This window comes from Manihot esculenta, chromosome 10 (genome assembly GCF_001659605.2).
Source record: "Manihot esculenta cultivar AM560-2 chromosome 10, M.esculenta_v8, whole genome shotgun sequence".
NCBI classification, from domain to species: Eukaryota; Viridiplantae; Streptophyta; class Magnoliopsida; order Malpighiales; family Euphorbiaceae; genus Manihot; species Manihot esculenta.
Window position 1 is genome coordinate 22,122,679 of NC_035170.2, and position 71,690 is coordinate 22,194,368.

At 39.2% G+C, this 71,690-nt stretch overlaps 2 protein-coding genes and 2 non-coding genes across 7 annotated transcripts; all 4 read right to left on the reverse strand.

Moving 5' to 3' along the window:
- Positions 1–31,056: 31,056 nt before the first annotated feature.
- TRNAM-CAU lies at positions 31,057–31,128 on the reverse strand. Its single transcript has one exon. It is a non-coding gene; the product is annotated as a tRNA-Met (tRNA).
- Positions 31,129–32,492: 1,364 nt separating this feature from the next.
- Positions 32,493–32,564, reverse strand: TRNAM-CAU. The gene has a single exon. It is a non-coding gene; the product is annotated as a tRNA-Met (tRNA).
- Positions 32,565–32,699: 135 nt separating this feature from the next.
- Positions 32,700–36,026, reverse strand: LOC110624528 (serine carboxypeptidase-like 18). Its single transcript, XM_021769724.2, has 14 exons — positions 35,761–36,026; positions 35,518–35,654; positions 35,310–35,386; positions 34,725–34,847; positions 34,475–34,577; positions 34,332–34,369; positions 34,132–34,233; positions 33,932–34,018; positions 33,695–33,847; positions 33,533–33,604; positions 33,324–33,442; positions 33,133–33,246; positions 32,980–33,046; positions 32,700–32,892 (listed from the first exon to the last, which is right to left on the reverse strand). Exons 1-14 carry the CDS (start codon positions 36,009–36,011, stop codon positions 32,809–32,811), a joined length of 1,527 nt encoding a protein of 508 aa, XP_021625416.1. The 5' UTR covers positions 36,012–36,026; the 3' UTR covers positions 32,700–32,808.
- A 1,577-nt stretch (positions 36,027–37,603) lies between these two features.
- On the reverse strand, positions 37,604–41,668 carry LOC110624149 (serine carboxypeptidase-like 17). Of its 4 annotated transcripts, none has more exons than XM_021769267.2 (15): positions 41,595–41,668; positions 41,303–41,520; positions 40,922–41,147; positions 40,694–40,830; positions 39,931–40,007; positions 39,714–39,836; positions 39,536–39,638; positions 39,422–39,459; positions 39,251–39,352; positions 39,057–39,143; positions 38,645–38,935; positions 38,434–38,552; positions 38,037–38,150; positions 37,900–37,954; positions 37,604–37,774 (listed from the first exon to the last, which is right to left on the reverse strand). In XM_021769267.2, exons 3-15 carry the CDS (start codon positions 41,113–41,115, stop codon positions 37,691–37,693), a joined length of 1,524 nt encoding a protein of 507 aa, XP_021624959.1. In that variant the 5' UTR covers positions 41,116–41,147; positions 41,303–41,520; positions 41,595–41,668; the 3' UTR covers positions 37,604–37,690. The 4 variants fall into 4 exon arrangements, with proteins under 4 accessions (XP_021624959.1, XP_021624961.1, XP_021624958.1 ...); XM_021769269.2 differs by having other exon boundaries at positions 38,645–38,716; positions 38,786–38,935; positions 41,303–41,641; XM_021769266.2 differs by having other exon boundaries at positions 41,303–41,648.
- Between the last annotated feature and the right edge of the window lie 30,022 nt (positions 41,669–71,690).

Sequence of the window (71,690 nt, forward strand, 5' to 3'; positions counted from 1 at the left end):
AGGACTCAGGTCGGCTTAAGGCCGCCAGAACCCGTAGCAAGCCTAAACTGAACTCCAAACATCCCATACATGATCCAACAACTGGAAAACTTTTCTTTAAAACTACCAGACTTAACCTTTAAAACACTCTCTGTAGGTCCAATCGTATGAACCAAAATGCTCAGATATACTAATCTGAACTAGCCCTCGGGCTATCTGTAATACACCAGTGACACGCTACCAAGTAACCTCCATGCACTATGCGCTGTGTCATAGAACCCACTCTGTAAGGGTCAGCATATCATAAGTTAACTTGGCTACCATAGAGTCACAGGAATCAAACCTGGTCTTCTCTGATGGCCTACTCTGTGGATCACAGGAATCAAACCTGGTCTTTCCTTTGCCCTGGTCTTGAGTCAAGGGAATTAAACCCTATCTCCTCTCACAGTTATCATTCACTGGATTTTCGAAACACAACATCTGCTAAGCCTGGTTTGACTCATTTCTCATCAAGGAACTGAAAACAGGATACATGCATATACAAGGGATAAAACATACTATAGGCAAAGCACATACTAAACCACAAGCACACTAACTGACTGTCTATTACATTTGTACTACATATCTCTTTAATTTACATCATGTCCATACTAACTATTACACAAGCAATCCTTTAGCATAACTCTGTTGCTTCTGCCCTTCCCAGCTACTCTGAACCTGCAAAACTGGGATTAAGGGAAAGGGATGAGCTTCTAAAGCCCAGTGAGTAGAAACACTGAAAACAGTTCATTCATACGCACTTTATATGAAAATGCATCACAACTCATACATTCCACATCATTGATTGGACATGACCTCAAAACTCCCTCGACGGGCTATTGATGTCGCCTGGGTCCAATCATCTGGAATTAGACATGACCTCAAAACTCCCGCTAAGGGCTATTGATGTCGCCTTGGTCCAATTCCCACTATCACTGAATAAGCAATGCAACAACTTCGTGATTCTAATGCCAATCACCCTATTAAAATCATAGCATTCATGATGCATGAACTATGCTTATACATTCCATTTTCTCAGTATAAAAGATTAAGTTTAGTTCTACTCACCTCTGCTCCTCTAGCAGAAACTGAACTGACTCTGCAACACTTAACACTGGTGACCTCTTCGATCTTTCGGGTCCAATCCTACATAAAAGGACTCGAATGAGGTGTCAAACATAATCTAAACAACTCATAAACAATCCCTTATAATCCCTCTAAAAGCTCTTGGAACAATCACACAAAGCATGCAAAAGAAAGCTGGGCAGAACACCTTCGGCAGCACCTTCGGCGGCCGAATGTCTTCTCTAGAGCCGAAACTCAGGCATGTTCGGCGGCAACCTTCGGCAGCCGAAACCACCTTCACGCAGGGTTCAGCGGCCGAATCCTCTCTTCGGCGGCCGAACCTGAGTTCATCCAGAACTCAGCTTCGTGCACAACCATCTTCTGCCAAGCAACAACTCCTCTCCACATACATAACTCAACTCCTCAACTTGCACATACTTTGGTACATGCACAAAGGGGTCCAAACTACCTATTAACCCTAACAAAACAGCAAGTACAACATATATACATGCTTACACCATTAAACACATCAAAAACTCACTTTAAAATCTAAGCATGCAACTCATGCATAAACTTCCCTATCTTCTTTAAAAGCTGTTAAAAACCATTAAAACAAGTGTAAAGACTTCCCTTACCTCCTGCAACTAGAAGAGGAACAACTTGAACTCAGCAAATCCCCTTCACAAGCTTCACATCACCAAAACCTCTCTTTTCTCTCCAAACCTTTCAAAGCTACTGAAACACGACCAAACTCTCTGCATAAGCTGATAAAAGCGTGCAGATGAGTCATGGGAGACGTGGCATAACCCTCTGTCTGTGATTTGGAAGCAAGAGCTGGCCATTTCACCGACTGAGGAGTGCACAATAGCTGGCTGACCAGCTCAGCTTCGGCTGCCGAATCGCATGCAAAACCATGCAACCTTCGGGGGCCGAACATTGAGCACTTTCGGCGGCCGAACTTACCTTCGGCGGCCGAACCTGGCCTTTGTCCCCAAAGCCTTTTCTCTTTAAAATCAACCCGGTTTGATTCAAAACCTTTTAAACACTTAAAACGTTTTTTAGAAAACCTTCACTCTTACCCTTCTAGACATTCCCGACATCTGAGATTCCACCGGACGGTAGGAATTCCGATGCCTGAATTAGCCGGGTATTACAATCTTCCCCCCTTTAAAAACATTCGTCCTCGAATGATAAAAACAAACAAATAACAGGCAATCTAGATCTGAACCTAGTCCTGAACTCCACAGCTTTCGCTGCGCTACTCTGATCCTTATCTCTCTCTTCCTCTTTATCTCTTCTCAATTGTCCTCTTTTTCATCGTAACTACACTAATCACTTTGAGAAACTCTTTTTCTTTAATTTTTTACCAGATATCAATCTGTACCTAATCTCTGATCATACTGAAACCACAATCAGCTTCTACTGACCGGTCCAATAGATCACCAATCTTTTCTACCAATCTGGTATCAACCTGTACTCCTAGTCCTTGCCCGCCTTTCTTCTTCTTTATTAGACTAGCTTACTTCTACTTCTTAACAGGTAGTACCCAAATCTGAATTCTGATCATACCAATCTGTAAATCCAATCATCTTTGATTAGAACAGCTAGTAGATCAACAATCCTAACTAGGAACACCTGTCCTTAGTAGTGACTTTGTTAACTGCGTACAGTCATAACAAAATCTCAAGAGTCTATCCGTCGTTTCCCATAACCATACTGGAACAATTCAGAGTGAGGTACTAAGTCGGACAAAATCTTTATCTACTAAGCTTCTCTACTGCCTTGACAACTCTTAACTCTTTTTCTCTTTCTATCTCTTTCTCTCTGCAGGTGCTATCCTGTAGGGTAGAAGGAAAGAAATGATTCCGCGTACAGATACCATTCTCATTCCACACTCTGACTCCCTAACAGATAGAAAACCTGACAACTCATCTGGGAAACATCTTACTAGGAACGGATACTGAGGCTGATTCCCTGTCCTGACTGCTATACTTGCTCACAAGAGCTAGAACCCTCTGACAACCTTGCCTGAGTAGCTATGAGCCTGATGGGCTGACATCAAACCTCTGAGCATCTATACGCTGAACTCTGTCCTTTCTAAGGACTACCTCTGATCCATCCTGAACTATGAATTCTCTTACTTTAACTCTGTTGGCACAAGAAGTACCATGAGTAGTTAGCCAATCCGCCCTAGAATGACATCACACAGTCAACTCTAGAACCATAAGGTCAGCTGGATCGCATCTACTCTGAACTGACTGACTGACAGACTGACTCTGCCTCAGATGGATCACACTCAGGTCTACTGACCCAAGAAAACATTCTAAGCTCAGAAATCATCAAACCCTCTCTAGCAATGGCTCACAACAACAAGGAAAGCGAAACACTGGGGTCTAAACAACAGCAGACACATCCAAACGCCTCTAAGTGAACGTATCTAACGTTACCACGTTCGAGGTGTTAGCCTCTTACTGAATCAGGGTGAAGATCCAAGCCAAAGCTAATGGAACTTCCCTCAAGAATCTCTAAAGAAAAGGCTTACCCTTTCCTCTGCCTCAACTACCAACTAATCCCAGACTAATTCTAATCTCTTTCTGAACTTACTCTTTTCCTCTGATACTCTGATCGATCATTTACTCATAGTTTTCTATCTCTTGTTATGTTTTCTGCCTTACTTCCCTTTTCTTTTCCTCTTACTCTAATCTGTTTCACTTATCTCTTTTTCTGAATCTTTATTTATTTACCTTTTACTTTTGTCACAAACTAATATCCTATTATGGTTCACACAACACATATCAGACCACTCAAACATGAGCATACCTGGCACAGAGGTGTCAAATGTGTCAGCCTCTCCTCCTTGCCTATCAGCCTGAACTGTTCTATCTGTATCTGTTCTCTGAGACTGAACCAACTGGGGCGCAAAAGGACACTCACGCATCATATGTCCCTCCTGTCCACACCTATAACATCCTGTCATGCCAACAAGACAAACACCCTTATGCGACCTTCCACACCTCAAACATTTTGCTCTGCCTCTAGCAGAACTTACACCAGCATCACAACCTAGACTCTTATTTTTCTTTGACCGTCTCAAGCCTCTAACCTTTTTCTTCCTAGTTCTCCCCCACATCACTCCTTCATATCCTATCCTAGAGTCCTTGGTTGCATCCTCTAAACCCTCTTCATTCAAATTCACCTGTATACCTATATCCCTTCTTTGCACATCCATTTCTATCTCTCTCCTGTTTCCTAAATCCATGCCTCCTCTATTTTCATCAAAAGATTCTTCAGACGGATCTGAATCCACAGAGTGACTAGCACTACTCATCTTAGCTCTCCTGAAGAACAACACACCAATAAACACACATTAGCACACATAGAGTTCATATGAAAACACATGAACCTACAATAGCTACATGCATACATAACATAACAGTAATGCACATGCCTATATTCATGGCATTTCACACCAGCATGCAAAACAAATCTCAATATCTCAACCTAGTGGACATGATTTTACTTATTGTGCTTGCCTTCCTATGACTTCAAATCAATCTCCTTCCGATGTGGGATTGTTCTAATCCTGAGCAAAGATGCTCAACACACCGTACTTAGGAGACCCTATGCTCTGATACCATCTGTAACAGCCCGGAAACCGGTACCCTCTCTGTAACGGCCCAAACTTCTCGGCGCTAGGACTCAGGTCGGCTTAAGGCCGCCAGAACCCGTAGCAAGCCTAAACTGAACTCCAAACATCCCATACATGATCCAACAACTGGAAAACTTTTCTTTAAAACTACCAGACTTAACCTTTAAAACACTCTCTGTAGGTCCAATCATATGAACCAAAATGCTCAGATATACTAATCTGAACTAGCCCTCGGGCTATCTGTAATACACCAGTGACACGCTACCAAGTAACCTCCATGCACTATGCGCTGTGTCATAGAACCCACTCTGTAAGGGTCAGCATATCATAAGTTAACTTGGCTACCATAGAGTCACAGGAATCAAACCTGGTCTTCTCTGATGGCCTACTCTGTGGATCACAGGAATCAAACCTGGTCTTTCCTTTGCCCTGGTCTTGAGTCAAGGGAATTAAACCCTATCTCCTCTCACAGTTATCATTCACTGGGTTTTCGAAACACAACATCTGCTAAGCCTGGTTTGACTCATTTCTCATCAAGGAACTGAAAACAGGATACATGCATATACAAGGGATAAAACATACTATAGGCAAAGCACATACTAAACCACAAGCACACTAACTGACTGTCTATTACATTTGTACTACATATCTCTTTAATTTACATCATGTCCATACTAACTATTACACAAGCAATCCTTTAGCATAACTCTGTTGCTTCTGCCCTTCCCAGCTACTCTGAACCTGCAAAACTGGGATTAAGGGAAAGGGATGAGCTTCTAAAGCCCAGTGAGTAGAAACACTGAAAACAGTTCATTCATACGCACTTTATATGAAAATGCATCACAACTCATACATTCCACATCATTGATTGGACATGACCTCAAAACTCCCTCGACGGGCTATTGATGTCGCCTGGGTCCAATCATCTGGAATTAGACATGACCTCAAAACTCCCGCTAAGGGCTATTGATGTCGCCTTGGTCCAATTCCCACTATCACTGAATAAGCAATGCAACAACTTCGTGATTCTAATGCCAATCACCCTATTAAAATCATAGCATTCATGATGCATGAACTATGCTTATACATTCCATTTTCTCAGTATAAAAGATTAAGTTTAGTTCTACTCACCTCTGCTCCTCTAGCAGAAACTGAACTGACTCTGCAACACTTAACACTGGTGACCTCTTCGATCTTTCTGGTCCAATCCTACATAAAAGGACTCGAATGAGGTGTCAAACATAATCTAAACAACTCATAAACAATCCCTTATAATCCCTCTAAAAGCTCTTGGAACAATCACACAAAGCATGCAAAAGAAAGCTGGGCAGAACACCTTCGGCAGCACCTTCGGCGGCCGAATGTCTTCTCTAGAGCCGAAACTCAGGCATGTTCGGCGGCAACCTTCGGCAGCCGAAACCACCTTCACGCAGGGTTCGGCGGCCGAATCCTCTCTTCGGCGGCCGAACCTGAGTTCATCCAGAACTCAGCTTCGTGCACAACCATCTTCTGCCAAGCAACAACTCCTCTCCACGTACATAACTCAACTCCTCAACTTGCACATACTTTGGTACATGCACAAAGGGGTCCAAACTACCTATTAACCCCAACAAAACAGCAAGTACAACATATATACATGCTTACACCATTAAACACATCAAAAACTCACTTTAAAATCTAAGCATGCAACTCATGCATAAACTTCCCTATCTTCTTTAAAAGCTGTTAAAAACCATTAAAACAAGTGTAAAGACTTCCCTTACCTCCTGCAACTAGAAGAGGAACAACTTGAACTCAGCAAATCCCCTTCACAAGCTTCACATCACCAAAACCTCTCTTTTCTCTCCAAACCTTTCAAAGCTACTGAAACACGACCAAACTCTCTGCATAAGCTGATAAAAGCGTGCAGATGAGTCATGGGAGACGTGGCATAACCCTCTGTCTGTGATTTGGAAGCAAGAGCTGGCCATTTCACCGACTGAGGAGTGCACAATAGCTGGCTGACCAGCTCAGCTTCGGCTGCCGAATCGCATGCAAAACCATGCAACCTTCGGGGGCCGAACTTGAACTTCGGGGGCCGAACATTGAGCACTTTCGGCGGCCGAACTTACCTTCGGCGGCCGAACCTGGCCTTTGTCCCCAAAGCCTTTTCTCTTTAAAATCAACCCGGTTTGATTCAAAACCTTTTAAACACTTAAAACGTTTTTTAGAAAACCTTCACTCTTACCCTTCTAGACATTCCCGACATCTGAGATTCCACCGGACGGTAGGAATTCCGATGCCTGAATTAGCCGGGTATTACAGAAAGTGTGTGAGTTTCATCTCTGGACGAGACCTTCGGCCGCCGAAGGTGCCGCCGAACATGCATGAGTTTCGTCTCTGGAGAGGGGTTTCGGCCGCCGAACTTGCCGCCGAAAGTGCCCTGTCCAGCTTCTGTAGCATGTTTTATGTGATGGTTTTAGGATTGTTTAGAGGGGTTTTGGGGAGTTTCTGAGAGATATTCTTGAGTGAGTTTGGTCCCTCATTTGAGTCCACCTGTGTAGGTACGGACCAGAGGAATCAGGGAGGTCAGCAGTGAGTCCAGTGTCAGAACCTGCAGAGTCAGTTCAGAGATAACGACAGGTGAGTGCATTAGTGTACACAAAGATGATGCATTGCATTTATCCTTGTACTTGGCACTGCTCCTTGTACATTGTTTCTATGAGACGGCACGGACTTCGTGAGGATTCATTAGCCCTCAGAGGAAAGACCTGGAACAGCCCTACGGGGACCAGGCACAAAGACCTGGAACAGCCCTACGGGGACCAGGCACATGGTACTCCGGTACCCCAGATGAGATAGAGGGAGTTTTGATCCGTCCGGCTGAGGTGATGTGATTATGTGTTGCATTCCATGAGAGCATATTTTAGCACCTGTGATTTTATTACTATTCTACTCACTGGGCTATAGTAGCTCATCCCTCTCCCCTAACTCCAATTGTGCAGGTTCAGAGGTCAGAGAGAACTCAGCAGGGTACAGGCAGAGTACAGAGTGGTGTAATAGCTAGTGTGGACATGTAAATGTATAGAGATAGGGTATATGGACAGTGTATAGACTAGTGCTTGACTTATAAGAGTTGTAATCCCTTTGTGGAGTCACATGATCAGTTTATGTATGTTTCTTTATTGTTGTATGTTTATGAGCAAAACCAGGCTTAACATTATGAGTTTGATCCGCCTAGAGCCATGAGGAGCTCTAGTAGGGATTAGTAGAGAACAGAGAGAGTGCATGCACAGGTTAAGCCTTGGAATGAAGAAAAGTTTTATGTTTTTACAGAAAATGTATGATCATGTATGGGATTTCACAGGTATACAGACAGGATAGCAGGCTTACTACGGGTCCCGGCGACCTTAAGTCGATCTGGATCCTAGTGCCGGTGGCAGTTCGATTTCCGGGCTGTTACAGATTGGTATCAGAGCCCTAGGTTCATATGGTCGGACCTATAGAGAGAGAGTTGGGCTCATAGAGAGGTTTAGCAGGTCAAGCATCATAGGCAAACATGTCCACGAGGATAGGATGTTATGCTGATGTGCAATGCCATGAGTTATGCATGTGCATGTTTTTTATGTGTTGCTGATGTGTTATGTGATTTGTTGTTTTCCAAAGAGTGAAGATGCGAGGAACTCGTCGATCCGCGAGATTGACTGGAGTCCCACCTGTAAGTGAGGGTACAGCTGCTCGTCCACCTGCCTTGCCAAGGGCAAGATCTCACAGGTCAAGCAGGGAAGGAACGTCACGAGACCCTAGAAGGTCTTCTGACGAGAGCAGGAGAGGAGTAAGCAGAGGGGGAAGGTCAGTAGAAGAAAGAGGTGTGATGGAAGAGGATCAGAGTAGAGATGTAAGCATGGGTGTAGGAAGGTCAGAAGAAGGTATGGGGGAGTCCCAGGGAGGCATGCAGGCCTCGGGGTTTAGCTATCCACCCTTTCCTCAGGGCCCAGAGTATCCGATGGGAGGCACGTCGGATTACTCCAGCTTTGCCCCATATCCACCCTACATGCCATATATGCCCTATCCTTCCTTTTATCCACCATATCACATGTATCCACCCCCACCTGTTCATCCAAGTCCAGTACAGCCTGTAGTGAGGGAACCAGTGCCTCCACCACCACCTCCTGAACCAGTAGCCCCTGTTGTGGAAGCACAGCAACCCAGTTCTGCAGGGGGAAGTAAGGTGAAGATGACCGAGTACTTAAAGTTGGATGCTCCTAAATTCAATACAGGAGATGATCCCTTTGAGTATCTCAGTGCAGTTAGAATGATAACAAGTGAGTTGGGAGCAGATGACGGTAGAGCCATTGAGATGGCAGGGTTCACGTTAAAGTGTAAGAAAGCTAGAGAATGGTTCAAGAACTATGTGGACCCGAGACTTGAGAGTATGACATGGGAAGAGTTCGCCAACGAATTTGCTGGATGGGCTTTTCCTGACAGTTCCAGGGAACTAAAGGTTGTGGGGTTTGAGCAGTTGCGACAGACGGAGGAGATGAGCGTTGATGAATATACAGATAAGTTCCTGGAATTGTTGCCATATGTCGGTCAGGCATATGATACAGATCAGAAGAAGGCAAAGAGATATGCCACAAGGCTTCATCCCAGGTATTTCTCTTTGATTCTTCATGCGGAGTGTAATACCCGGCTAGACTCCGGTATCGAAATTCCTACCGTCCGGTGGAATCTCGGATGTCGGAAACCTCTAGAAGGGTAAAACCATGTTTTATGAAATGTTTTTAATGTATTTTATGTTTTTAAGCAAAAAGGAAATTGAGTTTTGAATGAAATAGACCAAGGAGACTTTGCCAGGTTCGGCCGCCGAAAGTTAAGTTCGGCCGCCGAACATGGTGGGGTTTTGGGAGCGCTTTAGGCCTCCGAAAGCCTTGTTTGAAAGACTCAAGGTTCGGCCGCCGAACCTCATGTTCGGCCGCCGAACATGCATGAGATGTGGGGGCACGTTAGGCCGCCGAAAGGTGACAGAACCAGCCCTATAAAGGACCCCGTGACCGAAACAGGCGAGGTTTTCTCTCCCATTTCGGCCGACGGTAAGCTTTAGCCCTCCTATGGTCATTTTAGGTGTTTTCCCTCAAATCCTTTAGATCTTAACAAGTTACATCTTGTTTTTTTTGAAGAGTTTTAAAGTTTAAGCAAGTTTTGGAGCTTTGAGGTTCAAGAACTCGAATCTCCCCATCTTCGAGCTAGGATCGTTTCTCTCTCGATCTTCAAGAGGTAAGAGCCGATCCCTAGTTCTATATGTGTTTTAAGTAAGTTTTATGCAAGTTTTTGGGGTAGAAATGCATGAGTAGGCTTGATGGGTTTTTATGAAAAATCCATGGTTTTAATGTGTGTTTATGTGCAATGTGGCTTGCTTGTGTGTTGTAGTTGGGGTTTAAGCTTGTTGGAGGCCCCTAGGAGCTTGCATGCTTGTGTATGAGTGTTGTAGAAGAGTTTTATGCATGACTAGGAAGTTTGGGGAACTTGGAGGCAAGAGGAGCCAAGTTTCTGCCCTTGGCAGAAACCAGGTTCGGCAGCCGAAGGGAGTTTCGGCCGCCGAACATGGCTTGAGAGGCAGCTTTAGGCTGCCGAAGCTTGCCCCCGAAAGTTGGAGTTTCGGCTCTGTCCGAGACTTTCGGCCGCCGAAGGTGCCGCCGAACATGCATGAGTTTCGTCTCTGTCTGGGAGTTTCGGCCACCGAAGGTGCCGCCGAACCTGCCTGACTTTCGGCTCTGGAGGGACTTCCGGCCGCCGAAGGTGCCGCCGAAAGTGCCCTTCCCAGCCTTTTCTTGCATGTTTTCTAGGATTGTTTTGAGGTGTTTCTAGGAGGTTTTTGGGGGTATGTTTAGAGTTATGTTCTTGTTGTTTGGTGCCTCATTTGAGTCCACCTGTGTAGGTTCGGACCCGAGGACCCGAGACCCCCGGTTGTGAGATAGTCTTTCAGAGTCCGTCGTTAAAGCTTCGGTCACCAGGTGAGTGGGATTATTCCCTAAGTTTTTAAGTAATGAATAAATGAACAAATGAATGAATCTGATAGCATACTCATGCATCATTAATGCCATGCGATGTTTCAGGATGTTTGCATTAGAAATTCACGAATATGTTGCATTGCATAATTTGATGTTGATGTGGATGGTTGTTGGATGATCCATAGTCCTCTGATGTTATGTTATGATGATATGTTATGGACGACCAGCGAGGCCCATTCTACGCCCCTGGTACTATGTAAGAGAAAGTCCAGTGAGGCCCATTCTACGCCCCTGGCACTTTGGAATATTATGTTATGTTATGTAAGAGAAAGTCCAGTGAGACCCATTCTACGCCCCTGGAATTTGGAGATGTTGAGGACTAATGGTGACAATACCATCCTTTATGTGATTAAATGTGATGTGTTGCATTTCATGAAAGCATGTAAAGTAAAGTTATGTTATTTAATGTTAGTAATAAAATGAATAATAATATACCTAAAAAGTGTGGAATTAAAGCAAATGTTAATAATAAAATGGTGAATAAAATACCTAAAAATGGAGGAATTAATATCATGTTTTTACTTTTGCTCACTGGGCTTTTTAGCTCACCCCTCTCCCCTAACCCCAGTCTTGCAGGTACAGAGTAGATAGAGAAGTCAGCAAGAGTAAGAGAAGTCTCTGTAATAGCATAGAAGTGGACATGGATTAGTTGTAATGTAAAAGTATGTTATGAATGTAATGTAAGTTTTATAGTGTGCTTGACTAGAGTCTGTTGTAATCCCTTGAATACATGAGATAAATGTTTTATGATGTTTATGTAACCCAAGCCTGCTATATGTTAAGTACCCCATTGGAGTATTTGTTGAGGGCCCCAATGAGGGGTTTATGTTATGTTTATGCATGCACAGGCTAGGCTGGGTAAAGAAATGTTTGAATGAAAGAAAAGTTTTAATTTTTATGTATGTTTTGGTTCATGTATGGGATTGAACAGGTTCACAAGATGTATGTTTGGCTTGCTACGGGTTCTGGCGGCCTTAAGCCGACCTGAATCCTAGCGCCGGTAGCGGACCGGTTTCCGGGTCGTTACACGGAGAAGGAAAGTTTCCACTCTATTGTGGATGCTGCTAGAAAGATGGAGGCCAGTGCCATAAGTCAAGGTGTAGTCAAGGCACAGTCTTCTGGTGTTAAACCCGGTTCCTCCTCACAGAGTACAGCAAGTGCAAGTAAGAAGAGATGGGAGAAATTCAGAGGAAAGAGAGGCAAGTTCTGGAACAGGCTTAAGTCGGGTCTGGGCATGAGTAGTGGCTCCAGTTCTGGCGCAGATTTTCCAGTGTGCAAGAGGTGTGGCAAACAGCATAGAGGAGCTTGTCAGTTGGGATCCACCGCCTGCTATAGATGTGGGCAGGAGGGACATTATGTACGAGAATGTCCTCAGGCGACTTTAGTTGCACCATCCCAGCAGATGAGTACGGGCAGTGTAGTACAGCCAGTAGCTTCAGCCATACCACCAAGCAGTGGCAGAGGAAGAGGAAGAGGGGCAGCCTCTTCATCAGGGATGGGTTCCCGAGGTGCAGGTCCGTCAGCCCCAGCACGGATTTTCACCCTGACTCAGCAGGAGGCAGACACGTCGAACACGGTGGTGTCAGGTAATCTCATCATTGGGTGGTCAGAGGTGTATGCTTTAATGGACGCCGGTGCTTCTCACTCTTTCATTTCTTCTAGAGCTGCAAAGAGGTTGGGTCTGATGGTGTCTGAGTTAGAGTGTCCTCTATGGGTCAATGGACCCAAATGTGATCCATCTTTGGCAGAGTCAGTCTGTCAGTTCAGTCCAGTGTGCATAGAGGGTAGATACCTTCCAGCTGACCTGGTGGTTCTAGAGTTGACAGATTTTGATGTCATTCTAGGGATGGACTGGTTATCTACGTATGATGCTACCCTGAACTGTAGAGACAAGGTAGTCAGTGTCAGAGACCAGGATGGGTCAGAGTGTGTCTTCAGAGGAGACAGGAGAGGGACACCTAGGGGTTTGATATCAGCCCTCCAGGCTCGTAGGATGTTAAGGAAGGGGTGTCAGGGGTTCCTAGCTTATGTGAAAGAGCTAGACAGTCAGGTTAGGGAACCATCCTCAGTACCAGTTGTTAGAGACTTCCCAGATTTGTTTCCTGAAGAGCTTCCAGGATTGCCACCGGATAGGGAAATAGAGTTCGAGATTGAGTTGATGCCCAATGCCAGACCGATCTCTATTCCTCCCTACAGGATGGCACCAGCAGAGTTGCGAGAGTTGAAAGGGCAGTTACAGGATTTGGTAGCTAAGGGTTTCATCCGCCCGAGTACCTCACCCTGGGGTGCTCCAGTATTATTTGTCAGAAAGAAGGATGGACCTCTTAGACTTTGTGTCGACTACAGACAGTTGAACAAAGTCACTATAAAAAACAAGTATCCTTTACCCAGGATTGATGATCTATTCGACCAGCTGGCAGGAGCAGGTTGTTTTTCTAAAATAGATCTGAGATCCGGATACCATCAGTTGAAGATCAGGGAAGAAGATGTATCCAAGACTGCTTTCAGAACCAGATATGGGCATTATGAGTTCCTTGTGATGCCGTTCGGGTTGACTAACGCCCCTGCAGCATTCATGGATCTCATGAACAGGGTTTTCAGGGAGTACTTGGATCATTTTGTGATCGTCTTTATTGATGATATCTTGGTGTACTCCAGGAATGCAGAGGACCATGCCCAGCATCTGCGGATAGTGCTGCAAACCTTGAGAGAGCATGGCTTGTATGCCAAGTTCTCCAAGTGCGAGTTCTGGCTAAGGAGCATTTCCTTTTTGGGACATGTTGTATCAGAGGAAGGTATAGCAGTAGATCCCAAAAAGGTAGAGGCAGTAGCCAACTGGCCTACACCCACTACAGTGACAGAGATCAAGAGTTTTCTGGGTTTGGCAGGCTACTATCGGAGGTTTGTTCAGGACTTCTCGAAGATAGCTGCTCCTATGACCAGACTGACCAGAAAGAATCAGAAGTTTGTGTGGTCAGAGGAATGTGAGGAGAGTTTTGCAGAGTTGAAGAGACGGTTAACTTCAGCACCGGTGTTAGCTCTGCCGATCAGTGATGAAGAGTTCACAGTGTTCTGTGATGCATCCCGAGTGGGATTAGGTTGTGTGTTGATGCAAAATGACCGAGTGATAGCTTATGCTTCTAGACAGTTGAAGAAGCACGAGCTGAATTACCCGACACACGATCTTGAGATGGCAGCTGTTATCTTTGCACTTAAGATGTGGAGGCATTACCTCTATGGGGTAAAATGTGAGATCTATACGGATCATAAGAGCCTGCAGCACATCTTAAGTCAGAGAGAGTTAAACTTGAGGCAGAGACGGTGGGTAGAATTGCTCAGTGATTACGATTGTAAGATCCAGTATCATCTGGGCAAGGCTAATGTTGTAGCTGATGCCTTTAGCCGAAAATCACTTGGCAGTTTATCCCACATTGCAGTAGAGAGAAGACCGGTGGTGAAGGATTTCTACAAGCTCGTGGAAGAAGGGTTACAGTTGCAGTTATCTGGTACAGGTGCTTTGCACGCACAGATAAGAGTGACACCAGTGTTTCTAGAGCAAGTGGCTCTGAAACAGCACGAAGACCCCGCGTTAGTGAAGATTGCCAGGACTGTTCAGTCTGGCCACAGTGCAGAGTTCAGATTTGACGGTGAGGGGATTCTTCGGCACGGTAAGAGGTTATGTGTACCAGATGATAGCAGTTTGAAGGCAGACATTATGAGGGAAGCTCATAATGTGCGGTATAGCATTCACCCGGGAGCCACCAAGATGTATCAAGATCTGAGAAGGGTGTATTGGTGGCCAGCAATGAAGAGAGAAGTGGCACAGTTCGTGTCAACCTGCGAGACATGTCAAAGGGTGAAGCTAGAGCACCAGAAGCCGGCTGGAATGCTTAACCCACTGCCGATTCCAGAATGGAAATGGGAGAACCTAGCTATGGATTTTGTAGTGGGGTTACCGGCGACGTCTAACAGACTAGACTCCATATGGGTGATTGTGGATAGACTCACTAAATCTGCTCACTTCATTCCAGTCAGGAGTAACTACTCTGTGGACAAGTTGGCGCAGGAGTATGTAGACGAGATAGTAAGGTTGCATGGAGTTCCAGTGTCGCTAGTATCAGATCGAGGACCTCAGTTCCCCTCCAGGTTTTGGCGGAGTCTGCAAAATGAAATGGGCACAAGGTTGGATTTCAGCACTGTTTTCCATCCACAGACAGACGGTCAGTCAGAGAGAACCATCCAGACCATTGAAGATATGCTGAGAATGTGTGTGTTAGACTTTGGCGGTTCTTGGAGGCAGCATCTACCGCTGGTGGAGTTTGCCTACAACAACAGTCATCATGCTAGCATAGGGATGGCCCCTTATGAAGCTTTGTATGGGAGGAAGTGCCGAACACCTGTTTGCTGGGAAGAGGTAGGAGAGAAAACTCTTGCAGGGCCAGAGTTAGTTGAGATAACCAGCAAGTTAGTGCCTATCATCAAAGAGAGGATCAGAACAGCTGTAAGCAGACAGAAAAGCTATGCAGACATCCGTAGGAAGCAGATAGAGTTCCAGGAGGGGGATATGGTATTGCTTAAGGTGTCTCCGATGAAGGGAGTGGTTCGGTTTGGAAAGAAGAGTAAACTGGCCCCACGGTACATTGGTCCCTTTGAGATCTTGCAGAAGATCGGGCCTGTGTCGTATAAGCTAGATTTACCGGCTTCTATGGAACGAATTCACCCGGTTTTCCATGTTTCTATGTTGCAGAAGTTTGTGTCAGATCCAGAGAAGGTTCTTAGTGAACCTGAGGTGGAAATCTTAAGTGATCTCACCTATGTAGAGCAGCCCGTACGGATCCTTGACACCCAGATCAGAAAGCTGAGAAACAAGGAGATACCAATGGTGAAAGTTCTGTGGAACCACCACAACCTAGAAGAGTGCACTTGGGAGACTCGGGAGTCCATGCTCCAGCAATACCCATATCTGTTTTAAGGTTAGTTTGTCCCCTTTTCTATGTGTTTATGTTGTATTAGGGACATTCGGGGACGAATGTTCTTAAAGGAGGGAGAATGTAATACCCGGCTCGAGTCCGGCATCGGAATTCCTGTAGTCCGGTGGAATCTCGGGTGTCGGAACCCTCGAGAAGGGTAATACATATGTTTTCCAAGGTAGTTTCACTTGTTTTCATGTTTTGACGTGTTAAAAGCATTGAGTTTTGAAAGAAAAGCAACAAGGGAGAAATGCAAAGGTTCGGCCGCCGAAGGTCACTTTCGGCCGCCGAACATTGCATGGTTGCGGCTTCACGTTCGGCTGCCGAAGGTGGTCTGGCCAGCCACCTATAAAAGGGCCAAGGGTCGGTGGAAGGAGGTTATTTCTCCTCCACTTGCAGCCAGAGGTAGGTTTCAGCCTCTCCCACGTTGACTTTCATGTTTTCCATGATTTTCATCAAATCTTGCAAGAGTTTTAAGAGTTTTGGTGACTTATGAAGGTTTTGAGCAAAAGAACCAAGTTTTGAAGCTTGGAGCTTTGGAAGAGCTTTTCTTCATATCTCCACGTTAGGATCCTTCATCCTCAAGTGGTGTAAGAGGTAAGTGAAGATCCTGAGCTTCTTTGATGATTTTGAAAGGTTTTATGAAGTTTGTATGGGTAGTATGTAGGTTTAGGTTTAGGTGAGGGTTTTGGTGATTTGTGGTGTTCAAACATGTTTAAGTGTTATGTGCTATGTTTGTTTGGGATTTTAGGGTAGTTTAGACCCCTTTGTGCATATATATGTGTATATGCTAGTTGGGAGTAGTTGATATGTTGTAGGTTTTTGAGCAAAGTTTGCATGAAACAGAGCAGGGTTCTGCCCTTCGGGCAAAACCAGGTTCGGCCGCCGAAGGAAGGTTCGGCCGCCGAACCCCTTGTGGAGGCAGTTTCGGCTGCCAAAGGTTGCCCCCGAAAGCTAGGCTTTCGGTTTAGACAGAGACTTTCGGCCGCCGAAAGAGGGAGTTCGGCCGCCGAAAGTGTGTGAGTTTCGTCTCTGGACGAGACCTTCGGCCGCCGAAGGTGCCGCCGAACATGCATGAGTTTCGTCTCTGGAGAGGGGTTTCGGCCGCCGAACTTGCCGCCGAAAGTGCCCTGTCCAGCTTCTGTAGCATGTTTTATGTGATGGTTTTAGGATTGTTTAGAGGGGTTTTGGGGAGTTTCTGAGAGATATTCTTGAGTGAGTTTGGTCCCTCATTTGAGTCCACCTGTGTAGGTACGGACCAGAGGAATCAGGGAGGTCAGCAGTGAGTCCAGTGTCAGAACCTGCAGAGTCAGTTCAGAGATAACGAAAGGTGAGTGGAATTTAACTGAATGTTTTAATATGCGAACTGAATATTTTATCATGCTTCATGCATCATGAATATGCTATAGGGTGAGTGCATTAGTGTACACAAAGATGATGCATTGCATTTATCCTTGTACTTGGCACTGCTCCTTGTACATTGTTTCTATGAGACGGCACGGACTTCGTGAGGATTCATTAGCCCTCAGAGGAAAGACCTGGAACAGCCCTACGGGGACCAGGCACAAAGACCTGGAACAGCCCTACGGGGACCAGGCACATGGTACTCCGGTACCCCAGATGAGATAGAGGGAGTTTTGATCCGTCCGGCCGAGGTGATGTGATTATGTGTTGCATTCCATGAGAGCATATTTTAGCACCTGTGATTTTATTACTATTCTACTCACTGGGCTATAGTAGCTCATCCCTCTCCCCTAACTCCAGTTGTGCAGGTTCAGAGGTCAGAGAGAACTCAGCAGGGTACAGGCAGAGTACAGAGTGGTGTAATAGCTAGTGTGGACATGTAAATGTATAGAGATAGGGTATATGGACAGTGTATAGAATAGTGCTTGACTTATAAGAGTTGTAATCCCTTTGTGGAGTCACATGATCAGTTTATGTATGTTTCTTTATTGTTGTATGTTTATGAGCAAAACCAGGCTTAACATTATGAGTTTGATCCGCCTAGAGCCATGAGGAGCTCTAGTAGGGATTAGTAGAGAACAGAGAGAGTGCATGCACAGGTTAAGCCTTGGAATGAAGAAAAGTTTTATGTTTTTACAGAAAATGTATGATCATGTATGGGATTTCACAGGTATACAGACAGGATAGCAGGCTTACTACGGGTCCCGGCGACCTTAAGTCGATCTGGATCCTAGTGCCGGTGGCAGTTCGGTTTCCGGGCTGTTACAGTGATGTTCGGCCGCCGAAAGTGCCTGACTTTCGTCTCTGGAGAGAGGGTTCGGCCGCCGAAGGTGCCCCCGAACCTGCATGACTTTCGTCTCTGGAAGGGACCTTCGGCCGCCGAAAGTGCCCTGTCCAGCCCTTTCATGATTGTTTCCATGCATGTTTCTATGATGTTTTAAGGGGTTTTTGGGGAGTTGTTTATGAATTGTTTAGAGTATGTTTGGCACCTCACTGGAGTCCACCTGTGTAGGATCGGAACCGAGGATCCGAGGTGTTTAGCAGTGTTAGCCGTTTCAGAGTCGGCCCAGAGCTAGTCAAAGGTGAGTGGAACTGAACCTTATGTTTTAAAATAAATCAAATGTTAAGCATGTTCATGCATCATGATTACCATGTTATATAATAGGTTGTTTGCATTAGAATTCACGAATATGATGCATTGCATAATACGATGAAAGTGATGTGGATGAATCTTGAATGATCCTCTAGCCCTCAGTACGATATGATATAATATGATATGACATGGTATGATATGAGATAGAAAGACCAGGTCGCCCCTGGCACTATGTTATGTAAGCGAACACTAGGCGAGGCCTAATCGCCCCTGGTGTAGTTGGACATGTTATGACATGAGTTATGTAAGCGAATACTAGGTGTGGCCTCATCGCCCCTGGTATAGTTGGACATATTACGGTATGTAGAGGGCTATGGGTGACAAATTCATCCTTGATGTGATATGTTTGTGTTGTGATGCACTCCATGATAGCATACTTTAAAATGAACTATTTTTCTTGTATGTTTTCCGCTCACTGGGCTTTATAGCTCACCCCTCTCCCCTAACCCCAGGTTTGCAGGGTCAGAGGTAGTTCAGGAAGTCAGCAGGGTATGGCTTTGGTTATGATATGTAATAGAATAGTAGTGGACATGATGTAATGTAAAGTTATGTAAAGATGTAAAAGAATTATTATGATTTTATGTAATATATTCAGAGTTATAGTATTGTGCTTGGCCCGAGTTGGATAATCCCTTTGTACATGAGTTTTATTTTTATGTTGATGTATGTGTTGGACCGAGTTTGACATAGAGTATGCTGACCCTAGGGGTTCTATGAGTTCAGTCATAGTGCATATACAGGTCAAGCTGGTTAAAGGTAAAGTTTTAAATGTTTTATGGAAATGTTTATTCATGTTTGGGGATTATACCGACTGTACAGGATGTATAGTAGGCTTGCTACGGGTCCCGGCGGCCTTATGCCGATCTGGATCCTAGCGCCGGTAGCGGTCCGATTTCCGGGCTGTTACAGATTGTTTCTAGTGAGAGAAATACAAGGTTTGATCATCTTTCTACTGTGATTAAATGCAAGAAGCAGCAAATTCTCAAGCTGAGAAATGGGAACAATGTGTGGATTGAAGATTGTAGTCAACTTAAAGAGCTTGCTAGTGGTTACTATCAGAAGCTGTATTCGAAAGATTTGGCGGTTGACTGCAGCCATTTTGTTAGACCTGATGGGCCTGCTCTTTCTTCTTCTCAACGGTTGCTTCTGGATCGTCCTTTTTCTCATGATGAAGTATATGATGTTTTACGCCTTATGTCTCCTTACAAGGCTCCAAGACCCGATGGTCTACAAGCAATTTTCTTTCAGAAATCTTGGCCTGCAGTAGGTTCACAAATTTCTGCGTTTATTATTGAGGTCTTGGGTGGGAGGGAGATTCCAGAGAAAGTTAATGAAACGGTGCTGAATCTTATTCCTAAAATTGCTTGTCCAAAATTTATTTCTCAGTTCAGACCAATTAACTTAATGAAAAGGTTTTACCTTATTAAGTAAGTAAAATCACAGGCCTGGCCCTACTGGTCATTATTGATTTTTCCACCTTTTAAAAATTATATTCAGTTATTTTTTAAAATAATTTATAATAGAGTTCCTAAAATTTTATAAAATTTATAACTTAATTTTACTTTAATGAGAAACGATTTAATTCCTAAAACTTATTTCGTTAATAATATAATTCTTCTTGTTAAAATTTATTGATACATTATAATAATTTAATTTTTTTAATTTTATTTTTATTAATAATTTAGTTCTCTTATTTTTAATATTTATAAAAATTTAATCTCTTAATTTTTATAATCTCTTTTAATTTATTATCGACTAATAACTATTTTATTAGCAAAATAAAAAATAATAATAATTAAATTATTTCTTATTAATGAAACAGTAAATAAATTGGTTTTGTTAAATCTTAAAAATTATCCTATAAATTACTTTTTTAAAGTAAGAAATATTGAAATAAAATATAAAAAAAAATTATCGGTCCAAAAAATACACAATTTTATAATTTTTTATATTTATAGGTAAAACTTTTAATTTTAAATTCAAAATACATAATTTTTTAATTTTAAATTATAGTTAAATAATGATTAATTTTAAAGTAAGGAATATTGAAATAAAATTCAAAACTTTTATTTTTTAAATTATAGTTAAATAATTTATAACTTTTTAATTTAAATTAATTTTTAAAATTACAATAATTTAATAAAATGATTATTTTATTATAAAAATTTAGATTAAATTATAGAAATTAAATTCTGAACTTTATTAAATTTCAAAATTTTTTATTAAAAAATTTAACAGAAATTTTAATTACATCATATTATATTACGGAATATCCTTACTTACCTTGACAGTTGTATAGGTTAAACTGTAAGCATTCGGTAGTTACATATCTGCAATTAATTTGAAATGGTCAGGAAAATCAATGTTGGCGAAAAAATATTTAGAAATCATAATCAAAATTGGATTATTAGAAAACCAAACCCTGCAACTTCACCATTGACGAACCATGGTCCCCGCTCATTGGGCTGTGCAATCGGTCGGTTCGATTCCGAATCGAACCGAACTGAAAAAACTGAAAACTGAAGTGTTAAAATTTTAAAAATCGAAAAAATCGATTATGAATATATAACCGAATTGAATCGAATCGATAAAAATTGGTTCGGTTCGATTTAGTTCAGTTCAAATCGAAATCTGCAATTTTTTAAAAAAATTTCTATTTCTAATTTCAACAAATAATTCAATACATATTTCACATGAATTTATCAATAAATAAATCCAATTCTTCAACAAGATTCAAAATCAATAAATAAACCCAATTCTTCAACAAGATTCAAAATCTATAGACAATTGATTTTATACAACAAACAAAACTTAACCAGAGAAAAGCTCCACAATAAATGTTATACAATGCAAGAACCCAAAAAGCAGATTCATTGTTTAGCAATAAAACAAAAATCATACCTCAATAAAATAAAAATCATACCTCAATAAAAGAGGACAGACAGTCGACGATCGGCGACGACACTCAGCAAATCAATAGGGAGGGAGGAAAAGAGATCGATGGGGAGTGAGCGGTTCGTGACTTTATTCAGCAGATCGACGGGCAGCGACACTCAGCAAATCAATAGGGTGGGAGGGAAAGAGATCGATGGGGAGCGAGCGGTTCGTGACTTCGTTCAGCAGATCGAAGGGCGGCGACACTCAGCAAATAATAGGGAGGGAGGGAAAGAGATCGATAGGGAGCGAGCGGTTCGTGACCTCGTTCAGCAGATCGACGGGAAGAGGTTGACGGTCGACGGGAAAGAGAGCGAGATTAATGGGAATGAGATTCGATGATTCATTATTAGGGATTTTAATTTAGACTGAGTGAATAGGGTTTCGGGCTGGGGAAAATCAGGAATGGGGAGGAGAACGGGGAGGAGAATGCCTGAGGTCGAAAGGGATGGAGAGCTTGGGGTGCTGGGTTAAGTAAGAGAGGGGGAGGGCTTGAGCTTGGGCTTGGATTGGACCTAGCCACTAAATCGGTTATTTCGGTTTGATCGGTTATTTAACATGTTTGAACTGAACCGAACCGAAAATCAAATAATTTTAAATATATTAATCGAACCAAATCGATCATTCCGACTAACCGAACTGATAAATCGAAATCAATCGGTTCAGTTTGATTTTTCAGTTTAGATCGAGAAATGCTCTCCCCTAGCCGCTCATCCTCTGCAGTCAAATTTAGAAATTTCATCCGTGGTCGCCGCTCATCCTTAACATTATTAGAAAACTATGGTATAAGCATGTCAACGTCATCTCTGCATATATAATACATTTTTTTAATAATAAAAGTAAAAATATAATTAATACTGAAATTACTATTATTCCATAACTATCCAATAACAGATTTTATTGGGTGAAATTCTTATTTGAAGATAAACAAAAAGTTTTACTTAAATAAACAAATATCCAATAAAATATAATACAGTTAAATAATAAATATATTTAATTATTTCTAGAGCAGAATAACAAAGACTAATAAATATAGTTATTTCATTTTATAATTTTTATTTATTTTATTTTTTATATATTAAAAAAATAATTTTTTAATTAAATTTTCAATTATATTTATTTTAAAAATATTAAATTTTATTAAGTATTTGAATACACATTTGAAAAAAATAATAAATTAATGAAATTTATTTTAAAAATAAAATAATATTAAATAAAATAATAATAATAATTTATATATATTCTCTCCTATCATATTTTATTTTTTATATATATATTAAAAATATAATTTTTTATTAAATATTAAAAATATTTTAAAAATATTAAAGGTATAAAATATACTTGAAATTTGGAGAGTTAATAGTGCGAATTTATTTACTTTTAAATAATTAACTAGTTGTAAATTTAATATATTAAAATATTTTAAATTTTAAATGTTCTAAATATTACTCGATTTAATATTAAATTTTATTTTTTTCATAAATTTACATCAAATTTTTTATAAAAATTAAAAATTTTCATTTTTTAGACGATTTTATTTTTTTAATAATTTTAATTATAATAAAAAAATTAACTAAAATAATTTAGTTATAATATAATTGTAATATTTTTAAATACAAATCTATAATTATAATTAAATTAAAAATCCTAATAAAATTATATCTATTAAGAAATTGAAAATAAAAATAATAAAAATTTTATCGATTAATCTAATAAAATTTAAATTTAAATAAAAAATTTACTTAATCAAATATAATTTAAATACTAAAAAGATATTCTTAATTAATTTGAAATTAAATAGAATACTAATATAATCAAATTAAAAATTTTTAAATAATAAAAATATGATATTTTTCGAATATTAATAGAGTATTTCGAAAAATTTCATTATTTTCTCATTCTTTTACTTTTATATATAATATAAATTTAATTTAAATAAAAATTATATCTACATTTTAATTATTCAGTTAAAAAGTTAAAATTATTTTTAGATTATATAAAATTAAAAATATAAAATTTATTTTTCAATTTAAATTTACGAGCCTTACTAGTCTGCCATATTTTCCACATGTTTTAATTTCAATAGAACGGCAGAAATACTCTTCTTGTTTGGAATGGTAGGCATGTTAATGCTTTCACGAGGTTACCCACTTAAAAGTTCAACTGACATTATATACAATCAGCCATATTCGTTATAAATAAAAAATCGATAGAATTAAATTAAATTAAAATTTTTATTTAATTTTATTTTTAAAATTTTAAATTATTTTAATTTAATTTAATTTTAATTAAAAATTTTATAAAATAAAATTGAATTAATCTGAATAATAATATTTTATATGTGATAATATAAAAATATTAAACTATAACTAAAATTAAAATATTTTAATTAAATTTTAAAATATTAAAATATGAATTAGAAATTTATTTTTTATAATAAATAAAATCACTGCTACAATAAATTATTGTTAAAGTGTTGTATGGATAGTAATAATAATTCTACACATGCAAATTTGGTGCTCAATCAATAGAAAGCAACAATCCTTTCAATTGAAAAAAAATTATAAGATAATCCATGTGATTTAATAAAACTAATTACCTCTTCCCTTTATTTTCAAAAACATGATAATTAAAATTGTTTTTTCAAACCGTTAACAATTTAATTTAATTCCATGAATTAATTAGTTATGATTTTATTATTACAAGAGATTAAATAGTTGTAATTTTAAAAATTGCAAAAACAAATTAGTTAGAGACGAATGAATTAAATAATTAATAATTTAAAAAATATAAACTACCAAATGTACTTTTAAAAAAAAAGACAGAAAAATAATTAATTTTATTAAATTAGAGAACTAAATATGAATTTTAACTTAGAAAATCTTTAGCATTGTCTTATCCAAAAGCATCAATTCTTAATGAGGATAATATGGTAAGAAAAGGATAGCTGGTTGTCACGTACCCGCATTTTGACACTCATTTAAAATCGTATAACACTTAACACCGTCAAATCAAATCAACTTTAAACATCACCCGATATCTTTTTTTGTAGACAGGGATGGTTTACCTGAAATGAAAATACAATTCAATTATTCAAAAGCATCAATTCTGAACGAGGATAATGTGGCAAGAACAGTATTGCTAGTGGGCCTCACTCTTCACCTCAAATTCGCAACTATTTTGTCAATTCAATAAACTGTACCAACATTTATACAAATCAAAATAATTAAATTAAATTAAATTAAATTTAAAAAATCAGCTTAGTTTCATATTTTTTTCATTCAATTTAATTTTAATTTAAAAATATTTAATTATTTTAATTTAATTTAATTCTAATTAAAAAAATTAATTAAATTAAACTAAATCAATCCATTAATAATAATGTTATTTTAATAATATATAAAGATTATATTTTAATTAAAATTACAATATTTTAATTAAATTTTAGAATAATAAAATTACGTAAAAATTATAAAAATTTAACTGATCAAATCAAATTAAATTAATTGAATTAATTCAAATCAATTTCTCGTATAATTCAATTTAATTTGATTTATAAATATTTAAATTTTAATTGTTAATTATTCAATTTAATTTAATTTTTGAATCCAACATATCCAATACTGGCCTGTAATGCATCAAGAGATGTGGCAGCTGCCGTTCAAACCCACTTGACCTACTACTCTACCTAAGCCAAGTCGGTCCATCTCTTGTCTGCATCCACTTCCACCATTTGTGAGTTTGTTGAGGTTAATGTAAATTGACTGTTGAAATTACCAACATATATATATTAATATTTTAAAATCTAAAAAATAAAATTTACAATAATTATCTAAACTTGTTCAAAGACTATGGTATTTCTCTCCTTTTATTTTTTTATTCCTTTCCTTCTTTCTGCCAGTGACGTCTATCGATCTTTCTATTATAGTGCTACATGCATCTGTCACGCAGGTCTGCACGTATAAAATTATCAAACACTCTCTCCACGCTAAACGGTCATTTAATTCTCCCGACGCGCATTGTGCGAAAGAGAGAGAAAAAAAACTTTTGAATTCTTATTTCAGAAATAAAATGACGTTACAGAGAGATCCAGAAGCATCCTGCTTCCTTATGTACTCAGACAACTACACATGCACATATCGTGCCAATTACAGCCCTATTACAATGGAAGGAGAAATAAAAGAAACGACACAGTTTCAAACATATGCATATACATTTAATTTAAAACGATGCAGTTTCAACACCCCCTCCTCAAGTTGAAGCTGGTAGAGGCAGTAAATTCAACTTGCCAGTAAGATTGTCATGGCGAGATGCAGGCAGTGCTTTTGTAAAGATGTCTGCCAATTGTTCTTGAGTGGGGAGATGACTAGGAAGAATGAAGCCTTGTTGGAGTTGGTCCCGGACGATATGACAATCTATTTCAATATGCTTCGTGCGCTCATGAAATACTGGATTAGCAGCAATGTGCATTGCTGCCTTACTGTCACAATGCAGTGGAATGGGCAGCTGGATGTCAACCTGCAAGTCCTGCAAAACATAACTAATCCAAAGCAACTCACAGACAGTGTTAGCCATTGCACGATATTCAGCCTCAGCTGAAGACTTAGAAACAGTGGTTTGTTTCTTAGTCTTCCAAGATATGAGGCAAGGACCCAAGTATATGCAATATCCGGATAGAGACTTCCTTGAGTAAGTACAGGCAGCCCAATCAGAGTCACAATAGGCATTCAAGCATAAATCATTGCTCACAGGGTAATGAAGCCCTTGATAAAGGGTGCTTTTGAGATAACGAAGCACATGTAAAGCAGCCTCCCAATGAGGCTTTCGTGGCATGCTCATAAATTGACTTAAGTGCTGCACAGCATAGCATATATCAGGCCTTGTGAGATTAATATAAAGAAGCCTCCCAAGGAGCCTTCGGTACATGTCAGGCTCATCAAGAGTTTCTCCTGAATCAGGAGTTAAATGTAATCCTTGAGGTAGAGGACAGGATACTGGTTTACAATAAAACATCCCAGCATCCTTTAACACATCTGAAATGTATTTAGTTTGGCTGAGAATAGTTGCTTGAGAGGATCTAGCAATCTCCAGCCCCAAAAAGTATTTCATAGGTCCCAAGTCTTTGATAGTGAACTTTGAGTCTAATGCAAGCTTGCACTTGTTTATAGCATCAATAGAGTTTCCAGTTAAAATGACATCATCAACATATACAAGGAGAATCAGAGTCAAACTGCCAGTGTGTTGTGTAAAGAGGCAGTGGTCATGGGAAGATTGAACAAAGCCTAAATTTTTTAGAAAATTAGTAAATTCAATGTTCCATTGTCTGGAGGCTTGTTTAAGCCCATATAAAGACCTTTTAAGCAAGCAAACTTCCCCTGGTTTGGCTTTGTGATAGCCCTGAGGTGGTGTCATGTACACCTCTTCATTTAGATACCCATGAAGGAATGCATTATTAATGTCCAACTGAAAAATTGGCCACTGTCTAGAGGTGGCCATAACGATGAGAATTCTCACAGTTGTAAGCTTTGCTACAGGTGAAAACCTGTCTTTATAGTCCAGCCCTTCTATTTGATTGTAGCCTTTGGCTACCAATCGGGCTTTATACCTTTCTACATCACCATTGGGCTTAAATTTAACTTTGTAAACCCATTTGCATCCTATTGCCTTCTTATTCTTAGGCAAAGTGGTGAGTATCCAGGTATTATTGGTTTCCAAGGCCTGAAGCTCTTGCTTCATGGCCTCAACCCAATGAGCATCTCTGGATGCTTGAGAATATGTGCAAGGTTCATAAACCTTATTGACATTACAAATATAAGACTTATGTGATGGATGAAAGGACATAGAAGATGTGTACAAAGAATTTACATAGTCCTGCATCCAACCAGGAGTCTGTCTATGTCTTTGAGTCCTTCTAACAGAGGGACTTTTCTGAGGCTCATCATTGATATGACCAGATTTATAAGGAATGGGATTTGGAGACTCACATTCAACCACAGGTATAGGAACCACAGAATCCTCTATTTCACTTGACCCTTGGAAGGGAAAGATATTTTCATGGAAAACAACATCCCTACTGATAAAAAAGGCATTATCAGCAATGTTATAAAGCTTATATGCCTTATGAGTGTTGGCATATCCCATCATTATGGCTTTAATGGCTCTCTCTTGAAATTTATCTTTATGTGTACCCACAGTAGTTGCATAGCACAAGCATCCAAATTTTCTCAAGTGAGAATAGTTAGGTAAGGTGCCATACAGTCTTTCATAAGGGGTAGTCCACTTAAAACCCTCCATAGGCATTCTATTAATTAAGTAGGTGGCAGTTAAGATGCACTCTGCCCAGAATTGGGTAGGGACTTGGGATTGCATTTTCAAGGCTCTAGCAGTGTCAAGTATATGTCTGTGTTTCCGTTCCACCACTCCATTCTGCTGGGGAGTGTATGGACATGATTTCTGGTGTATAATCCCCTTACTAGCAAGAAGAGAGTTATAAGCATGGCTTAAAAATTCCCTTCCATTATCAGTTCTAATGGTCTTAATGGTAGTGTTGAATTGATTTTCTACCATATGAATAAAGTGTTTAATAAGACCAAAAGTTTGGCCTTTTAAGTGCATCATGAAGGTCCATACGGCCCTACTGTAGTCATCAACAATGGTGAGGAAAAATCTAGCTCCAGTGATGGAACTTGTCCTATAAGGTCCCCATATGTCGATATGGATCAATTCAAAAGGCCTTGAAGCTACAGTATGACTTCTAGGAAAGGGTAATCTAGCTTGCTTAGCAAGAGGACAGATGGGGCAGCAAGTCACAGCATTATCAGTAATGTTTATGCCCTTGATATGTTTGAGTTTGTTAACAGATGCATGCCCTAGTCTATCATGCATGTCATTCATGCTCACAGTATAATTGTGTATCCTTGCACATTGCACAAAGTTTCTTTTATTCAAATCAGATATAGGAACCATGGCATTTACAATGTTGTGAAGATTAGCATCTAAGTTCATGATCTGAATTAGGCAATGTCTAATCTCAGTTTGACAGAAACTCATCTTATTCAGTCTGAATAGATCCCTTTGTTTCTTTCCTATGGCCACCACCTTCTTATTCAGAGGGTCCTGTATAATACAGTAATGATGGCATATCACAATACAATATCCATGACTATTCATCAATTGACTAATGGATACCAGATTGTATTGAAAATGAGGAATATATAGAACATCATTCAGAAGTAATTTTCCAAAGAGGTTTAGCCTTCCAGATTGGGTAACCTGTGTTGTGTTTCCATCTGGAAAGCAAACAGATATGTGCTTGTGTAGTGTTTGTAAAGTGATAAACAAACTGCTGTTTGAGCACATGTGATTAGTGGCTCCAGTGTCTAGGATCCAGCTATCATCAGTGTCCAATTGTGCATAACAAGTTTTATGGAGTTTAGAATTACCTGCAAAGTCCATGAAGTGTGACTCAGGTTCAAGGCATGTTCCAGGGGCTAGGCTCCCTTTCCCTTTGACAAGTTGAGAAACTTCTTGCTTTAGGGAGGTCAACATGGATGTCAGTTCATTTATTTTACTGGATGTATCAGTATAGTCAAGAGGGTTGTCCTCTTCAGGCCTATTTTGTTCTACAGCTGCCATAATTCTGGTGTTTCCATATCCCTTTACACCTTGTGTCCCAATTTTGTTCTTTGACTTGAACCAATCGGGGTATCCAATCAGTCTAAAACACCCCTCCCTAGTGTGTCCATTCATATTACAGAAGGTACAATGTCCCTTCTTGTTGTCAGGCTTTCTAGGTCTGGCCTGACTTTGAGTGTAGGTTTTGTTTAGTAACACAAGGGATTCAGAGTTGTCACTCATGGCTCCCAAAATCTCCCTCTGAGACTCAAATTTCACCACCATTGAGTATGCCTTATTCACTGTTGGCAAGGGATCCATTCCCAATACTTGGTCCCTTACAGACCCAAAAGACTCGTTCAGTCCCATCAGAAACTGCATGAGTCTGTTTCTGTTGGTTATATCTGCTATAGCCCTAGAGGCTCCACATGTACAGGTAGGGAGGGTCTCCATACATCCTAACTCATCCCAAAGTCTCTTTAGCTTAGTAAAGTAGACAGCAACAGGAGCATTCTCTTGAGACATAAGAGAAATTTTTCTGTGCAATTCATATATCATAGGGCCATTGCATTCTCCAAACCTTTCACATATTTCTAACCAGAGATCTCTGGCTGAAGCAGTGTATATAAAACCATCCACCAGTTCCTTGGAGATGGAGTTAAGGATCCAGGATGTGACCATGAAGTCACATCTCTTCCACTGTTCGTAACCCTCAGATTCTTTACTAGGTGCCGAAATTGTTCCTTCGACAAACCCTAGTTTCATCTTGGCACCCAGGGCGATTTTAATCGCTCTGGTCCATGATCTGAAGTTTGATCCTATAAGAGGGGCTGAGACAAGACTCATACCTGGATGATCAGAAGTTTGGAGACTCAAAGGATCTCCCATTCCTTGGGTCACGCCTTGTGGTCTTTCCGGTGCACCCGTTGCCTTCTGTTCCTTGCTACTGTTCCCTCGCTCCGTCGCCATCAGATCTCTCAGCAAGCCTCTAGATCTCACTCATACAATGATTGACGCGCCGTCGTGAGCCGAAACTAGGCTCTGATACCATGTGCGAAAGAGAGAGAAAAAAAACTTTTGAATTCTTATTTCAGAAATAAAATGACGTTACAGAGAGATCCAGAAGCATCCTGCTTCCTTATGTACTCAGACAACTACACATGCACATCTCGTGCCAATTACAGCCCTATTACAATGGAAGGAGAAATAAAAGAAACGACACAGTTTCAAACATATGCATATACATTTAATTTAAAACGATGCAGTTTCAACACGCATGCAGGCAGAAATGCAAAGTGACTGGATCTGCTGTCTTTTATTATGTCACGTCACCAGACTGAACTTTTTTCTACTGAACTGGGCTTGTGAGTAACCCGACTTGCTCTGTGAGTCTGAGTCAAGGCTGTAGGTGTTGAACCGATCTGCCGAGGTGGCTTTATGAATTTTGAGTCAATACTGCCTTTTTGAACCCGACCTCATCTTAGAATGGTGAGACGCAGCGTCCATATATATATATAAAAGGATAGTATTTAGAAAGACTGAAAAATAATAGCAATATGATAAGCAAAATAACATTAAATAATTGTTTAATTTCCTCTTTTTTATTTTTGCAATTAAGAATAATTTTAATAACTAGAAAATTATTTGTTGATAAATTATATTAATTTGTCGCATTATTATGGATATAAATATTATATTATAAGACATGTGAGAATATTTCATAAAGTCGGATATATTAGAACCATCACATTATTGTATTGAAAGAGAATTTGACATTATTGATTTTAGTATTTGAAATAATTTTATTATTATAATTATTATTATTTACTAAAACAATGATAAATTTTTAGCATATTAGGCTAAAAATCTAAGATCTAGGAAGGAAAAGAAATAAACCCTAATCCATAAGATTATAATAAAGAAAAGTTTTATCTAAATTTTTAATTAAGATATAATATGTATATTTTTATCTTAAATTTACAATGAAACAATTTAAAAAAATTTCCTATTAATAAAATATTGTAATAAAATGTCGGAATTAATGATAATTTCACAATAAAAGCAAAGACGCAGGAGCTGAGATGTACAAGTTCTATAAAAATCAATATGAAAAAAAAAAAATAAAAAATCACACTTACATATCAAAGCCTGGTTTCGATCCAGGGACCTGTGGGTTATGGGCCCACCACGCTTCCGCTGCGCCACTTTGATTAATTATTAATTTTTAGTCAAAGAAACAAATAGAATTGTAAAAATCGTGGAGGAAGGCCAACAGGTTAAAAGCCGGGTAAAATCTGAAGGTCCTCTGAAGGCCAACAGGTTGATTCAGAGATGATTTAATACAGACGAATTTAAAATGAAGCTAATGGTGATTGGTTAAATTTGTGAATGAGACAAACATCAGCTTCTGCTATCTCATCTATATTTACTAACTACATATCAATATCAATATGAAGCCTGCATTGTTTGATTTTTTGTTAGGATTTAACATTTGATTTTGGTTTTTGAATATATTTTAAATTTATTCAGTTTTATAAATTTGATTTGATACGAAGATGATGTTATTGGAATGGTTGATTTGTGTTTGGATTTAAGTTTTAAATTTAAAAAAATAAAAAAATTTTTAAAATTTTTGTAAATGGAATTTTATTATATAGGTTCTGTTGTAGTGAGTGAGATATTAAATTTTTATCGTGATTAATCTTTGTAATAATATTTTATAAAAGAATTGGACATATATAAATATTTGTATTACTAATATTTGGATTGGAGAGTGTAAATTTTTTTTTCTCCTTATTTATTTCTTAAAAAACAAATCGAAGGAGTTTGATGACCTGAGATCCAGAAAAATAGGGTTTTTACAATGGGTTTTGTAAAACTTAGAAAAAGCTTAAACCTAGAAGAGAGCATTTCTCATTTTATAGGTTTCCTTTTGTCCGCCAGTGACGTGCCGATAGAACGAATATCAGTAGACCACCTGTTCCTGCCACGCTGATACGGACGTACGAAGGAATCAAATCTCTGCCCCATGCATAACGGCCTCTGATCCTCTCCAGGCTAGGGTAGGCAGGTCTACAAGATGGGTGGACGGATCCTCTTTCGAGTTCTGGGCTGGGCCGGAGAGTGAGGATAGAGCAGGGCCTAAATGGAATCGGCCTAAGGAGTAGAGGTGGCGTGGCCGGCCTGATGAGGGGAGCCGGATGAACCTGGTCATGAGACTTAGTGGACTGGACCCAATTGGCGTGAATGGCTTGAGAATCTCTGAGCAGTGGGCTATTTTCATGAGCCTAGTCCTAGACGGGATGAGGTGAACTCAGGGGTCATCAGAATTGATTATTAACGATTTAATTATATAAAAATATTTTAATATATTTTTTAAAATCAAAAAATCAACTTATTAATACTAATAAAATTTTAGGATTAAATAATATATTTTTTTTTAAATTTCAAAATCCTGTGAAAAATGTTAAAAGTCATATACCAGTCTCTGATTGTTATAATAATTTCATCTCAGATTATATTGATTAGTCTTAAAATAGAAAACATTTGGATGAAAAAAAATGGAAGCCTCTCTTTATCAGAGCCTGGTTTCGATCCAGGGACCTGTGGGTTATGGGCCCACCACGCTTCCGCTGCGCCACTCTGATTGCTGTTATTATAATCAAGAAAATTATATAGAATTGTGCTGGGCACTGCGTTGAGGTAATTTGCTGTTCTGTGACATCTCTTTTCCTGTTATTTCAATCCCTATTCTTGGGATCTAATGTGTAGAATTTGGGACAGATTATAAAGATTTTTTTATTATAATCTTCTTATTATTACACATTCAAAGATTATTTATCAAGAAAATAATCCCAATAAGAGCAACTAATAATTAAATCCGAGTCTCATCTACAGAGGATAGTAATGAATCCACCTCTGAAACAGTTCATAGCATTCTCTCCGATAGTACTCTGGTGCTGTGTGACCCGCACCCTATACAAGGCACAAGAAAGAACTCATTAGACTACTGCTCTGACTTAGCTTTCATACTTAATATTGAAACATGATCAATCTACTTGCCTTAACAGTTGCATATGTCAGATAAAAAGTTCCGTCCTGCCAGTAATTCACATACTTGCTTGTGTATCTACATTCATATCAAGTGGCATTCTGAGTTGGGTGATTATCCTTATTCATTGACAAAAGTGGACAGAATTCTAAGTGATTGCTTACCCTGCAACTTGCCCATCAACGAACCACGGTCGCCACTCATCAGAAATTGTCAAATTCAGAGATGTTATCCATGTTTGAGTTGCTACAAATGGAACAACCATGTCATGATCTCCACTGCAGCAAAAGAAATGAAATCTATATCAGTGAGTAGATTTTGAACTACGCTCTACAGTGAGAGTTTGGTTCATTACGTTTGAACTAGAAGTTCCAAGCTCTTGCTACTGAGATAACGATGAACATCAATAACACTTCGAACATCTTCTGTGTATGATAAGGTCAGGTTGCACCTTTGCCATGTCGATACGGTTCCCTGTTATGAAACAGACTGAGAATCTCAGCATCATTACTTTAAACCTAAGAAATGAAAAATCATAATCACTTCTCTTCGAAGTCATGAAACCTTTCGAACGTGCAACGCATCCTGGACTTGGGGATTATTTGCCCACACATAGGACAGAACATAATTAAAATTCTGCGAAAAGAAGGAATATAGACAGGTGATTACTTGCAAAGCTACAGAAATATGCAAGAAAGTGCAGAGTATAAAGAGGGGGTAATTTACTCGACACCACAAGTCAGGAATTCTTGGTGGTGAAAGGATGAAATTTGTGGGATTTTCTTTTGCAGATCTTTGACCAGTTGGTGGATTTTCACTTTCGGATGCAAAGACACAACTGGGTTCCAAGATATCATTGGCATATAAATCTTTTATACACTGCAAATGCAGAGGCCTTGATATTTATTACCAACCAAGTAAAGAAAAGAAAAAAAAAAATCAAAATAATGATCCTGTGTTTACGATTTCATAAGCTCCAAGTGCAGCTACACATGCTGTGTTGGATGGATCTACATCAACATAGGACTCGTTGCAACTCATTTTAAGTTTCTGCAAAAGCATAAATCATAGCAATAAACAATCACTTCAGTGAAAATTTTTTCTGAAATTTTTATTCTTGAGAACATCTTGGAACATCCTGGAGATTAGATCACATCACCTACCTCATATAGTTGATCTGAAATTAGAGCCATCCTGTGAGCAAATATTATTTTTGAATTTGCATTCAGAATTTGATCTGTAGTTGGGCTCCCAAGCAGAAAACCCTGGAAACATTTTCAAAGAAGATTATCCTGGAATTCACATTCTTACCTTAATTTCCTGGAAACTGTAAAAGAAACTTGTAGATTTCAAACAAGTGCACCTTGAGATTCAAATATGGGTTGACCATTGCTTCATTAGCTGCAAAGTAGTTACACAGGTAAGCTTGGCAAGCCAGAATACAAGTATACAAGCAAAAATTTCCAGAGAGTTTATTAAATTTCAAGTTCACACATGAAAGCATACCCTCTACCACTTTCTGAGTGATCAATGGAACAATGAGGCCAGAGTAAGAATCACCACCAATAAAAAGCTGAACTAGCAAATATTGTGGGTGTTCTAGCAACCACTGCAACATAACTAGGGAACTTCAATTGGGATATTGATGAACAAATTGTGAACTCCTGTGTTGCACATTTCTAAGAACATCCCATTTTGATTATGGAATTTTAAATAACCTTTATTCATTCATTTTTTTCCATTAAATTTGGCTAACCTTTCTGAGGAATTGATAAGACTGCTCTGCTGATTCTGAGTCTGAGGTAGGCCATCCTTGTGGAGTAGTAGAATAAGAAAAACCTGTGCCAACTGGTGCATCTAAAAAAATAAAGCTGGCTGTCTGAAGAATTATGAGCATTCATTAATTACATATGTTCAGGAAAACAATAAGAGAATAAATGAATAAGAAGGGCTGAGTGAGTATTTACATATAGGAAAAATTACTGTTTAGTCCTTTTTGTTTAGTAAAACGCTATTTCGTCCACGTGATTTTGTAAAATTAACTACTTGGTCCATCTATTTTCAAGAACACATTAGTTAGCCCCTATTTTCTTTAAGTGTGTTAACTATCTAGTCCTTCCTGTAAAATGAAATGGTTGTAATTTTGAAATCGTAGAGACCATTTAGTTGTATTTTTTATTTCACATATTACTAATGGCTTACATGATTGGAGAGACTAAATAGTTATGTACTAAGAGAAAAACAGAAATAACAAATGTGTTTTTAGAAGCAGAGGGATTAAGTAGTTAGTTTCATGAAAATATAGAGACTAAATAGTAATTTTCCCTTAAATATACATTACCCTTGTCCATGCATATGGGTAATACTTCAATTTTGGCAAGCCTCCCTTGTAGTTGTTTATGTCAAACTCCATTGGACCTGCTTGAAAAAGATTGAAAAATGAATGCAAAATGGGGTTCAAATTTTTTGCTCTATGTTTGTGCTTTCTACTTTCTAAATGAGCAATTCCATTATAATGAAGAGAAGAGAAGAGAAGAGAAGAGAAGTACCGATTTCATAGATTATACCACTGAAAGAAGAACAACCAGGTCCACCAGTTAACCAGAGAAAAATAGGGTCTTTTTGAGGATCACCTTGTGATTCAATGAAATAGTAGAACAGCTCAGAATCACCAACACTTGTATACCTTCAAGAAAAAAAAAAAAAAAAAGAAACTCGAATCAAAATCAATACACAGGAGCAACCGATTCATTGGACACAATACAATTCTAAAAAGGATAATCAAATAATACCCAGTTTCAAGTTTAAACGGAAGTTCACCGTCAAAACCAGGCAGGTACTCGACAATTCGGCCGGAAAGGGTAACATTTGGTAAGAAAGCCATGAGAAGAAGCAATCTCCAACAGTAACTCCGCCAGTTTACATGTCCACAAGACATGAAAGATTTGTTTGCTAATAGCTGCACAAGTTGAGAAGCCATTGCAGTGAGATGAGAGTATAGACTTCTCTCACTTTCTCCCCATATATATTCAGACAGCTCCATTACTTATACAGAAATTATCAATTAAATCAGTAATTTAGGATTGCTGTGCACTTAATATAAGTTTGACTATTTACATTCTTCAACATTATCAAAAACTCTCATCATATTTTTAATTTTTAATATTTGACTTTTAATTTTAGAATTTGTATATTATACATGATGACATTAATTTGAGCACGGGTGAGCATTCTCGGTTCGGTTTTAAACCGAATCGAATCGAACCAAATAAATTAAAATTTAAAATTTTAGTATTTATGAAAATCAAACCGAACCGATTTTGATCAGAAATCGAACCGAACCGAACCGGTCTGATTCGATTTGATTTGTTCGGTTTCAATTTTTAATAAATTTTTTATTTTTTATCCGTTATTTTTAATATTTTAAAATTTAATTAAAATATTTTAATTTTGATATGATTTAATTTCTCCATATTATTAAAAATAATATATTATTATCACTATATCAGTTCGATTTAATTTTTTTGATTTTTTTTATTAAAATTGAATCAAATTAAAATAACTGAAATTTTTAAAATTAAAAATCGAATCAAACCAAAATAAATAAAAATTCGAATCAAATTTTTAAATTAATTTAATTTGATTAATTTTTTCAATTTGAACCAAATTCTGATCCTACTAAAATCTATATTATTTCTGTTCATGTTTCTACCAACGTTGGTCTTCTAAAGATTAAAAAAAAAAAAAACTTACTAATTGAATTAAATAGTTAGTAGACATGTGACAAATTGACCATAACAACCCGGTATTTTGTATGGTACCAAACTTTCTTCATGGATCCACAGTTGTTGCTTTTACCTAAATCACATACATGTGTTCACTCGGCTACCCATCAATTTGTGATAGGTGTCTTTAAATTTGGATTAGATTTCAAGTTTGTTTGATTTTCATTCTCTTTTATGAATGAGTTTAATATAAACACACTGGTTGAAAATTAAGTTGAAGCTCCTTGCTTACCAAGCTGGCAGTAGCAACAGCACATAACAACAAACTTCACAGTATATGGCAATAATTCATGGTTGGTTTCTCCAAATTGCTATCTATCTTAAACCCATTCATCTAATTGCCTTAAAAATCTCAATTCCATGATCGATTACGAAGCATAGAACATGTTCGACGAAATGCCTCAATGGAACTTGGAGTAATAACAAGCGAGTTGTTGCATGGAATTTGATTATTCCATGAGGAGTTGGTTTACAAAGTGGCAAGAATATTCAATAGGATGTGCCCCCGGAAGTGAGAAATTTGATTTCTTGGAACTTGGTGATATAAAGGTGCTACTGAATAAGTAACAAGTTGATATTTTAGAGAAATGCATGAGAGAGATGTCTGGAAATTTAGATCATAATACACAATTACAAAGATTTCCCTTGCATTTTCCTGCATGAAAAATATTTTCCATATTGTTGGAAGCTCACACGGTATTTTTCTAGACAGAAGAAAATTAAATTATTTTTAAGAAAAAATAACTTCCTTTTTTGAAAAATAAAATTAGTTTATGGACTATAAAAATCTTATTAATTCTATTATATATAAATTTGTTAATAGCTTTACTTTTTAAATTACAAAGCAACAAAGGAAAATAAGTTATTTTCTTATAAAATATGGAAAATATCATATTTTCCATTAGTAAACAGAGTTTAAATCTCAATTACAAAATGTCTAGAGAGGATAATAATGAATCCACCTTTGAAACATCTCATAGCATTCTCTTCGGTTGAACTCTGGTGCTGGGTGACCCCCACCCTAGATTTAAAAGACATTAGAACTCATGTCACTTCTCTGTGATTGCTGACATATGCATAACAAATGGCGCAATACAAAAATATAAATTAGAAAATTAATTTTTTTAAAAAAAATTATCTACTTGCCTTTACAGTTGCAAATGTCAATTGAAATCCATGTTCTGCATACTTTCTTGTGTATCTGCATATTGATCAAGTCATATAAGGGGTTTCAGTTTTATTGATCAAAGTAAGTTCACAAGGTCTTCAGTACAATCACCTACCCTGCAACTTGGCCATCAATAAACCATGGTCGCCAGTCATCTGCAATCGTCAAATTCAGAGACACTATCCATTTTTCAGTTCCAATATGGGGAACAATCATGTCATGATCACCACTGTATCAAGAGAAAATCAATATAAGTGGGTCGCTGGCGATAAATTTATGATGTATTTGAAAAAAAAAAAAAACTTGGAGTATATGATGATCATTCATTAATTTACAAGCGATTTCAATACTGTAACTACAATATATACATTATAATCATTGACTATAATGTAATTTACATTAGACTCACCATGACCGATGCTTATAATAAAATTCTTGAACATACCATGGTTGTGTTATATAATTTCTAAGAAATGCAAGAAATGTGACAGTAAAAGTATTCGATTCGTTACGTCTCAACAAGAAGTTGCAGGCCTTTAGTACTGAGATACTGATGAACATCAACGACACTTCGAACATCTGCTTTGTATGATAAACTCCTGTTGCACCTCACCCATTCTGATATCATTCCCTATTATTACCACATCAGAATTAACATCTTCAGCAACATTAATTGTTTCAAACTAAAGCACTATATATTCAATACCCTGACAGTTTGCAAACCTTTTGAACATGTAACGCATCTTGGACTGTAGGATCATTTGCCCACAAGTAGAGCAGCATATAAACAAAATTCTGCATAAAGAAGCCGATTACTAGCAAAGGTAGAGAAGTTATGAAAGAAATTGAGGTGAAGCAATTTACTTGACACTGAAATTTGGAAATTCTTGGGGGTGATGGATGGGTGAAATTTGACGGGTTTTCTTTTACAGATCTTCGACCAGCTTCTGCGTTTGCTTTCCAGGATAAACAGTTAGGTTCCAAAACTTGTTTGCTATTTATATCTTTTACACACTGAGAACATAGAAAATATAAATCAACCTCTGTACAAAGAGAACTAATGGAAAATTAGTTTGAGAAAAGAAGAGGAGCAATAAGAAGCAACTGTTATATTGATCCTCTAACTAGTAATTACCACTTGATAATATGCAAGAGCTGATAAACACTCCGAGTTGGATGGATCTACATCCACATACATCTCATTGCAACTCGTTTTAAGTTTCTAGAAAAGCATAAACCAAATTATCAAATTAAAATTTTCCACAACTAGCATTATGAAAATGTTCATAAGATTGATAAGTATATGAAAGGAAGAGTTCATTGTCCTACCTCATAGAGTTCATCTGAAATAAATGACAACCTGTGCGCAAGGACTATTCTTGAATTTCCGTCTATAATTGAATCAGTAAGTGGGTTCCCTACAATATATCCCTGAAGAGAACTAATATTATATTACCCTAAACTAAATACAAGACATAATAATAATAATAGATCATGTACTTGAAGATTCAAATGCGGATGAACCCTTGCTTCATTGCCTGCAAAGCAATTAATTAATATAACTCAATCTTGGCCAGGCAGAATATTAACATAAGCTCACATATGAAATTTTACCGTCTATGACTTTTTTAGTGATCAGCGGAACAGGAATGCCCGAGTAAGAATCACCACCTATAAAGAGCTGAAGTTTCAGATACTGAGGATGTTCGAACAACCACTGCAGTTAACATAAGTTGGGAACTTTATCATTTAGGCTGACAAAATCAAATAATCCCTTTTGAACTTTTCTTACCTTCTTGAGGAATTGATAGGATTGCTCTGCATATTCTGAGTCTGACATATTCCATCCTTCTGGAGTCCTAGCATAAGAGAAACCAGAGCCAACTGGTGCATCCAAAAATATAAAGCTGGCCGCCTGAAGAATTATGAGCATTCACCAATTAAATTTCTCCACCAAAACAATAAGGGAAGAACTGTAGAAGGCTGAAATAGGAGCACATTAATACTACTTTTGTCCATGCATATTTGTAGTACTTCAATTCTGGCAAGCCTGCCTTGTAGTTGTCTACGTCAAACTCCAATGGACCTACTCAAAAATATTGAACAAATATGTTAGAAATATGGGGAGTCCACACTGATTGAGAGAATCCTTCTCAATGAGTCTAGAAAAAGAAAATGATGCCACTGTCATTCATGCGTCTGAAGTTTCTATTTTACCAGCCTAACGGGAGTGTCCTGGCTCACTCTCATCCCTAACAAACTATTGGATCTAATACCACTTTTAGTAGATCTAAGGTAAGAATCCAAAACGCTTAAACAATTTTTTTTTTTCAGCTTTATGAAAACTGAGATCCACAACATATCTAATCCAAAACCTTGATGCAATACTCTATGTATCCTTAACAGTTAACACTCATGCCTTTCACTCGTTCAATCTCGTTCAGCTCACACTTACAAATTCCCAAAGAAACTGTTCTTTTTTCTTTTCATAATGATGCCATCATCAATGTTCTTCCGAACTTATGATAAAATGATAAAACATCAGTATACGAGATGCATAAGTTAACTACAAACCTTAGCTAACGAGTTTGTAATTCTGATCTACCTTATATTATCACCAAATCAAGTAATATAATCGAATAATATTAAAACCCTTGTCTTATAATAGATAAAACTGTTGTAATCAGAAGTTCGGAGATGAGGACAGGAAACAAGCAATGAAAAGAGTGAAGAGTAAACATAGTCAAAGACAGTCGTTCTAGATTTGAGTACCGATTTCCAAGATTAATCCGCTGAAGGAAGAACAACCAGGTCCACCAGTTAGCCAGAGGAATAGAGGGTCCCTCTCTGGATCCCCTTGAGATTCAATGAAATAGTAAAAAAGCTCAGAATCACCAACATTTATGTACCTTCAAAACGCAATTACAAGCTCATCAACACACAAATGTAAGCAATTATTTCAATAATGTCCAAAAGAAAAATATAGCATATACCCATTACCCAGTTTCAAGTTTAAATGGAAGTTCACCATCAAAACCCGGAAGCTGCTTCACAATTTGGCCGGAAAAGGCTACATTTGCAAAAAGAAGCCATGTTAAGAGACCAAAACATGTGGATGCACTTGTTAATCGCTGTACCAGAGCAGCCATAGCAGAGGGTGTGGTTGTCCCAAAACTGAGTGTAGAGAATTGCATTTATGGTGTTTGTCTATGCATGTGCTGCGGGCCTGTGAGGTCAAAGTCAGTGTCGCATTGAACTCAGTGTAAATTTGTAAAAAAAATAAAAATTGAGTCGAAGGTTCGAAGTATACACCCAGCAAGTAATGTATAAATATATCTATATATATATAGAGAGAGAGAGAGGGAGGGAGAGGGATACAACCCTAAGACAAAACGACTGCAAAACAGGAACCAGCCATGGAGTAGCCACCGCCTCCATATCCCAGCTAACAACCTCTGCCTAATCTCTTGGAGGAGTTGTTAACCTATGCAATCCAATGGATGAATAAAGAAGCAAGGTGAACAAGCAAGTCAGTAGCGCTCTATGCCTACTTGTAACGATGTTGGAATCGAAGCTGCGATGGCCGACGCATCAGATGTCTACACGGCAAAAGGAAATTGCAAAAACGAAAATTCTCACTGTCACTCCCTCTCAAAAGCAAATCCAGCATTACCTGAGAATCAACTTCAACGATTACCTTCCCATACCCCAAATCTCCTGCCTCATTTACACCATGCAAAAGAGCACTAAGATGGATGAGAACTTATGTTGTTGCACCCCTCCCTTCAATTAATGACCTCCACTTTTTAAATTAAGAAAAATTAATATTTAGTCCTCCTAATACTCATTAATTAATTTTTTAATTTGAAAAATATATTAAAATATTTATAATTTTACAAAATTTATTAATTAGTTAATTCATTAATGATTAAAAAAATTAAAATATTCTCAACAGATAACAGATAAAAAGTATTGGATTATTGAAAGATGATGATATTATGAACTTGATATAACAAATAGCTTTACATCCATTGCAATTTATTATTGCTACTAGAACTATAATGGTCCTCTAGATGTGGAGGCAAGCACTTTGGTGTTCAAATCGTTGGTGTCCTCAATATTTTCTACTTAACTCTGTCTTGCAGTAGAATGCTCGTAGTTGGAGAGTGATTGCGATGCTTTTTTTTTTTTTTCATGCTACTACAAGAGAAGCATGGCTGAAGTGATTTTAGTAGATAGGTATATAAATAAGCTTGAAACAGGCACGGTCTCTTTGTTTACGTGAGGTGCCTTTGATGATGAAATTTGCATACCCAAATCTAGAAACAAATCAGCAAAAAGATGTATGTCATCCATACATGTCTCATTTTGATTTTGCATGTGTCCAAAGTAGCTAGAGCTGTGTTTTGTGGTTTATGAAGAGTGATGGCAACCAAGCAACAAACGATATTTTGCAAAGATTCTTGTAGAGAGTGATCCCTGGTATAGTACTTGCATTCATTATTAAAATTATCTTTTCTTATTCTTATTCTTATTTTTATTTTTATTATTATTATTATCTTTAAAATCATTATGGTATAATGTCATTTTATTAGGTCTATATGATGGTACAATTTCTCTTAGAGATCTATAACTAAAATTAATGACTTTATAACATTTGCAGTGGTTTTTGGCGACTAAAGTATAATAGACTTATCAACCGCTAAGTAGACTTTTTTTTATTAGTGATTTTTATAAAGAAATTATTTCCTTTTTAAAATCATATTTAAATTTTATTTATATATTTTTTTCTTTGTAGATAGATGATAAATATGCTCCTATTGCTTATATGGATGTAGCTATATCTATTGTATTGACTAGTGCTGCAATTATTGAAAAATATATAAAGAAAAAAGATCCAATATACCTAGAGAGCCTCATATATATACTATATGCATTTATTACATCGAGGTGTGATAAACACTGTGTTGAGCAACTTCGAATCATACCTCTTGCATTTAATAATTTTTGTGATCTCCTTACTAGATACCATATTTTTATGGTCAACTATAACTATAAATATGTGTATTAAAGAATAAATAATGATCTTTTTAAAAATTGTTGGACACAGCACTCCGAGACTTAGTCTGGTGGAAAGTGCATCCTTGTAACCTTGAGAGGTTTAAGGTTCGATTCCCCCGACCCCTATTTCAAAAAAAAAAAAAAATTGTTGGACACAATACTAGATTTCGTACGATTGCAATCGTATAATTGTAAGAGTATATTATAGATCTGTTGAAACTATTGATTGATATTTTAGAATTGTATTGAAAACAATTATAGGATTGTACAAGTATCTTATTAAAGATCCAGACAATTTCACTCAATAACTAAATATTTTATCTTATTTTAAGGTAATAATGTTTTTGTTATTTTTTTTTCTTTTTAATATCATCTTCTTATATATTAAAATATTTTATATTACTTTTCATTATTATAAGCTGAGATCTAATAAAAGGTAGGATTATGATATGTGTGTGTAAGTTCCCTTTTGAATGACCTCTCTATCTTCCTTTATCTTTTTTCCTTTTGTCTTCAAGTGATGTGTAACCGCCACCCTGCCATAGTACCACATGTCGTTATCACTCAGAGTTGTACGTATGGACGTATTGCCCTTTTCTTTCTTCATCGTCAGACGACTATTTAATTCTCTCCGGTACCCGAGTTGTCATGATCTTGGATGTGTAGGGGTCTGTTCTCCCACTGACTCATCAAGTCATTTGAGCTGGATCCCTCTCCATTGGATTTGAGCACTGCTCTGCTCGGCCTGCCCGAGCGTGGCCTGGGCTACGTGCTAGAGGACATATCTGCGTATTGGGTTTTGATTGCATTACAGCATGACCTTCCAATGTAGGCTCGAATGCAACTTGAGTATCAAAGGCCAAGCGGTCATCAATTATTAATTTAGAATTGTATTGGAGCAATAGATGGAACTCATGTGCTAGCAAATGTTACACTTGAAATTCAAGGAAAATTCCGAGATCGAAAAGATGGAACAACACAAAATATTTTAGCTGCAATAAGTTTTAATTTAAAATTTATAAATATTTTAGCCGGTGGAAAAGGAATTACACATTATTTTCGTGTGTTAACTGATGCATTGTCAATGCCGGGAGGACTTAAAATTTTTGAAGATATAAGCAGTAGAAATTTTAAGATTATAATATATGTATCAAATATATTATATATATTATACTTAGTAAAACTTTTCATAATTTTTAATTTATAGAGAAATATTTTCTTGGTGATGCTAATTATGGTATTTGAAATGGAATAATATCTTCATATCGTGGTGTTGGATATCATTTGAAAGAATTCACTGATCATCCACTTGAAAATAAAAAGGAATTATTTAGCATACCATACTATTCACTATAAACAACTATTGAAAGGTGATTTGGAATTCTAAAGAAAAGATTTTGTGCAATAGATTCAAAACTACATTGATCTTATGAAACTCAAGTTGATGTGGCTTTGGCAAGTTGTATTCTTTGTAACCATACTATGGGAATTGATCATAGTGACTTTATCATAGAAAAATCAACTAACCATTTGAGGTATTTTGCGAATCACAAAATTAATTTAAATTCAAGAAAAAAAAATCAGAAAATAGAGAATGGATCATAGCAGTCTTGATAGCATTTACTATATAGAATGATTATAACAATAATAGAGTTGTGTAACAACACTTTATTGAGAACTTTGTTTTATATTAAATTTTTTTTCTCATGAATTCTTAAATAAATAGTGAGGTCGTGATTTATGTTTTTTATGTTTATTATTAAACTTATGATATTTATTTTAGTTATATTTATTATTAAAATTCTTGTGTGAACTTTAATTATCATTATTATTAAAATAATAATCTTTTATCATTAATTTAATATTTATAGAAATGATTTAAAATAAAAATAAAAAGGATAAGATTGAATCGTTTCGATTATTTAAATTTATGTCTCACACATTATTAGTAGAAAGACTTTAAAAGGAAACAAGCCATCTTCAAAATTTAGATCTGAATTTTTGCACGATTAGTTATAGAAATCAATCAGAAATTTGGAGTTAAATATCTAAATGAACATGTTGAAAATCAAAACTTAGGGAGAAAATTTTCTTATTTATTTTGTGTTAAAGATACCATAATTAACTTAAAAATCTTAAAGGCATGAATTGACCAGATGATTTAAACTTTAAAAATGTGTAATTTTCAAAATTAAAAATTAATTAATAAATGTTTCTATATTATAATGCTTAAATTTCATATTTAAATTAAATGAATTAACAAAAACCTTAGTACAGCTACAAAATTTCTCGAGAATTGTATCGAATTGATACTATTATTATGAGAATTTTAGTATTTTTTTATAAAACAAATTTATTTTTTTTATCTATTTTAAATTATAGATTTTTTTTGAAAAATAATAATTTATTAATTAATTTTTTAATATATCATATTAAAATCAGGATAACTTTTTAAATTAAAATAATATCTTTCAGATATTATTTTGAATTTATCAATATAATTAAAACAATCATATAAATAAATCTATAAGGATTTTTAAGTAAATTCCCTTCACCGACATATATTATAGATTATAATTATTGTTATTGAAAAAAAATACATTCTTAAATATATTAGCTTAAGGGTTTAAAATATAATTTTAAAATTAAGATAAGTTTTAACTTAAAACAATAAAAATAACTTTTTAATAACTTTTTAAAAACTTTTTTTTAATATTTAAAGTGATTTTTTTTATTAACGAATTAGGAAAAACTTAAATTGAATGATCTCAATTAACCCGCTATAATTACCCTCTATAAGAAGTAAAGCCAAACAAGTTAAGTGGAAAAAAAAATACAAAAATAAAATCATTTTGAAAATAGAAAGTAAAAAAATCCACAATCCTATTTCATATTACAGGAGTAGTGATGTTATATGAAATTCGTCCAAAATAAATTATAAGTTATTACTACAAGATAAAGATCACGTGACGAGGATTTGACAAGTGAAAACACGATTTCGCTATAGGAGAAGGAGACTCAGACACTTTAATACCCGGACTATCATCAAGACTCGACTTTCTTGGATAGACCGAGTCTTGACATAATATTACCGTTGTCAGACATATTCCTATTTCGCTAGAGATCGCGGAATTACCAACCTAATTAGCTAACAATGTCCATTATCGAACAGCCGGCCACATCATCATTGAATTTTCAAGAAACACTATATTTATCTTCATTCTTTCACAGTATAAAAGGAGAACGATCCCAGAGACAAAAATATGTTATTCTCTAATACTAAAGTTCTAAGCAATCGGCCACATCATCGCTGGATTTTCAGGAAACACTATATTTATCTTCATTCTCTCACAGTATAAAAGAAGAACAATCCTAGAGGCAAAAGTATACTATTCTCTAACACTAAAGTCCTAAGCAATTCGTTGTGTTCTCTCTACTTGTCATGATACTGACTTGAGCGTAACCACCTCACATTTTCTCTCTTGCAGGTTCCAGCCAATCATAGCATAGTCCCATTTCGACTACATCATCAATCTAATCTTACTTACATCAGTTGGTTCTATTGCTAGAAAACTCCATTGAATCCCCTTCATTCAGTTGGATTACGACTAGTTTTCCATTCCTTCTCTCTCTTCCCACTCTCAAAATGGTCGGTAGCCTTACAGTCGCTACTAATGTTGCTACCAACAAGGGAGTCATTATCTCCTTTGTCCCAGACAACTGATAAAACACACCCTTAGTGGTCAATGAAACAGACCTTAATAATTTAACAACAAGCAGGTACTTTAGTATATCCAAAGATTGTAGGTTACTCTCGGGCAATATAAGGCCCGGGAAAAGGCATCTAAGATGGACCCAGAAGAATAGATGAAGCTTCTGTAGACACCTCACGTGTAATACCCGGCTAGACTCCGGTATCGGAATCCCTACCGTCCGGTGGGATCTCGGACGTCGGAAACCTCTAGAAGGGTGAAACCATATTTTTATAAAATGTTTTAATGTAATTTATGTTTTTAAGTAAAAAGTGTTGGCCAAGTGGGCCAGCATCCTGCTCAGATCCCTTCGAACCATGGCGCTTGGGCTTGCTACGCTATAAGGAATTAGAGTTGCACCTCTGCTAATAGCTTAAGCTTTTGGCATGGTGGTAAGCGCTCGATCCTACAATTGGTATCAGAGCCAAGGTCATGGGTTCGAATCCTAGCAGGTACTGGGGAGGGGATTGTTGGCCAAGTGGGCCAGCATCCTACTCAGATCCCTTCGAACCATGGCGCTTGGGCTTGCTACGCTATAAGGAATTAGAGTTGCACCTCTGCTAATAGCTTAAGCTTTTGGCATGGTGGTAAGCGCTCGATCCTACAATTGGTATCAGAGCTAAGTCTCCCTTTCTTGAAGATATAATTATCTTGGAGTAAAGATCAAATGGCAGCCCTCAATTCTCAAGAAGGTCAATCGGTTGTGAGACCACCTTTCTTTGATGGAAATGACTTTCTATATTGGAAAAATAGAATGTATTATTTCCTTAAATCGGAAGGAGTTGATTTGTGGGACATTGTAGAGAATGGGCCTTTCTTTCCCACAAGATTCATTGATGGAAACCAAGAGCAAAAACCTAAGAGTGAATGGAGTGAGCTAGAGAAGAGAAGGGTAGCCCTCAATGACAAAGCCATTCACATCTTGTTTTGTGCTCTTAGTAGAAGTGAGTACAACAAAGTATGCATGAAGTCCACCGCCAAGGAAATTTGGGATGCTTTGGTTGTCACTCATGAAGGTACCAATCAAGTCAAGGAAAACAAGATGGAATCCCTCATCTATCAATATGAGTTGTTCAAGATGAAATCCAATGAAACTATTAGCCAAATGTATGATAGGTTCATTGAGATCATTGGAGGGATGAAATCTCTTGGGAAGACATTCACAAATGAAGAGTTGGTGAAGAAAATCCTTAGATGTCTACCTAAAGAATGGCTACCAAAGGTAACTTCCTTAAAGGATGCCAAAGACTTGACCAAAGTGCAATTGGATGAACTCTTGGGGAATCTCATTGACTATGAGATGACTCTAAAGAGAGAGCAAGTGGAGGAACCTAGCAAGATGAAAAAGAACATTGCTCTAAGGGTAGCCTCCGAAGATACTAGTGAGGAAGAAGAAGAGATAAGTGAGGAAGAATTGGCTTTGGTAACTAGGAGAATAAGGAAGTTGCTTCTCCAAAATAAAAGGTTCATCCCAAGGAAGAATTTTAGAAAGGAAAAGGGTGAATCAAGCAAAAAAGAAGTAGTCATTTGCTATGAATGTAATAAGCCGGGTCACTACAAAGTGGATTGTCCCAAGTTGAAGAAGCCTATCAAGAAGTTCAAGAAGAAGGCCTTCAAAGCAACATGGGATGAGTCAAGTGATTCCGAAAAAGAGGAGGTTGGTGATGAAATTGCCAACATGTGCTTCATGGCTCTAGAGGAAAGCTCCGATGAGGTAACTACTCTTGATGACTTTACTTTAAATGATGATGATGTTGAGTTTTCATATGATGAACTTGTAGGTGCTTTAAAATTGATGAATGATGAGCTTGAAAAGAGTCATAGGAAAAATAAAATTTTGAAATGTGAGTTAGCTAGCTTTAAAAAGGAAAGTGAGAACTCACCTAAGGAACCTTTACCCTCAAATGATTCTTTACAAAAATCCTTAGATGAGCTCTCACTAGAAAATAAAAATTTGAAAAATGAAATCCTTGAGTTGAAAAATTCTCTTTCAAAATTTTTAAAAGGCAAGGACAAACTTGATAAGATTTTAGACTCTCAAAGGTCTCCTAGCATCAAGTATGGCCTTGGTTATGATAAATCAACTCAAGCAAATTTTTCTAAAACCGTTTTTGTTAAAGCTACCAACTCACATGAACCTAAGGTTTCTAGCTCAAATGGAAATGTGCCTAAAGTTTCTAGTAGCGATATGTCTATGAAGAATGCACCTACAAGGAATGCACATGTACACCAATCCACTAGTTACAACACTCATATAAGACACACACCTAGGCAATTTGCATATAAGAGAAATGATCATTATAGAACACACACTTCTAGTTCACAAAATCACCACTCAAATCATATCTCTTGCTCACATGCTTTTAATAAGCAAAGGAGAAGTGGCCACATGAGAACTCAAACACACTCACTCACCTATGGACCTAGAGTAAGAAGGTTCAATGGTCATTGTCACTATTGTGGCAAGTTTGGTCATGCCAATTATAAGTGTTTTATTAGAAAATTGCATCTTGGATATGGTAGCATATGGAAATTGGATAGTGGAATGACTAACCCCCAAGGACCCAAGTACATTTGGGTACCTAAAAGTGTTTGAATTCTTTCTTTTAGGTGTGCTTGAAATCCTCAAAAATTGAAAGCAAATGGTATCTAGATAGTGGATGTTCAAGGCACATGACCGTAAATTCAAGGCACTTCATCTCTCTTGAAAAGAAAGACGGAAGTGGACAAGTGACTTTTGGAGACAATGGAAAAGGTAAAATTGTTGGCATAGGTAAAGTCGGTAAGGAAAACTCTCCTATTCTTGATAAAGTTCTCTTAGTTGATGGTTTGAAGCATAATTTATTAAGTGTAAGTCAATTATGTGATAAAGGTTGTAGAGTTATCTTTGAACCAAAATCATGTTTTGTTTCTAGAATGTCGGATAACAAAATATTGTTTGTTGGTGAAAGAGTTGAAAATATTTATCTTATTGATTTACAAGCTATGACTAACCTAGATATGAAGTGCTTTGTGTCTATTAGTGATAACTCTTGGATTTGGCATAGAAGGCTTTCTCATGCTAGCATGGATCTCCTAAAAAATTTGAGCAAAGATGAGCTAGTTGATGGTCTTCCAAAGATCAAATATGAAAAGGACAAAGTATGTGATGCATGTCAAATGGGTAAGCAAGTTAAGAGTTCCTTTAAAGCTATTAATAAGGTAATCTCTTCTAGACCTTTGCAACTCTTGCATATGGATTTATTTGGTCCAACTAGAGTAGCTAGTCTTGGTGGCATGCATTATGGGTTTGTTATAGTTGATGACTACTCTAGGTATACTTGGGTTGTGTTCCTTGCTCATAAGGATGATTGTTTTGATGCTTTTAAAAGTTTTACAAAGAAAGTTCAAAATGAAAAGGGTTTTCAAATTTCCTCTATAAGGAGTGATCATGGTAGAGAATTTGAAAATGAAAAATTTGAAACTTTTTGCAATAAGTTAGGGATCACTCATAATTTTTCATCTCCTAGGACTCCCCAACAAAATGGTGTTGTTGAAAGAAAAAATAGAACTCTTTTAGATATGGGGAGAACTATGTTAAGAGAGTATAATTTACCTACTTATTTTTGGGCGGAAGCCATAAATACGGCTTGTTATGTTTCAAATAGAGTTTTAATTAGACCTCTCTTAAATAAAACTCCTTATGAGCTTTGGAATGGAAGGAAACCTAGAGTTAGTTATTTTAGAGTTTTTGGTTGTAAATGCTTCATATTAAACAATAAGGATAATCTAGGCAAATTTGACTCCAAAACCGATGAAGGTATCTTCTTAGGATACTCTATATCTAGTAAATCATATAGAGTATTCAATAAAAGAACCTTGATAGTTGAAGAGTCAATGCATGTTGTTTTTTATGAATCTAATCCTTTTGCTCCTAGAAAGGAGGTATCTTGTGATGATGATCTTGTAGGTAACCTTGATGAATTGACCATTGAAGATCCTCAACCTCATGGAGATCAAAGTCAACCCAAGGAGGATTCAATAGAGGCAAAGGAAGATGAAGTTGGACTTCAAGAGCAACAAATGCAAATTACACAAAGTCAAGGAGTCCAACATGACTTGCCAAAGGATTGGGCCTACAAGAAGGATCACCCCAAGGATCAAATAATTGGTGATACATCACAAGGGGTAACTACTAGATCCTCTCTTAGACATGTATGTAATAATATTGCATTCATATCTCATATAGAGCCTAAATCTATAGATGAGGCTATTGGTGATGAGAGTTGGGTTCTTGCTATGCAAGAAGAACTCAACCAATTTGAAAGGAACAAGGTTTGGACCTTAGTGTCTAGACCAAAACATCACCCCACCATAGGCACCAAATGGGTGTTTAGAAATAAGCTTGATGAAGATGGCAATATCATTAGAAACAAAGCTAGGTTGGTAGCTAAAGGCTATAACCAAGAGGAGGGCATAGACTATGATGAAACTTTTGCCCCCGTAGCTAGATTAGAAGCCATTAGAATCTTGCTTGCATATGCATCATACATGAATTTTAATCTCTTTCAAATGGATGTGAAAAGTGCCTTTTTAAATGGTTTTATTGAGGAGGAGGTTTATGTTGAGCAACCTCCGGGGTTTGAAAATCATGAGTTTCCAAATCATGTTTTTAAATTGTCTAAAACTTTATATGGTTTAAAACAAGCTCCTAGAGCTTGGTATGAAAGACTAAGTAATTTTCTTTTGCAAAATGGTTTTTCAAAAGGCAAAGTGGATACAACTCTTTTTGTCAAAAATCATGGAAATGACATCCTTGTAGTGCAAATATATGTTGATGATATTATATTTGGTGCTACTAATGTGTGTTTGTGTGAAGAGTTTTCAAAAGTTATGAAAAGCGAGTTTGAGATGAACATGATGGGAGAACTCAAATTCTTCCTTGGGCTTCAAATCAAACAAGCTAAGGATGGCATCTTCATCAACCAAGCTAAATACACAAAGGAGCTAATCAAAAGGTTTGGAATGGAGAATAGCAAGCCAAGTAGAACTCCAATGAGCACAAACACTAAGCTTGACAAGGATGAAAAGGGTAAGCCTATTGATGAAAAGCTCTATAGAGGTATGATCGGAAGCCTTTTGTATCTCACCGCATCTAGACCGGATATCATGTTTTCCGTATGTTTATGTGCACGTTTTCAATCATGTCCTAAAGAGTCTCATTTGCATGCCGTTAAACGCATTCTTAGATATTTACATGGCACATTGCATTTGGGGTTATGGTATCCTAGAAGTTCATCCTTTAGTTTATGTTCCTACTCAGATGCCGACTTTGCCGGAAGCATTCTTGATAGGAAGAGTACCTCGGGTACTTGTCAACTTCTAGGACAATCTCTTGTTTCTTGGTGTAGCAAGAAACAAAATTCGGTTGCACTATCAACCGCCGAAGCCGAATATGTGGCGGCGGGTCTTTGTTGTAGTCAAGTCCTTTGGATTAAACAACAATTGAGAGACTTTGAAGTATCTCTTGATCACATTCCTATTAAATGTGATAATACAAGTGCAATCAATCTAACCAAGAACCCCATTCAACATTCTAGAACTAAGCATATTGACATTAGACATCATTTCATTCGTGATCATGTGTTAAATGGTGATGTTGTTCTTGAGTTTGTGGATACAAACAACCAACTAGCTGATATTTTCACTAAACCTTTAAATGAAGAAAGATTTAACTTCATTAAAAGGGAATTGGGAATGCTAGATGGTGGTTGTTGAGTATATTTTTTGTGTGTATCTTTTTGAAGCATGTCAAAATTGTTTGATTTTTTAAAACAAGAATGGGGAGGGAAGCCCAAAAATTCCAGGTTCGGAGGCACTTTCGGCCCCCTAACCTTCAATTTCAAGGGCAATATGAAAAGCGGGAAATTTTCTGCCTTTTTCTTTTCTCTTTTTCGGCCGCCTAACATTTTATTCGGCCGCCGAACATTGTGAAGTTCGGCCGCCGAAGTTTAAGTTCGGCCTCCTAAACCTGCCCAGGTTCGGCCGCCGAATATTAGTTCGGCCGCCGAAACTGCGCGTCCCTTAAAAACCCCCGCGACAGCTCATCATCTTCTCCACGCGACTCTTTTCCCTCTCGCCGAAGCTCTCTCTCTCCCCGAAGTCCCTTCATCTCCCTCTCCCAAAATCGCCTTTTGTTGAGCATTTTTTCCTTCAAAAATTTCTTTTTTCCCTCTTTTGCTTCTCCTAAACTCACAAAAACACTTCCTTTTCTCCAAAAATTAACCCATTTTCGAACTCTTCTCTTTTGGGTAAGTTCTGTTTTCTCTCTCTATTTTTCTTTATTTTTGCTTATTATTTTCTGTTGATCTGATATCTAGAGTTGTGTTTTGTTGAAGTTTTGTTGATATATATATATATATATATATATAATCTGTTGGTTATTTTTTTTTTGTTGTTTTATTGCTCTATGTTAACTTGATAGCTGGGTTATTTTATTGATAGCTGTATATTTATAAAACTGCCTGATTTTTTTTGATTACTCTGTTAAAATGTACATACCGTTAGCTGGGTTGTTGATCACTGTGTATATATATATATCTTTTAAACTGTTTTTTTTTTTGTGTTGTTTGCTGCTCTCTGTTAGCTGGGTATATATATATATATATATATACATATAAAATTTCTTTTTGGTCTCTTTATAATGCATTTTGTTAGCTGGATTGAGTTGGTTGGTTTTGTCTTAGATACTTGTTTATGTTTTTGCAAATGATGGAGCATCAGAATTTTTCTCTAGGTTTTGAACATGGCCTTGGCTCTGAATATGGCCATGGTGCAATAACTGAGTAGCTGGGTTATCTTATTGTTGTGATTAGCTGGGTTATCTTGTTAGCTGGGACTTTATATATCAATGCATGACTGTGATGCTTACTGGTTGAGATTTTGTGTTGATTATGGGCTGAGTTTTGTGGTATTGCTGCTTATGGTTAGTTCTTTTTTTTTCATTTGCCTCTGTAGCTGTTGTGTGGGTAACATGGGTAGAAAAACCACAGCCCGTAGACATCCATATTTTAGAGGTCAATCCAGTAGACAGTCTGAGGCTCCTAGGTCCCCCTCCTCTGACCCTCCTGCCTCTCCACCCTTTGAGTTTCCTGTTGTTAGAGAGCATGATCCTGCTTTTCAGCCTTTTTCTCTCAGGTTTGTTCATCCTGGGAGAACCATTCATGCTAACAGTATTCAGCTCTTTCGTTCTCATGGTTTTTTACAGCCATTCATTGTTCAGGGTTGGGAGCACCTTCTTATCACTCCATCAGACACCCATCCTAGGATTGTTAGGGAGTTCTATGCAAACCTACACACCTTTACCCGTCACACTCCCCCCCACCTGGTCAGCTTAGTAAATGGTCAGAGAGTTTTCCTCACTTCTGACATCATTGCTCGGCATCTAGGTGTCTCCAACTCTGGGGCTGTTGTCTCTACCACTCATAAGTGGATCACTGGTGAGGTCTCTTCCCTTCACCAGACTAGGATTATTTCAGGAGACGTAGATCGTGAGGAGCCCTCTAGGCTTAAGGCCTGTGACCTCAACACTCTCCCTAAAGTTGTTCACCACATAGTCACCTATGAGATTCTCCCTAGATCGGGTCATAGGACTGCACTCTCCTACTCTGACATGTTTGTAGTATCTTGTCTGCTAGAGGGTCGAACCCTTAACCTGCCACATATTATGATTCACTCTATAGCAGACTCCCTTAGGCTGAGTCGAGGTTGTCTCCCCTTTGGCCGTCATCTCACTCTTCTTCTTCGAGCCCTAGGGGTTGACCCAGGTACCGAGTCGGCCTTACCTTTGTCTAGTGAGTACACCCCCTATACTGAGGCTACCCTCCACCACATGGGTTTGACTAGGAGAGGCAATGAATTTTATAATTCTAGGAGAGATTTTGCAGCTCGCAGAGCAGCACATGTGTAACAGCCCGGAAACCGATACCTTCTCTGTACCGGCCCAAACTGCTCGGCACTAGGATCCAGATCGGCTTAAGGCCGCCTAGACCCGTAGTAAGCCTATCCTGAACTCTGTGTACCTGTTAAAATCCCATACATGATCCGACTGGACTATTAACTGTTAAAACTTTTCTTTAACTCAACCAGACTTAACCTTTAAAACACTCTCTGTAGGTCCAATCATATGAACCAAAATGCTCAGATATTCTCATCTGAACTAGCCCTCGGGCTATCTATAACACACCAGTGATGCTTTACCAAGTAACCTCCATACCCTATGCGCTCTGCAGCATAGAACCCATTCTATAAGGGTCAGCATATCATAAGTTAACTTGGCTACCATAGAGTCACAGGAATCAAACCTGGTCTTCTCTAGTGGTCTACTCTGTGGATCACAGGAATCAAACCTGGTATTTCCTTTGCACTGGTCTTGGGTCAAGGGATTTAAGCCCTATCTTCCCTCACAGTTATCATTCACTGGGTTTTCGAAACACAACATATATTAAATCTGGTCTGACTCATTTCTCATCAAGAAACTGTAAAACTGGATACATGCATATATACAATACAAGGGATAAACAAACACTAGACAATAGGCAAAAGCACATGCTAACTCATTTATCCATTAACTGACTACGTATTACATCACTTTTCAATACATCTCTTTAATTACATCATGTCCACACTACACTATTACACACATACTGAAGCCAACACTCTGATGCTTTTGACTTCCCAGCTAACCCTGTACCTGCAAAACTGGGATTAAGGGAAAGGGATGAGCTATAAAGCCCAGTGAGTAGAAACACTGAAAATAGTTCATTCATGCACATCCTTTATGAAAATGCAACACAACTCATACATTCCACATCATTGATTGGACATGACCTCAAAACTCCCTCGACGGGCTATTGATGTCGCCTGGGTCCAATCATCTGGAATTAGACATGACCTCAAAACTCCCTCTAAGGGCTATTGATGTCGCCTTGGTCCAATTCCCACTATCACTGAATAAGACAATGCACCAACTTCGTGATTCTAATGCAATCATCCTAATACATATCATGGCATCCATGATGCATGAACTATGCTACAAGCATTCTGTTTTTTTAATAAAAGGATTAAGTTTAGTTCTACTCACCTCTGCTCCTCAAGCAGAAACCTGACTGACGCTGCAACTGCTAATCCTGACGACCTCCCTGCACTGTCGGGTCCAATCCTACACAAATGGACTCGATTGAGGTGTCAAACATACTCTTAGTAACTCTTAAACAATTTCCCAAAACCCCTCTAAAAGCTCATAAAACAATCACTCAACGCATGCAAAAGAAGGCTGGACAGAGCACCTTCGGCGGCACCTTCGGCGGCCGAATGTGCATGACAGAGCCGAAAGTCCATTCTTTCGGACGCAACCTTAGGCAGCCTAAACTGCCTCCACAAGGGTTCGGCGGCCGAATCCTCCCTTCGGCGGCCGAACCTGAGTTCATCCAGAACTCAGCTTCGTGCATGAACAAGCCTGCCAAGCACCAACCCCACTCCATACATGCATAACTCCTCCTTCACTCACATATACTCACGTATATGCTCCAAGGGGTCCAAAACTACTTACTAACTCCAACTATAACACATATACATACTTACACCATTAAAACATCAAAACTACACCTATATACATAACTCTACCCTTAACCTCTGTAAAAGCTGTTATAAATCATTAAAACAAGTTGAAAGACTTCCCTTACCTTTTGAAAACAGAAGAGGAACAGCCAACTCAGCAACTCCTCCTCCAAAGCTTCAAACCCTCACAACTCTTCTTTTCTCTCAAAACCGTTCAACTCCTAGGCAAAAGACCAACCTTCTGCATAAGCTGATTAAAGCTTGCAGATGAGTCAAAGGGAGACGTGGCTTAACCTCAGATCATGATCTGGAGGTAAACACCTGGCCAAACCACGGACTGAGGAGTGTGCACAACGAACCGACCTCCTCAGCTTCGGCTGCCGAAACTGCATGCAAAACCATGCAACTTTCGGGGGCCGAACATAAACTTCGGGGGCCGAACATTGGGCACTTTCGGCGGCCGAACTTACATTCGGGGGCCGAACCTGGCAGAAACTCCTTAGGCCAAGTCTCCTCACAACTTAACTCTATTCTGAATCACACTTTTAAAACACTTCAAAATCTTTTAGAAAACTTTCACTCTTACCTGTCTAGAACCTCTGACATTCCGGAATTCCACCGGATGGTAAGAATTCTGATGCCTGAACTAGCCGGGTATTACAACATGCAGCAGCACAGGCACATGATGGTTCTGATGAGGAGTCAGATGATGCTTCTCCTGCTGATCGTGAGACAGAGCGAGCTCCCCGTGGCGATACTAGTACCGGGCGGTCCACTGAGCAGGGTACATCTTCTCAGACTGCATCTGATCTGTATGATGCCATGGGTCGTCTGGAGTTGCAGGTTGCTCAGATGTCTGATCGCCAGACTCAGATGTCTGATCGCCAGACTCAGATGTCTGATCGCCAGACTCAGATGGAGCAGCAGTTAGCACGCCTTACAGACCAGCAGCAGACCATGATCGAGCAGCAGAGACAGATTTTGCACTTCATTCAGCAGTCATCTGGAGTGCCACCTCCTCAGCCGCCTCAGTGATATTTTTTTTTTGTTGTTTATCTAGTTGCTGTTGTTCTTTCCCTTCTGATATTGTGGTATTTTTTTGATGATGTCAAAAGGGGGAGAGATGGTATTACTTATGTATACATTTGATAATTTTTTATGGATATTGGCTATTTTTATTTGACTCGTTTGGATTAAATATTTTTCTCTCTTGGTTTGTGGATATTGTGTGTATTCATTTGAGATGCATTTTTGTTGGGACTCATTCATTCATATAGGATCCATTACATCTCATAGCATTGCATTGAGTCAAAACCTCCCTTATGTGCCTTCTCACTTTGTAAATATGGCATAAAGTATTTTTAACAGAGGGAGCACATTAAGGGGGAGAATTTTTTTAAAATGCACACACTACACTTATGATTATTATCCTAATGTTTACCAATTGTTTGTCATCATCAAAAAGGGGGAGATTGTTGGACCTAAATGTCCTAATCCTTGTTTTGATGATTAATAAACAATTGGTGTGCTACTAATTAGTTCCAAGAGTGTTTGTATTGAGCTTGCAGGTCCCTTATTGAAACAAATGATATTGCTTCAGTCACAAAAGTGAAAAGTGCCAATTTTGGAAGCATACTACAAGAAAGGGATCATAAAGTATTTTTATTTATTATGCTTGTCATTTTATTCATTGTGAATTTCAAGTAATTAATTGTGATGGCTCAAGGGTTCTTTCATTTCTAAAAGTTCTTTTAGATATGGCCACTTTTTTGAAGTACTTGACTTTCAGGGACCAAAATGAAATTTTCCAAAAGAAGTGATTTTGAAAATATTTTTCATCAAAATGAAAGATCTAAAAATATAGGTTACAAATATTCAAACGGATTGAAAAATGATTTTTTATAGCCTAAGTTATGATTTTTCAAAGTTTTAAAGAAGGGATTTTGTGCCCCCTAAACACAACCTTCGGCTTCCGAAAGTCAGGGACAGAAACGAAAGTCCCATATGTTCGGCCGCCGAATATTGACTTTCGGCCGCTGAAAGTGGGTTTTCAACCAGCCCCCTAAGTGTAACCTTCGGCTTCCGAAAGTGAGGGACAAAGACGAAAGTCCCACACTTTCGGCCGCCGAACATTTAACCTTCGGCCGCCGAAAGTGTGTTTTGGGTCTGCCTCCGAAGCCTAAAGTTTGGCTTCCGAAAGTGAGGAACAGAAACGAAAGTCCACCATGTTCGGCCGCCGAACATTGAGTTTAGGCCGCCGAAAATTCAGTTTTAAAGGAATAGTTTCTTCGCCCCAAATGGTTCGGCCGCCGAAGTCTAAGCTTAGGCCGCCGAACCTGAGTTTTTCTGAACGCGATGTAACGGTTATTTCTGAACATAAACGGCTCTATTTGCATTTAATGCACCCCCAACGGCCATATTTATGAATGAACTATAAATACAACTTGTTTTTGTTGTTGTGAGGTTACAACAACCATCTAAGCAAATATTTATTGAGATTACAGCATTTTTCATTCTCTCTCTCTCAAAACCTTGAGCCAAAGCATTGATTTCTTGAAAGCTTGTTTTGAGTTGTAATTGATTGGCTTTTCTGAGTGAGTAAAGGTTGATTGAGAGATTCTGTTGTTGTGAGTGTGGCATTGAGCAAAGAATCGCTCTTGAGTGGAAAAGAGATTTGTAAAGAGAAAAGGCTTGCTCTAAGATTGTAAGGGTTTTGATCTTCACCCAAAGAAGATTTGATAGTGGAGTTGAACTCTCAAGTGGACCTTGAGGAGAGGACGTAGGCTTGGATAGCTGAACCTCTATAAATCTTTGTATTGATTTTTCTCTTCCCTATTCTCTTCTAATTTCTTGTCTTTGCCATTAAATTTTTTATAAACCCAATTCACCCCCCCCTCTTGGGTTGCCTCAAGGGACAACAAAAAGAAAGTTAAGTTTTGAATGAAAATAGCCTTGGAGGAAGATGCAGGTTCGGCTGCCGAACATGCATGTGTTTCGAGTGTGCCTTAGGCCCCCGAAGGCATAAGTGAGGGGAACCAGGTTCGGACGCCGAACCTTATGTTCAGCCGCCGAACATGGCATGCATGCGGAGGCACGTTCGGCTCCCGAATGTGGCCTGGCCAGCCACCTATAAAGGGGTCCCTTAGCCGAAATGGGCGAGTTTTCTCCCCATTTTCGGCCAAGGTGAGCTCTCCGCCGTCCCTCACCAATTTTTGAGTTCTTCCTTCAAATATTTCTTGATTTTCATGAGTTTTCACTTTGTTTTGAAGATCTTTGAGCATATAGCAAGTTTTGTCGCTTGGAGGTTCAAGAAACTCAAATCTCTCCCATCTCCGAGCTAGGGTCGTATTCCTCTCGATCTTCAAGAGGTAAGGGCCGATCTTGAGCTCACTACATGGTTTAAACAAGTTTTAAGTTGATTCATGGGGTAGAAGTGTATGTTTAAGTTAGTTGAGCATTGTTAGGTTTTATGTGTTTTATGGACAATGTAGGTTGCTGTGATGCTTGTGATGTGTTGTAGTTGGGGTTTAGGATAGTTTGAAACCCCTAGGAGCTGATGTATGTATCTATGCATGTTTTGGTTGAGTTGTATGCGTGTTTGAATGGAATGGGAGGTGTTTGTACATGAGGAGCCGAGTTTCTGCCCTTTTGGCAGAAACCAGGTTCGGCAGCCGAAGGACTTTCGGCCGCCGAACCTGCCTGGAAGGCAAGCCTTTCGGCTGCTGAACCCTGCCCCCGAAAGAGGACTTTCGTCTCTGGAGGGCACTTTCAGCCGCCGAAGGTGCCGCCGAACCTGCCTGACTTTCGGCTCTGGAGGGACTTTCGGCCGCCGAACCTACCGCCGAAAGTGCCCTGTTCAGCCTTCCTTTGCATGTTTTCCATGGATGTTTTGAGGTGTTTTAAGGGGGTTTTTGGGGAGTATTTTAGAGTCATGTTCATGTATGTTTGGTCCCTCATTTGAGTCCACCTGCGTAGGTTCGGACCCGAGGAACCGAGGACCCCAGCAGTAAGTTCAGCTGCTTCTGTGTCTGTCAGAGCTAGCCAGAGGTGAGTGGAATAACTCTTTATGCTTTAAAGTAAATAATAAATGTTTCAGCATGATTCACGCATCATGGATACCATGTGATATGTTAGGGTGTTTGCATTAGTATTCACAAATATGTTGCATTGCATTTTATGTGTTGATGTGGATGAATGTTGGATGATCCATAGCCCTCGATCTATGATGTAATTATATGTTATGTACGGTACGGAATGAAAGACCAGTGGGACCCATTCTACGTTCGCTGGCACCATGTAAGAGAAAGAGCAGGACCCATTCTACGTTCTGGCATTTTGGAATGTTATGTTATGTATGTTAAGAGAAAGACCAGGACCCATTCTACGTTCTGGCACTAATGGAAATGTAGAGGGGTCTTGGTGACAAATTCATCCTTGATGTGATTGGCTGTGATGTGATGTATTCCATGTTATCATATGTTTTAAATGTTTTATTATTCTGCTCACTGGGCTCTTGTAGCTCACCCCTCTCCCTTAACCCCCAGGTTTGCAGGTACAGGGTAGACCAGGAGGTCAGCAAGAGTAATGAAGTCATGGTCATGTAATAGATAGTGTGGACATGAATAATGTTAATATGTTATGTTTAGTACAGTCACGTATAAGTACAATATAGAAATGTAATGTGATGAGGCTTATGGATGTTAGAGATGTGCTTGACCATAGAATGTTGTATCCCTTTTTAATACATGATCTTAGATGTTTTATGATGTTTATGTAAACCAACTCAACACATGTTATGTCATCCTTTGGGGCATTGATGAGATCCCAAAGAGGGATCAATGTTTATGATTATGTATAGTGCATGCACAGGTTGAGTTTGGTGTATGAGAGAATGAATGTATGACAAGAAAAGTTTTAATTTTTATGTATGTTGTTGATCATGTATGGGATTAAACAGGTTCACAGGATGTATGTTTGGCTTGCTACGGGTCCCGGTGGCCTTAAGCCGATTTGGATCCTAGCGCTGGTAGCAGTCCGGTTTCCGGGTCGTTACATCAAGGGCCCAGACAAAAGTGACCAAAGTGCAGCACAAAAGTAAGTCTGAATATGAAGATGAATTAGATGAGGCTCCAAAAGGAGTGGATTGAAAGTGAGTATGGGTTGTACAAAGATATCAAAAATAACAGGAAGCAAATTTTAGTTTAGATGGGATCTCGCCTCTTGCAGAAAAAATACTAATGGAATCTTTTTCTGCTAAGTTTAAGTTGTCCAGTTTGGATAAGTATGACGGAATGGCGGATCCCCAAAGCCATCTAGCCATCTTCAGGATGACCATGCAGCTTCAAGATGTAAATGATTTTGTACTATGTGGAGTGTTCTCGTAGACATCACGGGTTTGGCTTAGAAATGATATCAACACCAAAGACCAGGTTTAATCCGAAACTTTATACAGTTTGCTATGATATTCAAATCCAGATTTATCACTTGCATACCTCCAAAAAAAGCTTTCCTCGGACCTGCTGAAGATCTGCCAGAAAGAGGGTGAGTCTTTGAGAAGTTTTATTTCCCATTTCAATGCTGAAGCCATACAGGTAGACGAGTTGAATCATGGAATAGCATGTGAGGCGTTGAAGAAAGGGACTCGAAATGTCAAGTTCATTAATTCCTTGATAAAAAACCTAGCAGCAACATACCAACAGCTGATAGATAAAGTCCAAAAGTATATTAGGTTGGATGATGAGATTCATATACTAAAAGAAGACAAAAAGGCAAGTCAAAAGATAAGTCAAAAGTCCAAGAGACGAGCCTCTAAAGGGAATCATAGGAGCTATCCCATCTCATGAAAAAAGGACGAACAAAGCAAGTATAAGAATTATGCCCCGCTAAGTGACTCACGAACTCGTATCTTAATGTGGATTAGGAAGAACGATAAAGAAATCAGGTGGCTGCCCAAGCTTAATCCCGAGAAGGCAGACAAATGGGACAGGACCAAATATTGTCGCTTCTATGAAGATCATGACCACACAACAAAAGAATGTCAACAATTAAAGGACAAGATTGAGAGGCTCATAAGGGATGGCACCCTCCAAGAATTCACAAGAAATAAAAAAGAAGGTCAAAAATCTGAGTTTGAGGAAATAACCCCTGAGGCGACTCCTGATAAAAAACCCGTGGGAGTCATACATGTGATGACAAAAGGACCCAATGAGGTATAGATAAAATTATAGCTTACTTACCAGAAACATAGGGTCCGGCCAAAATATCTGTTCCGATATTGTTCACATTTTGACAAGCAATTTAGTTTTATTCTTGTATGTAATAGGATATTCTTTTAATAATAAAGTCAAAGGATATTCTTTAATAATAAAGTTAATAAAATATTTTTATGTGGTATGATTCTTAGGTCACAAGGCGATTCCCACCAGACCACTCGGGTATTGGTCCCACGAATCAAGGCCATAAGGCAATTTTAACTAAGCCAAGTTACAAGGCAGTTCCCTTCATACCACTTGGGCATTGGCCCCATGAATTAAGGCCATAAGGCAATTTAAGCCAAACTAGGTCACAAGGCGGTCTTCGCCAGACCACTTGGGCGTTGGTCCCACAGATTATGGCCATAAGGCAATTTTATCTAGGACAAATCACAAGGCGGTTCCAGCCAGATCATTACTTATAACGACAAGGCAAGCATTCACCATACGTTATGAATTGGTCGTTGGATATTCACTAAGTCCCTTATTTCATGAACCTAAGACGAGTTAGTGACTAGACGTCATAAACAAGTGGTAGTCACATGAGTAAACCTTTTTCCTCAAGGAAAAAAATTTTATGCAGAAAATATTGACAAACAAAAGGGACATTCTCATTAAATAAAAAGATTACAAAGGGGCGAGGTCATTAGCCTCATCTGCTTGAGTCTCAGTTATATTGATATTTTCGGTAGGAGAAACCCGGCTTGAGGGTGCATCTTCATCATTCCCGTCCTCAAAAGGAGTATCCTTGGCACGCTCCCCTCCTCGGGGAGGATATCATCTATCCAAGAGAAATCTTCAGAAGGAAAACACTTCATTAGCTCCTTCTTCATGGAATTCTAGCCTTGAACAAACATTTCCTCACCTTGGGCCACTGTCTCTGGTGTTTTGCCTTAAGCTCGGCTACCCTAGTAAAGGCAGCCCAAGCCTCATTTACCTGAGCTTTCAACTCCAAAACCTAGCATTGCAACAAGGCCACTTGATCCTCGGTAGACTTAACCCAACTCTCAAGGCCCAGGTTAGAAGCACAAGCTGCGTCAAGATTATTCTTGAGCTTGTCCATAGATTCTAGGGTCCTTTATTGAACCTTCAACTTTGCCACTCGGGTCTTTAAGTGTAATACCCGGCTAGACTCCGGTATCGGAATTCCTACCGTCCGGTGGAATCTCGGATGTCGGAAACCTCTAGAAGGGTAAAAGTATGTTTTTATGATATGTTTTCATGTTTTTAATGTTTTTAAGTATGTTTTTAAATGAGTTTTTGTATGAAAAGTCTTTGGAGGAAAACCCAGGTTCGGCCGCCGAAAGTCAAGTTCGGCCGCCGAACATGCATGCGTTTTGGAGGCACGTTAGGCCCCCGAAAACATGAGAAAAGGGGAGTCCAGGTTCGGCCGCCGAAACTGAAGTTCGGCCGCCGAACATGGCATGCATGCGGAGGCACATTCGGCCCCCGAACTTGGCTTGGCTAGCCACCTATAAAAGGGGCACTTAGCCGAAATGGGCGAGCTTTCTCCCATTTTCGGCCACAGCTAGCTTCCGACCTCCCTCTCCCCAAATCTTGTGTTCTTTCTTCAAATCTCCTCCATTTTTCTTGAGTTTTAACCTCACATTGCAAGTTTTGAACTTTTAAAACAAGTTTTGGAGCTTTGGAAACTCAGGAGCTCATTTGCTTGGATCTCCGAGTTTAGGTCGTCTCTCTCTTGATCTTCAAGAGGTAAGAGCCGATCTTAAGCTCATAGTATGTTTTAAGTAAGTTTTATAGGGTAGAAATGCATGTTTAAGTTAGTTGAGCTATGTTAGGTTTTATGTGATTTGTGAACAATGTGGCATGTTTGAGTATGTTTGAAGTGTTGTAGTTGGGGTATATGTTTGTTTGAGGCCCCTAGGAGCTTGTATGCATGTTTTGGTTGAGTGGTATGCATGATTTGAGCTTGGGAGGCGAAATGTGCATAGGAGAGCTGAGTTTCTGCCATTCGGGAGAAGCTCAGGTTCGGCCGCCGAAGGGACTTTCGGCCGCCGAACCCTCTTGTGGAGGCAGCTTTCGGCTGCCGAAGCTTGCCCCCGAAAGAGGACTTTCGGATCTGTCTGGGACTTTCGGTCGTCGAAGGTGCCGCCGAAAGTGCCTGACTTTCGGCTCTGGAGGGACTTTCGGCCGCCGAACCTGCCGCCGAAAGTGCCCTGTTCAGCCATTTCATGCATGTATTTCTATGATTATTTCATGATCTTTTAGGGGGTTTTTGGGGAGTATATTAGAGTTATGTTTATGTATGTTTGGTCCCTCATTGGAGTCCACCTGTGTAGGTTCGGACCCGAGGAACCGAGGACCCCCGCAGTGAGCCAGCTGCTATAGAGTTTGTCAGAGCTAGCCAAAGGTGAGTGGAATAAACCTTAAGTTTTAAATTAATGAAATATGAATTTTGAGCATGACCCATGCATCATGAATGCCATGTGATATTTTAGGTTGTTTGCATTAGATTCCACGAATATGTTGCATTGCATACTTGATGATGATGTGGATGGGCATTGAATGATCCTTTAGTCCTTGATATATTATGATGAGGCATGTTATGGTATGGTTGTCGGTTGTACCCATTCTACGTCCCGGCCAGAGTAAGAGAAAGACCAGGTTGTACCCATTCTACGTCCCTGGTATATTGGAATGTTATGTTATGTTATAGTAAGAGGAAGTCCGGTTGTACCCATTCTACGTCCCGGCATTTTGGAATGTAGAGGACTAGAGGTGACAATACCATCCTTATGTGATATGTTTGTGATGTGTTGCATTTCATGTAAGCATGACATTTTAATATATGTTTTCCCTATTCTGCTCACTGGGCTTTGTAGCTCACCCCTCTCCCCTAACCCCAGATGTGCAGGTACAAGGTAGATCAGGAGGTTAGCCAGAGTTTTGAAGGATGTTTATGTAATAGTTAGGTTGTGGACATGACAATTGTACTATGATGTAATGTAAGATTATAGCATGTTATGGAATGAGATAATTTGAGGTTATAGTTGTGCTTGACCCTATGAGTATTGTTGTCCCTTTTGATACATGATCTATAGATATGTTTATGATGTTCATGATGGTCCAAGCTCAATGTATGATGAGATACCCCATTGGAGCATTTAATGAGGGCTCCAGTGGTGGTTTATGTTTATGATAATAAAATGTACAGGTTGAGCTTGGTTGATATGTGAGAATGTTTACATATTTCTTTGAGTTTGTTGATCATGTATGGGATTAAACAGGTTTACAGGTTTCATGTCAGGCTTGCTACGGGTCCCGGCGGTCTTAAGCCGATCTGGATCCTAGCGCCGGTAGCGGTCCGATTTTAGGGCTGTTACAGAATGGTATCAGAGCCCTAGGTTCATATGGTCGGACCTAGAGTGTCGGGCTCATAGATGTTATAGAAGGTCAAGCACAATAGGAAGACATTGTCCACTAGGATAGGATGTGGAGTCCTGTCTTGCATGATGATGTGAAATGCCATGATTATATGCATGTGCATTAATGATATGTGATGAGGGTTCATGTGTGCCCACATGAACCATATGATGCTAATGTTTGCTTGTTATGTGATGTGTACTGTTTTTTTTCAGAAAACAGGATGAGAGGAACTCGTCGATCTGCACGATTGACTGGAGTGCCACCTGAGGATGAGGGCATGAGCGCCCGTCCTCCTACATTGCCTAGGGCAATGTCAAGCAGGTCCAACAGGGACAGAACAGTAAGAGACCCTAGAAGGTCTTTGGATCTGGGTAGAAGCAGATCAGTCAGAGGAACAGTTCAGGGAGGAATGTTAGAAGACATGGGGGATGATATGGATGTAGAGCAGAGGAGGGATCGCAGTTTGGGAGTTAGTATGTCAGAAGAAGGTATGGGAGAGTCCCAAGGAGGCACTCAGGCCTCGGGATTTGTTCAGCCACCTTACTACCCACCCTTTTCTCATAGCCCCGGGTATTCGATGGGAGGTACATCGGATTATCCTAGTTTCACCCCTTATCCCGCACAGATGCCATACCCACCCTACTACCCACCATATTCACAGTACCCTATGTACCCACCTCCACCATATTATCCAGGTACAGCACACCCTACCCCGGGGGATGCTGCACCTTCTCCACCACCAGCAGCACCTACTGTCCCAGAAACCCAAATACCTCAACCTAGCTCATCTGGAGGGGGCAAGGTTAAGATGACCGACTACATGAAGTTGGGTGCCCCACAGTTTGAAAGCGGTGATGACCCGTTTGTATACCTTGAGAGAGTCAAGGTGATAACAGATGAGATAGGGGCGGATGACAGTAGAGTCATTCAGATGGCTGGGTTCACATTAAAATGTAAGAAGGCCCGTGAATGGTTCAAGAACTATGTGAACCCTAGGGTGGACAGTATGTCTTGGGAGGAGTTTGCCAACGAGTTTGCGGGATGGGCTTTCCCTGAAAGCTCCAGAGAGCTGAAGATGATTGAATTTGAACAGTTGAGGCAAACAGATGAAATGAGTGTAGATGAATATACTGACAAGTTTATGGAGTTGCTGCCATTTGCTGGGCAGAACTTGGACACAGACCAGAAGAAGTCAAGGAGGTATATCATGAAGCTCCATTCCAGGTATTCCTCCTTGATACAGTCAGCAAATAGAGAGAGTTTCCACGCCATAGTGGATATGGCCAGGAGAATGGAGGCTAGTGCTATCATCGAGGGAAAAGTCAAGCAGTCAGTGGCACAGCCTTCTGGGTTCAAGACCCCAAGTGGGGGAAAGATAGACCCCTCTTCTCTGAGTTCAAGCAGTAAGAAGTGGAGTAACACCACCAGGAAATCAAAGAAGAATAAGTTTTGGAGCAAGATTAAATCAGGTCTGGGATTAGGAAGTGGTTCGAGCTCTGGTGCAGATAACGCTGTTTGTACAAAATGTGGTAGGCAACACTGGGGGGTGTGCCGGTTTGGGTCAACAGCCTGCTACAGATGTAGGCGAGAGGGACATATGTCACGGGAGTGTCCTAAGGCAGTTCATACAGCACAGCCTCAGCAGACAGCATCAGGTAGTGTGGCGCAGCCAGTAGCTCCAGGTGCTACACAGGCCAGTGGCAGAGGCAGAGGGAGAGGATCAGCCTCTTCTTCAGCAGGGTTCAGAGGTGAGGGTCCGTCAGCTCCAGCAAGGATCTTCACCATGACACAGCAGGAGGCTAACACATCCAACACCGTGGTGTCAGGTAATCTCGTCATTGGGTGTTCTGATGTGTATGCATTAATGGACCCGGGTGCATCTCATTCTTTTATTGCTCTGAGAGCCGTTCAGAGGTTAGGGTTGATGGTCTCTGAGTTAGAGTGTCCCCTATGGGTCAGTGGACCCAAGTGTGACCCGTCAATTGCAGAGTCAGTCTGCCAGTGTAGTCCAGTTTTTGTAGAGGGAAGATGCTTGTCCGCCGACCTTGTGGTTCTAGATTTGACAGACTTTGACGTCATTCTAGGGATGGATTGGCTATCTACCCATGGTGCTACCTTGGACTGCAGGGACAAGGTAGTTAAGTTCAGATGTCAGGATGGGTCAGAGGTTGTCTTCAGAGGAGACAAAAGGGGCACACCTAGAGGTCTGATATCAGCTCTTCAGGCTCGTAGGTTGCTTAGGAAGGGATGTCAGGGGTATTTGGCTTATGTGAGAAAGCTTAGCAGTCAGGTTAGAGAGCCCGCCTCGGTGCCAGTGGTTAGAGAGTTTCTAGACGTCTTCCCAGACGAACTGCCAGGTTTACCACCTGCCAGGGAGATAGAGTTCGAGATTGAATTGATGCCTGGAACTAGACCGATCTCTATCCCTCCCTACAGGATGGCCCCAGCTGAGTTGAAAGAGTTGAAAGAATAGTTGCAAGAGCTGGTAGACAAGGGCTTCATCCGACCGAGTACCTCACCTTGGGGTGCTCCAGTGCTATTTGTGAGAAAGAAGGATGGATCCCTTAGACTTTGTATCGACTACAGGCAGTTGAACAAAGTCACTACCAAGAACAAGTACCCTTTGCCAAGGGTCGACGATCTATTCGACCAGCTAGCAGGAGCGGGTTGTTTCTCCAAAATAGATCTGAGATCTGGGTACCATCATCTGAGGATCAGAGATGAGGATGTGCCAAAGACGGCTTTCAGGACCAGATATGGGCATTTTGAGTTCCTTGTAATGCCGTTCGGGTTAACCAACGCCCCTGCAGCATTCATGGATCTCATGAACAGAGTGTTTAGCCAGTACATGGATCACTTCGTTATTGTCTTCATAGACGATATCTTAGTGTATTCCAGGAATGCAGAGGAGCATGCCCATCATCTGCGGTTGGTCTTGCAGACCTTGAGGGAACATGGCTTGTATGCCAAGTTCTCTAAGTGTGAGTTCTGGCTAAGGAGCATTTCGTTCTTGGGGCATGTAGTGTCAGAGAATGGGATAGAGGTAGACCCCAAGAAGACAGAAACTGTGGCTAACTGGCCTAGACCCATTTCAGTGACAGAAATCAGGAGTTTCTTGGGTTTGGCAGGTTACTACAGGAGGTTCGTACAGGACTTCTCGAAAATAGCAGCTCCTCTGACCAGACTAACCAGGAAGAATCAGAAGTTTCTGTGGACCGACCAGTGCGAAGAGAGTTTTGAAGAGCTTAAGAAGAGGTTGACTTCAGCACCAGTTTTAGCTCTGCCATCTAGTGATGAGGACTTTACAGTCTTTTGTGATGCGTCCCGTGTGGGACTGGGTTGTGTACTGATGCAGAATGAGAGGGTGATTGCTTATGCTTCTAGGCAACTGAAGAAGCATGAGTTGAATTACCCCACACATGACCTTGAGATGGCAGCAGTAATCTTTGCACTCAAGATGTGGAGGCACTACCTCTATGGGGTAAAATGTGAGATCTTTACAGATCATAAGAGCCTGCAGTACATCCTGAGTCAAAGAGATTTGAATTTGAGACAGAGGAGATGGGTAGAGCTGCTGAGTGACTATGATTGCAAGATTCAGTATCATCCGGGTAAGGCGAATGTCGTGGCAGACGCCCTAAGCCGGAAGTCACTAGGCAGTCTATCCCACATCACGGCAGAGAGGAGACCAGTGGTGAAGGAGTTTTACAAGCTCATTGATGAAGGTCTACAGTTGGAGTTGTCTGGTACAGGTGCGTTAGTGGCCCAGATGAAAGTGACACCCGTGTTTCTGGAGCAGGTGGCTCAGAAACAGCATGAGGACCCAGAGTTAGTGAAGATTGCCAGGACTGTTCAGTCAGGTAAAGACAGTGAGTTCAGATTTGACAGTAAGGGGATCCTCCGCTATGGGAGTCGATTGTGTGTACCAGATGACATAGGGCTAAAAGGAGACATTATGAGAGAGGCTCATAATGCAAGATACAACATTCACCCCGGAGCCACCAAGATGTACCAAGATCTGAAGAAAGTTTATTGGTGGCCAGCAATGAAGAAAGAAGTGGCACAGTTCGTGTCAGCCTGCGAAGTGTGTCAGAGGGTGAAGCTGGAACATCAGAAGCCGGCTGGAATGCTTAACCCGCTACCTATTCCAGAGTGGAAATGGGAGAATATAGCTATGGACTTCGTAGTGGGGTTACCGGCGACGTCCAACAGATTGGACTCCATATGGGTGATTGTGGACAGACTCACCAAATCTGCTCACTTCATTCCTGTCAGGAGTGGCTATTCTGTGGACAAGTTGGCGCAGGTATATGTGGATGAGATCGTCAGGCTGCATGGGGTCCCTGTTTCAATAGTGTCAGATAGAGGGCCCCAGTTCACCTCCAGGTTTTGGCGGAGTCTGCAGAATGCCATGGGTACTAGGTTGGATTTCAGCACTGCCTTCCACCCCCAGACTGACGGACAGTCAGAAAGGACCATCCAGACTATCGAGGATATGCTTAGAATGTGTGTGCTGGACTTTGGCGGTTCTTGGAGGCAGCATCTACCTTTGGTGGAGTTTGCCTACAATAACAGCCATCATGCTAGCATCGGGATGGCTCCATATGAAGCTTTATATAGGAGGAAGTGCAGATCACCTGTTTGCTGGGAGGAAGTTGGAGAAAAGGCCTTGGCAGGGCCTGAACTAGTAGAGATCACCAGCAGGGTGGTACCCATAATCAGATAGAGAATCAAGACTGCTGCAAGCAGACAGAAGAGTTATGTAGACATCCGCAGAAGACAGGTAGAGTTTCAGGAGGGAGATCTGGTATTGCTTAAGGTGTCTCCAATGAAAGGAGTGGTTCGCTTTGGGAAGAAAGGTAAACTAGCCCCGCGATACATCGGACCCTTTGAAATCTTGCAAAAGATTGGGAATGTGTCGTACAAGCTAGATTTGCCTGCTTCAATGGAAAGAATCCATCCGGTTTTCCATGTTTCAATGTTAAGAAAGTTTGTGTCGGATCCGAGCAAGGTTCTTAGTGAGCCAGATGTGGAGATCCAAGAGGATCTCACCTATGTTGAGCAGCCAGTGCGGATCATAGACACCCAGATCAGAAAGCTAAGAAACAAGGAAATCCCGATGGTGAAAGTCCTTTGGAACCACCACAATATAGAAGAATGCACCTGGGAGACACGGGAGTCCATGCTCCAGCAATATCCTCATCTCTTTTAAGGTTAGGTCTCTATGTGTTTGTATGTTATGTTTTATGTTATGCATGTACTAGTTGAGGAACATTCGGGGACGAATGTTCTTAAAGGGGGGAGAATGTAATACCCGGCTAGACTCCGGTATCGGAATTCCTACCGTCCGGTGGAATCTCGGATGTCGGAAACCTCTAGAAGGGTAAAAGTATGTTTTTATGATATGTTTTCATGTTTTTAATGTTTTTAAGTATGTTTTTAAATGAGTTTTTGTATGAAAAGTCTTTGGAGGAAAACCCAGGTTCGGCCGCCGAAAGTCAAGTTCGGCCGCCGAACATGCATGCGTTTTGGAGGCACGTTAGGCCCCCGAAAACATGAGAAAAGGGGAGTCCAGGTTTGGCCGCTGAAACTGAAGTTCGGCCGCCGAACATGGCATGCATGCGGAGGCACATTCGGCCCCCGAACTTGGCCTGGCCAGCCACCTATAAAAGGGGCACTTAGCCGAAATGGGCGAGCTTTCTCCCATTTTCGGCCACAGCT

Coding starts and splice junctions, on each gene's coding strand:
- LOC110624528 (XM_021769724.2), bottom strand. CDS start 36,011: ATGGAGCTGTCTGAATATATATGGGGAGAAAGTGAGAGAAGTCTATAC. Junction 34,234..34,331: donor ACCCATATTTGAATCTCAAG/GTGCACTTGTTT, acceptor AAATGTTTCCAG/GGTTTTCTGCTTGGGAGCCC. Junction 33,848..33,931: donor CACTTGGAGCTTATGAAATC/GTAAACACAGGA, acceptor CTGCATTTGCAG/TGTATAAAAGATTTATATGC.
- LOC110624149 (XM_021769267.2), bottom strand. CDS start 41,115: ATGCAATTCTCTACACTCAGTTTTGGGACAACCACACCCTCTGCTATG. Junction 39,353..39,421: donor ATCCGCATTTGAATCTTCAA/GTACATGATCTA, acceptor AGTTCTCTTCAG/GGATATATTGTAGGGAACCC. Junction 38,151..38,433: donor CTGCAACTTCTTGTTGAGAC/GTAACGAATCGA, acceptor CTCTTGATACAG/TGGTGATCATGACATGATTG.